This window comes from Ascaphus truei, chromosome 1 (assembly GCF_040206685.1).
Source record: "Ascaphus truei isolate aAscTru1 chromosome 1, aAscTru1.hap1, whole genome shotgun sequence".
NCBI classification, from domain to species: Eukaryota; Metazoa; Chordata; class Amphibia; order Anura; family Ascaphidae; genus Ascaphus; species Ascaphus truei.
Genome location: NC_134483.1, coordinates 344074531 through 344146619, shown reverse-complemented (window position 1 = coordinate 344146619; position 72089 = coordinate 344074531).

Genomic DNA, 72089 nt, shown 5'->3' with positions numbered 1-72089 from the left:
AGGTCTGATGTAGGAGCCGGTAGAATGGTCAGTGTCCGTTTAGCCGTGGTCAGGGGTTGGAGCCAGTAGGAGTGTCGAGGTCCGTAAGCCATGGTCAGGTTTGGAGAGATGCGGAAGGTGAGATGCCGGGGTCGGTAAGCCAGAAGTGCGGAGTCCAAAGTAATAGCCGGGTCGGTACACAGGAGGTCAGTCTGAAACAAGGAGCTAGGAGACAAGGCAAGGCAGGACAAGGAACCAGGAAGCGGGAGAACAGCGCTAACTGGAACTATGCTCAGCCAAAGTGCAAGTGGCACACCTGAGCATATATGGGAGAGCATGACCAATTAGAGAGGGGGGCGGAGTGGAGGCGCGGCCTCAGCGGAGGCAAGAATAGGAGGGGAGACGCAGGAGACAGGTGGGCATGATTAAGAAAGTTGACACGCAGCTTGGGAGCGATGCACGTCGCAAGTGGGGGGGCGGGGCCAGACTCCGTGACGTCCACAAAGCTCTTGCGTGAGTGCGCGTGTGCTGTAAGGACAGCGGGTTGCGCGAGACATCAGGTAAGGAGGGAGTGAGCCGCGGGAGACGCTCCCCGATTCCTTACAGATCCCTACAGATTAAAACAAGCATGCAGTACCTGGGTGATACATGGCTGCACTCTTTGATTTTTTTCTGTCTTTATTGTCGTGTGGTGGAGAAGATCTTTTTTTAACTTTATTTTGTGTTTAGGTAACTACTACATAGTATTTGTTAGTACCACTGTACTTTGAAGTCTTTGTACCTATGTAAGGGTATTAATACATTTAGGGTGAGAAATCATTTTTCTTTCCAATGGCCTGACAGTTTTCTCAGGTCACTTTAGAATTATGGCTCCTATTTTGACCTCCCAAAAACAGTGTCAAACATATCTGAATTCATTAGTCTCAATTATTTCTTTTACATTACACCTGATCATGCCAGCACCTATCAAAGGTCTAAAAATGAGAAACAAAATGCAAAAAAAACCAGGGTGTGTTATTGATAATGCAAAGCATCACCATCATTGAATCTAATAACCACGTCAGGCCCTTTACCTTCTCAGAACTGTACGCTATTCTCTGCAGTTTTGTGAGCTGACCTGTCCCACATTCACAATTTGTGCCACTTGTTCTCTGTGATGTGTGATGGTGAGCAGTGAACCATTCAACTGTTGGCAGTGCATCCTCTGGAGCTGGGAGCATGTTCACCCAGAAATCCCCAAAAATACACAGTGGAGCCTAAAGAAAGCCGCACGACTGTCTTATGAACATTTCATAAGTTAGTAAACTAAACACCGGTGAGTTTCTGGATAAACGCCATGTTTTTTTGGCCCCCTTTTCTAACATTAATAAGTGTTTTGTATACTGTAGTTTTTGAATATTGATGTATTTTCTTACAGTGACTCTACCATGCTGGCTTGTGCTCTTCAAGAAAATGCTAAATAATACAAGTGCGCAACAGTCAAATGTAAATAATATAGAAATGCTACTGTATATCCTAAGTAAAACAGGAACAAATTACATGTAGCACAAATATAAGCATTAAACTCAGGCTTACACTGCCAGTATATATAACAGCATATAAACATGTCAACTGCATATAAATATCTCTGCATATCATTGTACACATCACTGTCCCTGTGCTCAGACTAGGTGAATATGGGTATGCCTGTGTGTATCAGTGTGTTAAAGCAGCAATCCTACCCAGAACCCTAGGTGAGTTTAGCCAGTGCTTTGTTTGGACAAAAATAGGCGCCAGTACCCTTCGCCTGCTCCTCATGCTACGTCGTTGTGGCGTCACGGAACATTGTGTTGTCATAGCAACATGTTGCTATGTGCCAGTTGCTGCGTCATTTGACGTTGCGTAATCATGGCAATGTTTCGTCAAAAGCAGAAGATGCCGGAGATAAGGAGCAGGCGGAGAAGGTAAGAAAAAAAGGGGATGGTAGAAGCTGGTACACTGTACTGGCGCGTACCGTCACCAAAAAAATACCTGATCTTAGCTCATACAGTATAATGCTACTATTCAGCTCCTGAGCATTTCCAGCCTTTTTACAATGTTTTGTTTGAGTTAAAAATTATTGTTTTCTTAATCTCTAGCATCTAAAGCTACTGTACAATGATAACCTCTGACTGCAGTGGGATTTGGGGAGACACCCCGGACACTTAATATTTCAGCTGCTCATATCTCCTGAACGAACCATCGGATTTAAAAAAATAAAAACAAGATCAAGAAGAGATCTCTTAATATGCAAACGAAAAGGGGCCAACAGCTATAAACAGCAGGGGCACCATTAACCCCTGCATAGCCTAGCATCCCTCTACCAGCAAAGGGGATATATAATTGAGGTGTACAAAGTACTAGCCCTGTCTGACATATTTACCACTTCAGTGATCTATAATTGCTTTATTCCCCAACCAAGCTTTTTTCAACTCTTCAAGGCTGTGTCAGGTGATGATATATTGTAGTCGAAACACTGCCAGAATGAACTTTACAAAACGAGAGGCAGTGCCAGGAAGCAAAAAAAAAAGAGGTCTCGGTTTCAAGGATAAATGAGTCTTTTTGAGGATCGCTATAGTGGAGAATGTTTCTGTGCTTTATTTTAATAAATGCAGTATGTCATAGCTTACATTGACAGTACTGTATGTATGATCAGTATTGTATCATTGTGTCATTTGTTAATTATTTTACAGGTGGAACTTCACAAGAGACAGCCACGGCATGCTGGTGGAAGATTGCATTCGTTTTTTTAATCTATGTTCTTGTATAAAGTAATATTCTGTATATTGTAATAAATCATTCACTGATGTACACTATGTTTCTCTAGCTTAATGCAATAAATATGTTAAATTATAAAGACTGTGCCTGGTATCTCTAGTTTTAAGTATTAAAGGGTGTATGGGAAGAAGAGGTGGTTATGGGTGTCTTAAAAACAACGGTCTCTTTTCTTAAAAAAGAGAGATTAATAAAACGACCACCCCCACCCCCCACACCCTCACCCATCCAAGTTATTACACACACCTCAATCAGCCTCAATCACCCACAAGGAGTTCATGAAATGGTACCCTGTAGCACCATAGCGACCAAATAAACAGTCCAGCTTCTCCCCATTCAGGGCTGGCAGGGGATAGAGTGGTAGCGCGGCGGGATGAGTGACCCTCGCTCAATGTGCAATTTTCAAAAAGTGCGGTGCACTACAGACTCTGAACAGAATATGGAGAGAAACACAGTTTTAATGCACAACTTTAATAGAACTGAACTGGACAATGGCACTGACACTAAATCCACGGGTTACATTTACCTGCCAGAGGTGGCAAGCATAGAAGCCCATACATGACTCGAACACACGTTTGTTGGGGTCAGCAGGGCAATGATCGACAGGGCTGCAGACAGCTTTCCCGGGGGCCCAGGGCTAGAGTCTCCACTGGGCCTCAATGTCGGCATCCTTGCAACAAAAAAAACCTCCCTCTCTCACAAACCCTCTCACTTTATCATACCCCCACCTCTCTCTCTCACCCACACCACCTCTCGCCCCCCACACTGCCACCTCTCTCCCACACACCAACCTCTCTCTCTCTCCCACATCCCCACCTCTCACACACACACAATCAATGACCCTCTCACCCTCAATACACACAATAAACTCCCCCTCCCCAATACACACAATAAATCACCCTCCCCTAATACACATAATAAGCCCCCAAAATACACATAATAAACCCCTCCCCATCCAATACACATAACCCCACCCAATACACATAACCTCTAATACACACACCTTACATGGGGGGGGAGACCTCCTGTGCCACACCGATCCCACAGGTAGATGTGGAAGTTGGGCTCGACTTCCAGGCGGGCCCAACTTCTGGCGAGCCGGCCCGCGTGTATAACTCTCCCCTGCGTCTCACTCTTACTCCCTCTTTTCCTCACTCACCCCCTCTCTCTCCATCAAGCCAATTACCCCACGCTCACTCATTCCCTCCCCCCTCACAACATATATACCAAAAAACTTCCCTCCCCCCCATGCAAAAACTTCCCACCTACAAATACATACAAAAAAATGCCCTCAGGAAGGTCCCTCTACGAGGACCGAAACGCTCTGTGTTCACAATACACATTTTTTGGACTACGACTGCGGCGTCCTGTCTTTTGTCATCAGGATCTCCCTGGTTACCACATGTCTATATGCTTAATATGGGACAAGCATCTGCCTTCTTACAAATGTGAGTGCAAATCTCCATACTAATGACTATATATATATATATATATATATATATATATATATATATATATATATATATATATATACACACATCATATAAAAAAACAACCCTCCCCAATCCATAGCAAAATGCCCCCAATACATAAAAAAATTCCACCAAGCCCCAAATACACAGAAAAATTCCCCCAATACATATAACAAGACCCCCACTCCCCCCGATACATATAAACAAAAGTAGACATACCTTGGGGACCGGCGGTGACTGCAGGGGACTGGCAGTGGCTGGGGGGGGGGGACCGGTGGTGGCTGCGGGGAACCGGCGGTGGCTGCGGGGGACCAGCATGGGGGACCCACGCGGGGGACCGGCACGGGGGACCGGCACGGGGGACCGGCACGGGGGACCGGCACGGGGGACCAGCGGAGAGTCGGGCCCCGGAAGCGACCGGCCATCAGATGCAGGCCTCCTCACTGTATCCCTGTTACACTGTGCTCAACACAAACTAGACGAGACCCCTGTGCTGAGATGGGAATAGGCAGCCACCAGCCACAGACACGGGAGCCCCGTCCGGAATGGTCTTGCTGGCCAAGTCTTGGACAGGAGAGATCAGAATAAACGTATACTTGCCGGGTCCGATGCAGGAGAGGTCCAGAGCGTGTGAGGTACTATTGCCAAGGTCAGAACTGGAGAAGGGCGGATTGTCGGTGTTCAGAGCCAAAGTCAAGGCAGGAGAGATACGGATCGTCATAGTTCAAGCCAAGGTCAGGGTTCCAGAGAGCGAGGGATCCAAAGGCAGGCAGAGTCGGTACACGGGAAAGCAGAACTAGAACAAGGTAACAAGGCAGGTAAAGCAGAGGCAAACACAGAGTAACGTGAGTCTATGCTCAGCCGATGTGCCAGTGGCACAGCTGAGCATAAACAGTAGGTACTGGCCAATCCCCCAGGGCGAGGAGCGGAGGCGTAACCCTGCAGAGTCCAGTGATAGGCTGGGTAAGGGGGGCAGCTGATAGTGATGGAGCTAATGATCTCATCTTGAACCGTTGATCGGGAGCGTCGCGCGTGCGTCACACGCTGAAGACGCGCCCTGCGTCTGGGCTCCAATCCCGCGATGCGAGGGCTGCGCCTGCACATTGCGCCAGCGGGGGACACCGCTCCCGTAGGGGAGCGATCTGCGTGAGAAGGGAGAGGCGCGTGAGGAAGGGCGGCAGCGCGAAGGGCTGATGGCAGGCGTCGAAGCGGGCCGCAGGTAAGTGCGGCATGCGGGACCTGCGCGGGGGCACGCGGGGGCGCGCGTGGTCCGCGGGTACTGACAATCCCATACCGAGCTTCCGGTCAACGTGCACAGGAAGCTGAGGCGCACAGACGTCAGAGGGGCCCGGCGCGCTTGGACATGAAGGCCTGCATCCGATGTAGAGCCGGGGCCCGGCAGCCATTAACTTTTGTTCCCCCCCCCTTGGTGGCCGCCCACCTGACCCATGGGGCCTGGGACGCCAACCCCGGCAGACCCCTTCCTGTTGGCGGGCCTGTTAATAGTATTCGTGGTGCAGCGGCTGCTGCAGGTGCAGTTTCGGCCATTGTACGGTGTTGCTGTGTGCCGTTCTGGGTGTGCTATTAGTAGAAAGTTATAGACAGCTGGGAGGTGTGGGGGGGGGAGAGAAAAGGACTGATTGCAATGGGATTAAAGGGATACGTTACATTGTATATATTATAGAAACACATGCTAAGTCCTTGTGCTGTTCCCCACGGGCATGGACAGAGATATTCAGTGTGCCATATGCCAAACACATACTGAATTGCAATTACATATATAAACCCCCAAATAATTCTGTTGGATGCCCGCAGTCGGACATCGGTCAACAAAGTGTTTCTGCGGAATGACTCGCGCGCATTGTCATGGCGCTGAAGACAGTAAGTCTTGCTACATCTGTACCTAACATTAACCTATTAAACATATCCCCAACATTAGTTCAATTCAGTCTCAACGTGCTGGGGGACATACTGTTTTTTTGTTTTGTTTTTTTAAAGCAATGGTAATTATGGTTTTTCTTTTTGCAGTTTTGCAACAGGCCACTAAGTACACCTTCTCTGCAGTGCATGACAAAGTCAATGAGGGAGTGGCAGAGCAAAGCCAAAGCTGGTAGCTCTCAGGCGAGGAAAGAAAAAACAGCCCAGAAGATCTGCAGCAGGAGAGGTGTAAGTTTCTGGGAGAGGCTCTGGGAGGCAGGGTTATGTTAGTGTGCAAAATAGACACGTTTCGGGCATTGGGAGGAGGCTACATGCTTTTTAAATGTTATAGTCTCACATTTTCAATGTTTTGCTACATTTAAGGTCTAATATTTTTTCCTGGCTGCAGGAATCTGTCTTTAAATTCTAATTTGATTGATGACATTGGAAGTCTTAGGCGCTTAATATTAATTGTTAAGCCTCCAGGCGTCTAATTCTTCTGGAACAACACAAAACGGCTCCTTCCTTCTCTTGCTTTGCCTCAATATTGATTGATTTTATTAATCAGGCACACAAATACCTCACAATTTGGCTACTGGACTACATTAGAAAAATAAGTAGCTGGCCTTTAAAGCAGCAATCTCCCCATTTTTAGAAGAAGAAAAAAGCCATAATTGGAACTTGGGTCCCCCGGAACTGAACCACAGAAATACTTACCTTTTTATGTGCATTAAAATAAATTAAAATCAAAGATTAGGGTCATCCAATAGAAATCATGCTCTGATGACATTGCAGCTTCCTATTGGCCTTTGTGAGGGAGGCTTGACCCATATTGATTCTCCAAAAGGGACCAAAGGAACCAAAAACCCCAGACACCTAAAAAAAGTAAATATTAGTGATGTACCAGGAACCCAGAATTACCCGGTTTCCGGCCTATCTGGCCATATTTAAAGTACCCGGAAATTACCCGGTGTCCGGCCTATCTGGCCATATTTAAAGTACCCGGAAATTACTCGGAACTGGCCCAGGGCGCTGGAATCCGGTCAGGGCCATCTTAAAGCTGCAGTTCAGGCTTTTTTTTTTTTTTTAAATGTATAGTTTTTTTTTACTTCAATAGTTTCATGTGGGCAATCTCTACTTACCTAAAGAACTGCATAGCTGCTGGTCAATTCGTTCTCCGTCTATTGATCGGCAAAATTTGGCGATATCTTTAAATATGGGGAATGTATTTCCTCTGTTTCTGTCACTCAGTGGAAGCTCATGAATATTCATGAGCACTCCTGCACTGACATGTGCAAGAGGGAGGGCAGGGCTGACAAAGGGGTGTGCCAGGGCTTGTGACAGGACATGAAGGGGCAGTGCCTTAGCAAATGGCTGTTAAAATAGAATACAAGAAATTGGTCTTTCAAAGTTGTTTTTTTAAAAACAGAAAATGCTAAAGGTATTTTTTCTTACTACAGAACTGATTTATTAAAAAAACACACATGCAGGATATTGACTGAACTGCAGCTTTAACAACATTAGGGGCCCCCGGGCAAAGCAGTGCACGGGGCCCTGCCTATACTGTCGCTCCCAGCCTCCGACGCGCTCACTAGCAGCAGCAGGCACTGGAAGTGCTGCACTGCTGGGCTGCGAGCGGTTGTGACGTGAGCCGGGGTGCCGGGCGGAGAGCGAGCGAAGTTGGGATACAGGGCTGGGGGGGGGACCGAGCGGAGCCAGGGAGCCGGGCGGGGGAAAGCGAGGGTTGCCAGGTGTCTTGTCCAAAAATACTGGACACAATGTTGAAAGGTGCGACGCCCTCGAGAATCATTGCTGGGGAAGAATGTTATTTATAAATGACCAGACTGTTATGTCATTTGTTCTAAATTTCACTCGAAGTATTCACCAATTTATATTCTATTTCGTAAAAAATCTGGGGAGGAGTCTTGGGAGGGAGCGCCCTTCCCAGGATTGTTTTAGGAAATAGAATATGAAATGTGTGCAAATTGGTGCATGCTTGGAGTGAAATTTAGAACAAATGACGTAATGGTCAGATCATTTATAAATAAATCACCTGCAGTCATACTGTACATGGCGAGCAATACTAATCTTAATGCTCATCCCACAAATTCTAAGATTGTTGCACCCCCTCTTCATCCTCTCTCTCTCCCCCCTTGTCCTCTCACCCTCCCACCCCCCTTCATCCTCTCTCATCCCCCCATCCCCCCTCCCTTCATCCTCTCTCACCCCATCCCTTCATTCTCTGTTACCCCCCATTCCTTCATCCTCTCATCCCCCCCCCCCCCTGTCATTATCAGTACAGTAGCTTTCAAATTTAGACTTCAAAATCCAGCTTTAAATTGCCTATTAAATCATGCCATTGAATAAGTATAGAAACAAAATAAGGGGGGTGCGCTCAGGACTGTGACATAGTGATATGCTATTAATATGACAACTAAGGTGAAATCTATACTGTGATATACAGTAAATAAAACAATAAAATAAAGTGCTGTGTTTAAACAAAAATTAAAACCTGTTCCTAGGTATATGATGGAGGTATGCTGCTGTATTCCGTGGACTGGCTCCACAAACCACACGTGCTAGATAAGGACAAAAGAAAAAACAGTGCAAAACCTCATAGTGTAGTATTAAAAAAATATATATATTGTGTGACAGCAGGTGAGTATCTCACGTACATCAATTTAGATATTAGAAAGCATGGCATGTTATGGACATGTTACCACTCTGCTACCGCAACAGCACACGGCAATCCGATCGATCGATGGAGTAGATCTTCTCTCTCACAGGATATCGTCTCAGCCAGTGTGTAGGTCGCAAGTCGCAGGTAAGGTGTTGGCTTCAATCTGGAAGCGTTCTCTTCCTCGCTGGATGCGTGTGTCCGGTATGCAGCAGACATCTGATGACGTCACCAGAATTCCGTTGCGTGTTTGTATCGGAAGGGACTGGATGAAAAAGTCTGTGAGGAAACTAGCCCCGCAAATAGACTTCAATGTCCAAAGAGATCACAATCAAAGTAGCACTGGAATGCGCCTTCCAACGCGTTTCGTCATAGAGTGACTCTATGGGGAGAGCATTGGTGGGCACGCATGGGCCGGGCGCGTGGCGCCCACCTATGCTGTGGGGCCCCCGGGCAACTGCCCAGCGTGCCCATACGTTAAGACGGCCCTGAATCCGGTGCGGGGTGTTTCCGTCCTGCTCTGCTCCCTCGGTCCTCCTCTTACAGAACGTCAGGAGCAGAGCAGCAGAAGAGACTTACCTGCAGCCGGTGGCGGAGAGTGAGGAGGACCACGGCGACATCCTGATGCCGGTGGGAGCAGAAGACGACAGCCTTCAGCCGGTGGCGGTGGGAGCAGAGGAACATGTGACCAGAGCAGGAACGTTACTAGCAGACAGCCGGGGAGGAGCTGCGCTGTAACAGCGGTTGACACCGGAAGTCGGAACACTTCTGGGTCGGACCTCTGAGGCACGCTCCTCCCCGGCTGCTCTCTAGTTAACTCAGGAGACAGAACATCACATAACTAAAAGCAGTAACAGGCATTATTTTCCTTTGAGGTTAGCACATAGCCACAAAGCTAAATACATGTAAAATCAACAGCCGTTGTTTATCTTATTAGCTCTTAATAACATGGCATTAAACATGTCTATTTACTAATTAAATGACCATTGTTTTATATAAACTTTTCATCTTTGCTTTTGTAATAAATATACATTTTTACGTGAATAATTTATGGGTTTAATGGCATATTCTAAAAAAGTTCTTGTTCAATTTTAATAATTGTTTTTTTTTTCTTTCATTCCTTTTGTTTTCTTTGACATACTATTTATTGGTGTTTTGAAGCAAGTCATCAGAAGCGCAAATACTCCCCAAATCTGTGGAAAAATAGAGAGACACAAAAAAGTGCAATAACGTATAGATCAATGCTGTGATGGTAATTGAATGGTATCACACTCACAATTAAGAAGTAGAAAATAAGCGTTGTAGTTACAGTATTCAGAGTTACCAACTCATAGAGGATTTCTTCCAATGGATATTCCTCAGGAACAGGATAGGGAGATGAGGTGATTCCCATATCTGAGCAGAACATGTTTATGGAAAAGATACCTGAAACTTCTAGTACCGTTAATGACATCACCAAAGTGGCAAGAGAGCAGCTACAAGTTCTAGGGTTTTGTTTTTTTTCAATATGCTGTTACAAAAAAGAAAAAATTGTTCTAAAAAAAGTAGACTATTTAATATGCCTGGGTATAGACTACTTTTAACATTCTGATTAAAGTGTTTACAAACAGGATGTATTTTAAAGCTTGGTAACAAAATACTTTTACAGTTAGTGTCTGATTTTTAAAGGCATCAATCATCTAATTTTACCCTATTAAACATACGGTGGCGAGAAAAAGTTTGTGAACCGCAATGATAATTACAAAAAATCCATAGTTTTTCCATGCTATCCTTCTTGAATCAAAACGAGTATTTTCTTAGCTATCGAATAGGGTTTAAAGTATATGAACCAATTCCATTTCTTTTGAAACAAAATGATGTATCAATTTGACAAACTATGAGTAATAAAGAGTTAGGGTATGTGCAAAAGTAAGTAAGTGAATCCTGTCACGCCTGTATGCCCGCAGACCTGGCAAGACCCCAATACTGAGGTGGGAAGGGTATTACCACGCACCCACAGGAGTGAGGGCGTGCCCGGAGTGTGGTATGGCTTTGCCGGGCCTGTTGAAAGATGGTTAGAGATACTTGCAACGCCTTGGGAGTTCAGAGTAAGAATAGTGGTGTCTGTGCGCCAGAGTCCAGGGATCCAGAAGTCAGAGTCGTTAAGTTTATAAGCCAAAGTCCAGGGGGTCACAGAGGTCAGCAAGGTAGACTACGTAAGCAGGGTTCAAGGGCAACAGAGAGCAGAGTAGTCCAGAACGAGCAGAGGTCAAACCAGGGAAATCCAGGGATAAGCAGGAGCAGGAACAAGCTGGAACACAGAGGAGAGCCAAGCATAGGACTGCACACACAGAGGTAACAAGAGCTATGCAGAGCAATGAGAGAAAGGACAGACATGGGTTATAAAGGAGGGAACACCAATAGGAGAGAGAGGAGGAGCAGAAGGTGAAGTGGGAGACAGCAGGGATAGGTGAGGAGGAGAAGAGGAGGAGACAGGGGAGCCAGTGAGAGAGATCGCCTGTAGGGCATGAGAGGAGGAGCCAGGAGGCTGAAAAACCCTAGAAGAGGAGCGTGTGCGCGCGCCCTCTGTAATCCGAGAGTGTGCGCGCACAGGCTGCGTCACGAGGCGTGCGGAGCACCGCGGGGACACCCGCAGAGGACGAGGGAGGAACGGAGGGAACAGCCGCCGGAGGTAAGGGGATAAGAGCAGAGACCGAGGGGGGCTGAGAGTGGGGAACGCCGCAGCAGGGGCTCGGGGGCCGAGCGGTTGCGCGAGTCTTGCGGGGAGCGCGCAGCGGTGCTGGGATGGCGTCAGTGGCTAACGTTTTCAGAACTCAACTATCAGAAAAAGACTGAACAAGAATAGTGTTAAAGGAAGGATAGCCAGGAGGAAACCACTGCTCTCGAGAAAGAACTTTGCTGCCCATCTGAAGTTCGCCAAAGAGCACATAGATGATCCACAAGACTTCTGGAACAATGTTCTCTGGACAGATGAGTCAAAGGTATACCTTTTTTGGCCTCAATGACAAATGTTATGTTTGGCGAAAACCAAACACTGCATTCGAACAGAAGAACCTCATCCCAACAGTCAAGCTTGGTTCAGTCAAGCTTGGCTTCCCATCATTGACACAACCATGAATCCTGCATTGTATCAGAAGATTCTAGAGGACAATGTCAGGCCATCCATCTGTGAGCTAAATCTGAAATGAAAGTGGAAGATGCATCAAGACAAGGATTCTAAACATACAAACAGATGTAAAAAAGAATTGCTGCAGAAGAAGAAATTCCGCATTTTAGAATGGCCTAGTCAAAGTCTGGACCTAAACCCCATCGAAATGTTGTGGCAGGACCTGAAGCGAGTTACGTTTGAACAGAAGAACTTCATCCAATCATCATGGTGGGAGTGTGAGGGTTTGGGGCTGCTTTGCTTCCTGAGGATCTGGATGGCTTGCCATCATTGACACAACCATGAATTCTGTATTGTATCTGAAGATTCCAGAGGAGAATGTCAGGCCATCTGTTCATGAGCTGAAGCGAAAGTGGGTCATGCAGCAAGACACTGATCCTAAACATACAAGAAGATCTACAAAAGAATGACAGCAGAAGAAATTCTGTGTGTTAGAATGGCCTAGTCATAGTCCGGACCTAAACTCCACCGAGATTTTGTGGCAGACCTAAAGCGAGTAGTCCATGCAAAGAAGCCCTCAAATGCCACTGAGTTGAAGCAGTTCTGTGAGGAGGAATGAGCCAAATTTCCTCAAAACCAATGTGAGAGACTGACCACCGGAAATGCTTAGTTCCAGTCATTGCTGCTAAAGGGGGTCCTGAATATACAGGTTCACATACTTTTTCACACATGGATATTGAATGTTGCATCATTTGTGGATAAATACATTTTGAAAAAGTATCATGTTTTTGTGTCATTTGTTTGAACCTGTTATCTTTATCTATTACTACAATTGTGCAGTGAACTGTAAGCTAGTCCACCAATCCGGTGCTCAAGAAGTAGATGTAGAATGCTGTATTTCTGTGCTTCTTTTAAATGTAAAGTCTCTGTTATGCCTGTTAAATTGGAGTGTGGTGATGGCGTTGTAACATCTCTATAACCCACAGAGGAGAGGGGGAGAGATTGTAATGAAGGTGCGTGACCCGTAAGCACAGAAGCAATATGTGCCGCTGTAGAGGCGGAATCACTGACAACTAGCTTAACAATTAAGCACCAGAAAAGTTGTCTGTACACTCACAGTTAAGAGGCAGTTCAAGTAGGAAGCAGGCAAACACTCCGTCAACACAGTGGGCTCCGGAGCAGGTAGTCGCGTCAGACCCGACAGTAACATGCAGCTTAGACCGGACAGGAGTATGAGGGAAGCAGATGCAGCAAACTGGCTTGCTCCCTGGTAGAGCGAACAGCAAATGGAGGTTCCACGGAGAGAAAAACCGGTGCACAGCCAAGAGAAGCAAGAGCTGGACTATGTGACCATTCCCAAAAATGTATTGATTAAAAAGCATAACGGTAGAGTCCTGGCAGATCTAATTGATTGATTAGAAAGCATAACGGTAGAGTCTTGGCAGATCCTCTAACGCGTTTCACGCACAAAGCGTTTTATCAAAGCGCTTCGTGCGTGAAACGCGTTAAAGGATCTGCCAGGACTCTACCGTTATACTTTTTAATCAATAAATTTTTTGGAATGGTCACATATTCCAGCTTTTGCTTCTCTTGGCTGTGCACCGGTTTTTCCCTCCGTGGAACCTCCATTTATCTATTACTAGGACATATTTCAAACCTAAAATTTTATTAGATCTTAATCTGTGAAAATCCTACGGGATTCACAAACTTTTTCTCGCCACTTTATAAATGGTAGTGATGTACTGGGTACCCGGAAATTACCCGGTACTTAGCCTATCTGGCCATATCTAAAGTACCTGGAACAGGCCCAGGGCGTTGGGACCCGGTGCCGGGAAATTTCCATTCTGCTCTGCTCACTCAGTCCTCCTCTTGGAGAACGGCAGGAGCAGAACAGCAGAAGACTTACCTGCAGCCAGCGGCGGAGGGTGAGGAAGACCTTGGCGGAGGACTGTTACTATTGGACAGCCGGGGAGGAGCTGCGCCAAAAGTCAGAAGTCGCACACCTCCCCGGCTGTCCAATAGTAATGCTCCTGCTCTGGTCACATGTTCCTCTGCTCCCACTGGCATGGGCTGTGAAGGATGTCTTCCGCTGCTGCCATCGGCTGAAGAATGACGTCCTCTGCTGCTACCGCCTGAAGGATGTCTTCCGCTGCTCCCACTGCTACCAGGATGTCGCCGTGGCCCTCCTCACCCTCCACAGTGGTCCGCCTCACTTTCCCCCCGTCAGCTGCAGGTAAGCCAAAACGACCCGACCGGGTACCTGGTTACCTGGCTGGGTAATTTGTTTTTTTCCGCGTACCCGGTACCGGTTACCCGGTCATTTTTTTGGACCTGGTACATCACTAATAACTGTTATTAGTTTCATTTGGTCGTATGTGTTTGATTACATCTTTAGGATGCAACTAGACCAAAATGAACCAAGCACAGTGACATACTTCAAGAATAAAATCTAGGTGATTTACAAATTTTTTTTTCAATCAAACGCCTTTAAACATTGTTTTAAAATATTAAATAAGGAAAACAAAATAGTGCAAAAAGACTGAGAAATTAGGGCAAAGAATGTGATGGAAAGAAGGTAGTTTATCTCTATAAATAACGTAATAAATATACTCTAAAATGGCCAGGTGTAATCTATATTTTAGATTGAATTTTTGTGAGTTATACCGAAATCTTGGTCATCTTGCTTTGTGCACTGAATCAGAATGGGGGCCCAATGCACAACCATTGCTTTTGTCAGGGCACTCGTATTTGTGTTATCACTATAGGTTGAATATTCAATTAAACCAAAAAGCACAAATATTTGAGTACCATTACATTTGTGTAAGGCCTCGTCCATGTTGCCTGCGTGCTTGCGGAAGCGTGCTGATGCACACTCCCGCTCAGCACTGAGCCCCTACAGCCGCAATTAGAGCGGCTTTAGTAGGGGCTCACCTGCGCTTCCACGCGCTTGCGGAAGCGCAGGTCTTGGGGGAATTTAAAATTCCCCCGCTTGCCGGCAAGACAGGCCGGTCACGTGAGCAGTTCGCCCAATGAGGGCGAACCAGCTCTGTGACGTCACTGGCCCGCCCCCGGCCAGTGACGCGCCCGCCCCCGGACCGCCCCCGGACCGCCCCCTGACGGCTGCTGAGAGCGCTTGCGGTAAGCAACCGCAAGGCCAGGGAAAGCACTCGCTTTCCCTGAGCCTCAGCGCACCTCAGCACGCCAGCGGTAAGCGTGTCCGAGGCATAAGGAAGACAATTATAGCATTTTTAGATTTGTTTTCTTTGATTATTGGAACTGGAAGGTCCCCTGGTGCTGAACCTATTTATTCCTAGCGCCAGGAATCCCCGTTCCAGAGATATGTATCTCTTTATAGTAAAATGGAAGTTAAGTCAAAGGTTGCTGTTGAGGCCATCTAGTAGGAGACCGCAATGTCATGCTCTAGATGACATTGGGGCTTCCTATTGACCGATGGGAGTAAGGCTTGGATGGTGGCCATATTAATGTATGTAAAGGGACCAGAAACACAGGCAGATAAAACAGAAACCAGGGGTGAGAATGTACCCCAAAAATAAAAATAGCATGGTAACCATATAATTTTACAATATTCATCGAAACTTTTTTTTATAATGAATCTGTTCATGAGTCTAGGGGCTTATTCAATCAAGTGCGATAGATATCCATCTGAGAGCTTTCTTCAGCTTTCGGAGAAAGGCATTAGGATGATAGATTCTTTTTCAGAGAGATAGTACAGAAAATATGAATTTTACAACAAAAAATAAATATTGAGAGTGGGCCAACAGAAATACAGAAGATCTGGTTAAAAAAAATTTACTTTGAAGGTTGGTAAATATAAAAATACAATGTGCTGGTTTGAATGATTTCTAATTGTACAGTTTCTCGTTACATCCTGGCTGTTTCATACAGGCTCACACTGTTTATCATAAATCAACTAAAAGCTACTCTTAAGAGCTGCCAAGCAATCAAATGAAGAGTACTTTGTTGATATTAGCAGTCACACACCCTCTTCTTTGTGTAATATTCAGATAAGAAGGATCTGATCAGTCTGGTTTACTATACATTTGTATTTATCTTGCTCTTTTCTCTTGCCCTCATCCCAGTTTTTGAAAGATACCATTTTGCTCATCGTATTTAAGGCCAAATCCCCAGAGCTCTGACAAATCAGGGCACATAAGTTCACGCTACCGAAATCAGACGTTATTACATTTCCACAAAGCTAGTGAAAGGGAGAGAGCTGGAGAGAGACCACTGACTTTATATACCTTCCTAAACCCTCCTTTATACAACACGTGGAGAGATACCTGGAAAATAACCTAATTTGAATATGTACATGTTGTTCACATGTTTTAAATGACCATATTTCTCTGGTATCTCCGGTGTGTTCACAGCTCTCTCTCTCTCTCTCTCTCTCTCCTTCTCTCTCTCTCCTTCTCTTTCTCTCTCTCTCCTTCTCTCTCTCTTCTTCTCTCTCCTTCTCCTTAACAAACATAATATTAAGTCCTTGCATTAACCTAAGCGGACCCCTGTTAGAGGGACACCTCTTTTGCATATAGTTTTCATAAACGCAATGATGTTTCCTGCAGAAAACGTGACCTAATGTTACGTTATTTTATCGGCCTTTGAAGATCCCGTTAACTTAGGTTAACTTCACGTTAGGAGACTTTACAGGAGCTCTGAGAATCTGGTCCTTATATTATAAAAGTTTAGCACTTTAACAGCTTTGCTAGCAAGCAGCCTACTCCTGTCCTTTTTGCCAAGTAAAGGGTTAAGTTTGTTCTTATGCTTTAACTATGACACATCTTCACCCCCCCCCCCCAACAGGGTTGTTCCACAAGTAGTAATTACAAATACTAAAAAGAGTAATGCCATTCTGCTAGATTAGAATCATTTTAAGTGGCTATAGAAGATTGCCATAACTGCTATGATTCTTTACCGCAAGACAGGCTTCTAAAGGCCACGCTGTCTCATCTACTGAGCCAGCCTGTGTTGTTCTTTGCTGAACTTAGTAGCTAGCTTTAAGAAATTACTAACTTACTATAGCAAAATAAGCATGTTTAGAAGAAATATTATAGGGGATAAAAAGAAAAGACACTACACCCAAACATTTTGTTTAAACAACTCACAAACCATGTTTATATTTGTCTTTCAATTGTTTATGAAAAATATATCCAGACATGTTGCCCTCTTTGATCTGTTTCCTTTCCAATTGTAAAAGACAGTGACACTCTAAATGTGCTTAGCTATAATTCTGAACATCTGTAGTGCGTCGTTTTCGAGACTGGAGCTGGCTTGTGCGGTTTCTGTTTACTATTCCACATGCTGTTGAGAGTTTTGTCATTTTCTTATTCTGTACCACCCATAGCCTTATTATGTGTCTGGTTTGACTTGTATTATGCCAATATTGTAGTATTTAACATTGAAAACAATATATTTCGTGCAGGGTTTACTAATGAAAGGTGTTTATGAAAACAGTCCAACATAATCCAATCAGCAATGAAAACATCAATAGAAGTGTTAAACCTAATGGTAAAAAGACTTACTGACTCCTTGTTGTTCATTTTAGCAATAGGCTTACTTTAATGATGATTCCTTTCCAAAATTTACAAAAGGCAAAAGAAAATTGTTAGACATAATACACGTTTAGAGACATACTTGAGTAGCAAATAAAAAATAGCCATGGCCCCTTCCTCAGGCTTAACTAAAGCAATGTGCAAGAGATTAAATACCCCCAAGTAGCACCAGCACTGTGACATCAGAGAACTTATGGCACATTGCCAAAGTGACTCACCTTTACCTTTTGTAAAATGGAATCAGAGTTAAAGTAAGCCTATTGCTAAAATGAACAACAAAGGAGTCAGTAAGTTTTTTTACCATACGGTTTACACTTTTATTCATGTTTTGAGTGCCGATCCATTGTGTTGGAGTGTCTCTTCAGAAGATATGATGTGGCAGACGATGTGTGTCAAGCTTATTTTTATAAGGGATCTGCCCGAAACATCCAAAATGACTGCTGATAGGAAGTGACCTCATCTTCTCCAAAACTACCGTGCCCATCTTGCTTCCTGGCAATTCCTGCCCTCAGTCCCTGACCGAAAGTAAGCCTCCCTTTGGACCTCATTGCCAGCAGCTGCCTCTAGCCTTTAAGTAGCAGGCAGTTGCAATCTGACTTTGCTCATGCAAAGTACTCTGTACCTTGTTCTCCTTGAGCACTTCCTTTGCCTCAGTGATTTACTGTCTGTACTTGGATTTCGATTGGACTTGACTACCCTTGACTACTACTACTTACCTGTTGCCTGCCTGGAGCCCTGAACTGGACCTGACTACCCATTGCCTGATGCCTACCTCAACCCCAGGAACTGGACCTGACTACACCTTGCTTGCTGCATGCCTCGACCCTGGAACCATTCATGACTACCCTAGACTGCCACGACCCCAGAACAGGACTTGACTACCACTGCATCCCAGGCCTCTGATCCCAGGTCAATGTTGGTGTACTACTACCTCTGCCCTGCGGGTCCGTATCCTGTCCTGTAGTCAGCAAAGTTACACATAGCATGAGCCACGCAATGGACCCCGCAGAGGAAGTGAAGGCCGTTACCCATCAGGGCCAGTTTCTAGGAGCCCATGCCAGCCGCCTGGCTATGCTGGATCAAAAACTGGACTCACTCTCCACTACGCTGCAGACCCTGTGCACTCACCTCAGTGCCCCCAGGGTAGCTCCGCCTGCGCCCCTGCCTTTAACTGGTGACGTCGCACCAGTATCTGTGGTCCTATGGGAACCCTGGATCCCAACTCCTGTCCGCTATGGAGGGCTCACCTCGGCTTGCAGTGGATTCCTGGACCAGTGCCAGGTGCAGTTCGACACACAACCGCATATATTCTCTCTCCCCTCACGGATGAAGCATTGGCTTGGGCATCACCTCTTTATGAAAAGGGTTCCCCCTTGTTGGATGACTCAATCACCTTCATGCAGACCTTCCGGACAATCTTTGATATTCCCGGTCGTGCGGCTTCTGCTGAATTTGCACTCCTGCAGATAAAACAAGGCTCTTGCACCATGGCACAATATGCTATTGAGTTTAGGACCCTGGAATCAGAGACTGATTGGAACGAGGTGGCTTTGAAGGCTACTTTCTGTCAGGGCATTGAAGAGAGACTGAAGGACAAATTTAACTCCTCCCTCTGCTCTGGAACCTTTCCATCCTCCTTCAAACATGCAACAGTCATACCAATACTCAAAAACAGCAAGCTTGACCCTACCTGTCTTTCTAACTATCGACCTGTCTCCCTCCTGCCTTTTGCCTCTAAACTCCTTGAACAACTTGTATTCTCTCGCTTGCTCTATTTTCACAACACCTATTCTCTCCTAGACCCTCTACAATCTGGCTTACGCACTGCTCACTCCATGGAAACAGCCCTCACTAAAATAACTGACAACCTCCATGCTGCCAAAGACAGAGGTCATTACACTCTGCTCATATTACTCGACCTCTCTGCAGCATTTGACACCGTGGATCTCCTTCACATTCTCCATACTCTTGGTATTCGGAACAAAGCTCTATCCTGGATCTCATCCTACCTCTCCCATCGTACTTTCAGTGTCTCTTTTGCTAACACCTCCTCCTCTATTGATCTCTCTGTGGGGGTACCCCAGGGCTCTGTCCTGTGACCTCTTCTCTTTTCTCTGTACACACTCTCTCTAGGTGACCTAATAACATCTTTTGGGTTTAATTATCACCTGCTGTACAAATCAAAGTTTCTGAATGTCTCTTTGCTATATCATCCTGGATGGCCCTCCGCCGCCTTAAACTCAACATGGCTAAAACAGAGCTCCTCATACTTCCTCCCAAACCTGGCCCTACTACCTCCTTCCACATTACTGTTGGAACTACGATCATTCATCCAGTAGCCCAAGCACGCTGCCTAGGGGTCACACTCGACTCCTCTCTCCCATTCGCCCCTCACATTCAAAACATTTCTAAAACCTGTCGCTTTTTCCTCCGCAATATAACAAAGATACGCCCTTTCCTCTGTTGCTCAACTGCTAAAACTCTGACTCAGGCCCTCATTCTCTCCCGTCTTGATTACTGTAACCTTCTGCTGTCCGGCCTTCCTGCCTCTCACCTGTCTCCCCTACAATATATCCTAAACGCTGCTGCCAGAGTCACGCTACTCTTTCCTAAATCTGTCTCAGCATCTCCCCTCATGAAATCCCTCTCCTGGCTTCCGATCAAATCCCGCATCTCACACTCCATTCTTCTCCTCACTTTTAAAGCTTTACACTCTTCTGCCCCTCCTTACATCTCAGCCCTAATTTCTCGTTATGCACCATCCAGACTCTTGGGTTCTTCTCAAGGATGTCTTCTTTCTACCCCCTTTGTATCTAAATCCCTCTCCCGCCTTAAACCTTTTTCACTGACTGCCCCACACCTCTGGAATGCCTTCCCCTCAGTACCCGACTAGCACCCTCTCTATTCAACTTTAAGACCCAACTTAAAAGACACACTTGCTTAAAGAAGCATATGAATAGCACTGTGGACATTCTGAACACATGATATATAAAGCTTGCCCCACTGCAGACGCACTTACCAGAACTCCCTCCTACTGTCTCTGTACGTTCTCCCTACCTACCAATTAGACTGTAAGCTCCTCGGAGCAGGGACTCCTCTTCCTTAATGTTACTTTTATGTCTAAAGCACTTATTCCCATGATCTGTTATTTATATTATCTGTTATTTATTTGATTACCATGTGTATTACTACTGTGAAGCGCTATGTACATTAATGGCGCTATATAAATAAAGACATACAATACAATACAATTAATGTACAGGGATCTGCCCGCGGATCAAGAGGGCCTGATCGCCCTTTGCATTTCCCTGGATCTTCGGACGAGGGAGAGACATCAGGAGCAGGATCATTCTCACAGGTTCGGCCTCTTCCGCTGACTCCACCTCTTCAGGCTCCTCCAATGAAGCTTCAGGAGAACCGGCTGAGCCCATGCAATTGGACAATATGCATCTCACGGAACAGGAGAAGCAGCACTGTCACTCCCTGGGGTTGTGCCTCTACTGCGGCGACATGGGCCACATGGTACAAACCTGTCCTAAAGAAATCAGGAAATGTCAGTACCCAGCGCAAATAGGAGAGGTTCCTCTAGGTATCTGTAACTTCTTCCCACCTCCAGTCGCCTGATGGTTCCCATCTGCTATCTTGGCAGGACCATTCCATTATAACCCATACCTTCCTGGACTCCGGAGATGTCGGTAAAATTGTGCATAGAGCCTTCGCTCAGCAAGTCAATATTTCTCTCCAAGGAAAAGATGTGCCCTGGGGTATCTCCTCCATTGGTGGTAGACCGTTGGGATCGGGGTTCGTCTCGCAAGAGACGGCTCAACTCAAAGCTGCAGTCAGTGTTTTGCATCACTAATTCTTCCAGTTGGACGTCATCAATTCTCCAGCCATCGATGTGGTTCTAGGACTTCCTTGGCTACATACCCAAAATCCCCAGACTTACCGGATTTCGGGACAGATATTAACTTGGGGGCCTGCCTGCCATAGCAAATGTCTTTCACCTTGTTGTCCTGTGGGTATGCTCCTACTACCTGTACTGGTAGACATACCCGGTCTCCCAGCCTGTTACTCTGACCTCAGGCGGGTCTTTGACAAGGGACAGGCTGAAGAATTATGCACGCATCGACCCTTTAATTTTGCTATCAATCTTCTTCCTGGGATAACTCCTCACGGACGTACCTATCCTCTTTCCAAACCTGAAACCAAGGCTATGAGGACATACATTGAGGAAAATCTGAAGCAGGAATTCATTCGTAAGTCATGTTCCCCTGCTGATGCCGGTCTCTTTTTTTTTGGCAAAGAAGGATGGATCCTTGAGGCCTTGTATTGATTACCGGGGTTTGAACAAGATTACCGTCAAGAACCGGTATCCTCCTCCTCTGATCACCGAACTCTTTCACTGTCTACGTGGGGCAACTGTTTTTACCAAATTCGATTTAAGAGGGTCTTATAATGTAACCTTATAAGAATAAGGCAGGGTGATAAGTGGAAAACCGGTTTCAACACATGCGATGGCCACTACGAATACCTGGTGATGACCTTCGGATTATGCAATGCACCCACAGTGTTCCAGTTCTTCGTAAACTAAATTTTCAGAGACATGTTAAACTCTTCAGTTATCGTATACCTTGATGATTTCCTCGTCTATTCTAAGACCCTGAACCTATGAGGTTTGGCAAAATAATTTCCGTGTCTTCACGTTCTGGTCTGGGATTTTGCTCTTGGTCGCCCTCTGTGGCTGGATCGTCCATTTTTGCTCCTGTCAACTTTCTTTAAAAAGACAGCCCTGTGAGCAGTAAGTTGCCAAGCAAGTTCCAGTTTCCTGCTGTGTGCAACGTGTTTATATTTATTGTCTTTCACATTACCAGATCCGGCTCACATACCTCGACTATCCTTGTCTTCAGCCCGCCCCAACCACTGCGTCTCTCGACTACCCTTGACTTCAGCCTGCCTTGACCTATGCATCCACACCGACTTCGCAACTCTGCAGCCTACTACTCACTACTCTATCAGGACTCTGTCCCTCGGCTCAGGTCGGTTCTTTCACCTTCCTACCTAAGCCCTGCAGGTCTGCTTCCTGCTTAAGACGAGCATCATTACAGGAACAACATCATCAGCAGGTGAGGGTGGTCCTTAAGCGCCTCCTGGAGAACAACCTCTGCTAAATTCGAGAAGTGAGAAATCCCATCTTTCTTTTCTCGGATACATCATCTCTGCACAGGGCCTAAAAATTGACCCTGCCAAGGTTGCTGCTGTTCTGGACTGGCCAGTACCTAAGGAATTAAAAGCTATCCAGAGATTCCTGGGCTTCGCGAATTACTACAGGCGACTTATTATGGATTTCTCCAAATCGTTGCACCCATCACGGCCATGAAAAAAAAAACAGGCAGATCACATGAACTGGTCTCTGCAGGCTCAGGCGGTTTTTCTGAAGCTCAAGAAGCTCTTTTCCTCTGCACCCACCCTGAAACACTCCGATCCTTGTCATCCTATCATCGTTGAAGTTGATGACTCTGAAATTGGAGCAGGTGCAGTCCTGTCACAGAGAAGTGAGTTTCAGGGTCGGTTACACCCGTGTTCCTTCTTCTCAAAGAAATTTTCTCCTGCGGAACACAACTATGATGTGGGCAATCGTGAACTCCTAGCCATAAAAATGGCTCTGGAGGAATGGAGACACCTTCTTGAGGGAAACTCTGTGCCAGTCATGATTCTTACGGACCATAAAAATCTAGAATACATCGAGGGAGAACACAGGCTAAACACTCATCAGGCTATATGGGCATTGTTTTTTAGCCACTTTAATTACATGATCTCCTATCGCCCGGGTTCCAAGAATGTAAAGGTGGATGCTCTATCACACCAGTGACATAGATTTTACAGGACCTTAGGAAGGGGATTCAGGCAACCCTTCACTTGGCTACCAAGAAACAATAAAGTCAGAGGATAAACACCGGAGCATCACACCCATACTCCTTTGGGGATAAGGTATGGCTCTCGACACAAAACATCCATTTATGCCAGCCTTCTGATAAACTCGGACCACAGTTCATTGGTCCCTACAACATCATCCGGAAGATCAATGAAGTCATCTTTCAGCTGGAGCTTCCCTCCTCATTAAAAATTCCCACCACTTTCCATGTGTCTCTCCTGAAACCTGTGGTGAGGAATCGGTTTTCAGAGGATCCTCCCCCTCCTAGTCCGGTATCCGTTGAGGGTCAAATTGAATATGGGGTACCACAAATACTTGACTCTCGTAACTCCAGAGGATCGAATAAATATCTGGTGGATTGAAAGGGGTATGGTCCAGAGGAAAGGAGTTTGGTGAAGACTCAGGATCTTCATGCTACAGCCCTGGACAATGCATTCCACCATCATCAGCCAGATATAACAGGACCTGTTGCCCCGGAGTTTGACCCTGAAGGGGGGGATGCTATAAGGGATCTGTCCGAATCATCCAAGATGACTGACAATAGGAAGTGACCTCATCTCTGAAGCTACCACAGCCATCTTGCTTCCTGTAAATTCCTGCCCTCAGTCCCTGACAATAAGTAAGCCTTTCTTTGGACCTCATTGCCAGCAGCTGTCTCTGGCCTTTAAGTAGTAAGCTGCTATTTGACTTTGCTTATGCAAAGTACTCTGTACCTTGTTATGAAACAAGAAGTACGTATTATAAGGCGCCAAACGGTAAAGGATATATATCACACCAGTTGGAGGGCCAGGATAAGGCTCCGGACAGATGGGTTGTGCTTGAAAGAAATAAAAACAAAAGCACAAAACATAGCGTAATACTGTATGAGAACAGGACAAACCACAAATACTACACACACCATACAAGACTAGTAACTATCAGCTGAGATCGAGGTGAAAAATTAATTAAAAAACATTTAATAAAATTTATACTAAAACAATGGACATATAAAAAATAAAAAATACATATGAGTAATGAAAAGACAAATGATTTAGGACCAGCACACTGCAACACCAGGTGGACTGCCTACTCACCGGACGGGAGATAAAAACAGGCGGTGGATAATTTTGAGAGTATCCCCTCTCTGCTGCTCGCACAGCCACTGCACCGGAACAGATCTGCAGGTGGAGGGTTGCACACGCCAGCCGGCGTGTGTGTGTGTGTGTAACCTCTATCGGCGCTCAATGGAAGCCGTGCAGATGGTATCGGTTTCACTGCAGCAGATTCGTCTGTAGTATGTAACAGCTGATTCGCCTCCGGATCGGCTCGGGAGAGTAGAAGACAGACCTGGTGCCACAGTAGAAATCCTGAAAGGCCACCCTACGCGTTTCGAAAGCGTGCTGCTTTCTTCCTCAGGGGTTCTACAATAATGTCCATTAACGTCCTTTAAATAGGAGTCCAAATTAGTCCAATTTCACCTGTTACTTTCCTGCACATGCGCAATGGATATTCAAGAAAGTCAATGGTCTTTTGGTGATACAAGCACATGCGCAGTGCTACATTGCATCAGAAATAAATAAACAAATTGCTATTGAGCTCTGCCTTTACCTCAGTGATTGGCTGCCTGTGCTTGGATTTCAATTGGACCTGACTACCCTTTGCCTGTCACCTGCATTGACACAGGAACTGGACCTGACTACCCCTTGCCTGCCGCCTGCCTCGACGCCAGAACCGGACCTGACTACCCTTGCCTGCCACCTGCCTCGACCCCAGAACCGGACCTGACTATCCCTGTATCCCAGCCCTCTGATCCCAGGCCAAGGACATTGTACTACTCCCTACCTCTGTTCTGCGGGTCCGTATCCTGTCCTGCAGTCCCAACGTTACAATTTTAATGTAAGAAAAAGTATTTATTAAGTGATTGTAGCAACAACTTTGTTCCCAAAACCATAGTCTGGTAGAATTACATTGATATAGAGCTGATCTAATACCATATAATTAATATGCCTAATATTGTATATAGATATGTTAGTCTGTGATGACTAACAATAAAAATTATAAAATAATGTTAATTTTAAACAAATATAATACAACATATTGTAATGTTATCGCATTGTACTATTATACTTGTTTTATCTAAACCATAGCCTTTATTATATTAAATGTTGACTTGCGACAGCATGTAAAATATAAAAATTTAGCACATTGACAACAAACCTCTACATACTGTATACTGTGCACTGTATGCATTGTACAAATGGCACAATTTCCATTCAACAAACATACTCATTTAATGTGTAACCAAATTTGTACCATGAGTATGTTTGTTGAATGTAAGTTGTGTAAGTTGTGTCATTGTATCTTCTATACAGTATATGTAGATGTATATGTAGATGTGTGTTGTTAATTTGACACATGTATAACATTTAACATACTGTTGTAGGTCACAAGTTAATATAATATAGGATATGGTTTATTTTAAATACAATAATTTATCACTACAATAAAAGTACAATAATTAGTGTTATTATATTTATTTAACTTGACATTAACACTTACTAAAAATATGTACACATTTCTGTGGGTACTTTAACACTGCAACACGGCTGAAGCACAAAGCATCTCGGTGCTGCAAAATTCACAGTAGGTCTTTGCAACTGATTCAGACATGTAACCACACAAGGACCTTCAATGGTAGTTATTTTGTGAGGTTGCATTAGCCGGACCAACGTAGAGAAACACTCTGCTCCATTTATTTTTGCACAGTTACTGTACATCTATTGCGAAAAACAGTTTCTTACATCTGGTGCAGAATGTTAGAGTTACAGTCACTTCAGATTGTACAGGGAGGAAAGTACTTCGATACATTGGTGCAGAAATGAGCTTCCACAATTTTGCTCACAAAAATTGCTTATAACATAGATACAGTAGACAATTATTGCTGTAAATTAGTAAGCTATGAATATTTTGTTTTGTTGATCAACAGAGGCTAGTAGTTATCTTAATACATTATTCATGATGTGCATATTGATATTTTGCATGTTTATATGCAGGATAGATCCCTTTGACATAAATTTATATTTGAAATAAACATTTGTAGTGATGTTTAGCGGAGTGTCTTTCTCTGTAATCACTACAGATTATCAGTAGTTTTCTGGTATTAAAACAACATTCCATTCTTTTTTCTTTAACATGGATTGGATCAGGTGGTCTCCTGTTACAGGGCGACATCCGTCCTACACTGGAGGACTAAACTATTTAGAAGCTTCTGTATTGACATTGCAGTCCAATCTTAGCCACTTCCATGCGATTGACCGGACCCTCACAATCCAAAACATGCAAATTTGTGTGGTATTTAAATATGTCAGCTTAGTAAATACAGTCCTTAATTTCATTATTATGAACTAGTGAGCTTGTTTTTCGTAAAAATGAGCTCAAATAAAATAGCACTTGCGCTATTGATGTACTGAATAAACAAATGTGAAAGACGTTATTACCCCTCAACCCGAAATAATGCATTAAATAACAAATGTGTTATCTCTTTAACCATTGTTTTCAACAGCGCTACTGTTAAATTATGAGCATGTGTTAATGCAACACATTGCGTTAATGGGAGCGCTAAGGTCTGCTACATCTGTAGCACTAACTCATGCAAAGACAGCCTGTCATGATAATATCATGCGATATTAAGTATTTTAAGCAATCTGGTACTTCAGGGGTTAACGCTGGTTACAAATTGCCTTAAAAATACAAGAAATGCTTTTATGGCCTGTAAACTGTAAACTAGTGATGTACCGTGTACCCAGAAATTACCCGGTACTCGGCCTACTCGGCCATATTTAAACTACCTGGAAATTACCCCGAACCAGCCCAGGGTTCTGGGACCTGGTGCCGGGTATTTCCGTCCTGCTCTGCTCTCTCAGTCCTCTTCTTGGAGAATAGCAGGAGCAGAGCAGCTGAAGAAACTTACCTGCAGCCGGCGGTGGAGGGTGTGGCTAACGACGGTTACATCCTGGTGGTGGTAGCAGCCGGCAGCGGAGGGTGTGGAGGACGATGGTGACATCCTGGCGGTGGTCAGCAGCCAGCTGCAGCGGGTGAGGAGGGTGGCGGCGACATCCTGGTGGCTGTGGGAGCAGAGGAACATGTGAACGGAGCAGGTGCAGCACTAGAAGACAGCCGGAGACCAGCACGCCCCAGTGGTCTGACGACTTCCGGTGTCTGGGCACCCCAGCAGACTGACGATTTACGGTGTCTGCTACAGCACAGTTCCTCTCCAGCTGTCTTCAAGTGCAGCTACTGCTCTGCACACATGTTCCTCTGCTCCCACAGCCACCAGGATGTCGTTGCCGTCGTCCTCCTCACCCTCCGACGCAAGCTGTAGGTAATTCAAACTTACCCTGTCAGGTACCTGGCTACATGAATGGGTCATTTTTTTTCTTCCCGGGTACCCTGTCATTTTTTTTTACCTGGTACAGCACTGCTGTAAACCCTTCACCAGGACTAGTTTATAGGACTGATAGAATCTAGAGATAGCATCTGTTGTTGCCAGAAGGAATTGAAATATGGCTCAATGACACTAGAATAAACAGGACGCTTTTAAATGTACCTTCAAAGACATTCTTTGGAGGTTCAGGGGGCGTGGCTAATAAGGTAATTCCAAAAAGAGTAAATGTTTTAAATATGAAGATATCATGGCCATGACACTTATTCTGAAGAATAACGAATAGATAATTGTAACAGTTGCAATAAGGCCAACCCCTTCATGTTTAGAAGGTGGCAAGGGACAGATATCCATTTGTTGCTCAAACTTAGGAGCTAGTCGGTCAAAATTAGTCTACTGTAGTTACATTCGGCAGACTCACCTGAACCTATTGATATCAATCACGCTATTCAAGAATTATAGAAATAAAGTTAGGAGTGTGTTTCTATATGTAGCCAACTTTTAAAGTCCAAAGAAAGTTTTTTTTTTTAAGTCGTATTACTGTTAGGCTAATTGATGAAAAGGGGTGTGTTATATGTGTATTTCAATGCAGAAGGTTTGAGCATAAAAAGTTGGCATGTGTAAATAGAAAATAAGATTTCAACTAAGGGAGTGTCCATGCTGGTGCAATTAAAATCTCAATTTCCACTCAAGAATCTGATCAATGTTAGACAATAACGTAAGTTAGATTCTTTGTATATCTTCTTTTATTTTGATGAAACTTTCTGCATTTATTATTACTATGTTCTTGTAATAATCTTTTTATGTAATCTAAGCACTCTATATTATATATATTAAAGCTGAACTTTAATAAGTACAGTAATGCTTTAGGCTCTGAATGAACTGTGGCAAGCTTTGTAGAGAATAAAGTACATTTTCAGACACATTTTTTATAACAGATTTTTGTATGTTAAATGCATAGTTTTTTCTTATAAACAAGGCCCATTAGACCCTGGCAGATATACCCTGTAGATAATTACATATTTTATTTGCATATTTCTTGGAAGGTGGGAGCGGATAGATATGATTGGAATTGAGTAAGGGGTAAATATTTGAAAACAACAGGGGGAGGGTAGGGAGTGATCACAGAACCATACTAATTGAGTGGATTGTATAAATATCAGGTAATCAAATAGTGGGTGCAAACTGTGAACTGATAAAGTGAATCAGAAAAAGGAGGAGGGGACACAAGGTGATTGTGGCCCTCAGAGAATTCACTAAACTGCACACCACTAGGTGTAAAAAATAACTTTTATTGAGTAATTTACTTAAAACATATATTACCGTGGAATTGTGTAACATGAGTTAAAAATAAATTAAATCAAAAATGATCAAGCATCAGTGCCAGCACATACATATAGCTTACTATCCCAGTTACCCAGCTGATGATGGTGGGATAGGGTGGCATATGATGCTATAAGTCAGGGTATGATCCCCTCTGGGTCAGCTAACAGACCGGATGGTAGGTATAGATTTGCCAGCGAGACTGTATATAAATTGGTGAATCAATATCCAAAACCTCCTAGTCTAGTGATGTAATGTTATACACCTCAATGAATCATTTAATAGGTTAAAATAGGTGCATAAACTGTGAGTGAAGAACTGACACTCACAGCAGTAACAATGATAAGTCTCAAGCACATGTACTACAGAGGTGCATAGAGCACTAGGTAGGAAGGTGGAAGCAGAGACTCACTGGCATATAAACACTGGACTCAAATTAACCCAGTGTCAGGGGTTGTACACACTGACCCAGGAACCTATAAACACTACATTACTGCTGCGGCCGAGTTTATTCGAGCATTTGCCCGTTCTCGGACGCAGCAGTAACCTGGCGCGCGCCAGAGGGTGCCGGGCGCGCGCCGAAGCAGCGGAAGAGCGCCCTCCGATCGGGGCGCTCTCCCTCCCGCTGCCGGGTCCGCCGGGTCCCCCGGAACCCCCTGCCGCCGTCCCCCACATCGCGGGACACCAGGGCTCCCTCGGGGAGCCCTGGAAGCGCGTGCAGGGGGCGCTGGCACCCGATGACGCGTGACCGCGCATCGGTGATGCGCGGCACGCTGAGGGAGTGCGGCTAGCACGCCGGGGCATCCCCCGGCTTGCGGTGCTAGCCGTGCTGCAATAAAGTGTGGCGGTAGTGTTAAAACAGCTCCAAGTAGGAGACTGACAACATTAGTCTCATTGAAATATTAACTCATTGAAAGTACCTTGCGGAGGTGGAAAGGTGAGTTGGCTAGAGTTGACGCGTGTATTAACCATGATTGCACATCTAAATCAAATCACATGCTCACAAGTGTGCTGTCTGTGACAGATTGTATATTGGGACGGATTAATGGGAGATATTGTTCATTTGAGGGAACTTTGTAGAAGGTGAAAAGTTGGTCAGCTCGATAGCTGTGTATTTACCCTTATCCCATGTATAGGTTACGTGCTCACAGGTGTGCCATACATGACACAGTCAAACAATTGTGCACACTCTAAAAGAGTATGCATAGTAGCTACTGTACTAAGGTGTTTCCAATAACAATGTGAACTAATGATAGTAGCAGCCCCAGGTCATTCGTTTGCTACCTATGGTATTAGCCATCGGTGTTTATTCTGTGATACTTTTCATTAGTAATGCCAGATTGCAGCAAAATCTAGAATGTTTCCAATTATTCTGGATCAAACGTTAAAAATATTTGATGATAAAAATGTTTTGGGGTGTGGGATGGAGGGATTTATTAAGTGGCCACATTTTCCCTCATTTCGCCAAGCTTTAGCAATGGACTCATTGTCCTATTACAAAGACTTTTTAAAATTACAAATGTTTATTTTAAAGTTACAATCCCTTTGGCAGCAAGATTTATATAAAATAGGATAAAATCTTGAAAATGTAGTTTACTTGTTTTAGGCTTACAAGTCATTTGTCATCAGAACTAATCAGGTAATATTAAATATCTTCAGGTTGCACGACAAAGCTGCTCATGGATTTCTTCGTTTTTTCTTGTTATAAGAAGGAAATTGCTTCTCTAATTCAACAATGCTGTGGATTTTCTTATTAATAATTCATCGTGAACAAAATGTATCCTTATCCAACATTAATATCCTTTTGTCTATAGAATCCTGAACCAGGATGAAGAATCTTTTTTTTTTCATGCAGAGATAAAACTAGGCTGTATTTATGATTTGCAATTATGCCTCACCTTCGTCTGAATTTCTTTATCCCAAAGGATACATTAAGTTAGGTCCGCCAAGTAAGTTGTAAATTTCAGCTTACATGTAAAGCATATTTGTAAGGTAGAACATCCCGTTCTTCATCAGTGCTACAAAGTATAAACTGGAGAGTTGCTGGACTATGTCCCAAAAGAATTGATCAATGTTCGTATGTAGCCCTTTTCCCCCTGACTAAAAGGACTGCAGGTACTGCCGTTACCTGTTTGGCTGCCAGAAAGCCTGAGCCCCCACCTCTGGGAGCCTGGGGTGTCACTTGTCTACCCTGGTGCAGCAGCGCCTCCACCTGCGATGGATCCCAGCGCAGTGGGATGATCCACACACAGGAACCAATACTAGTAATAATCATACCACAAATATGTAATAACGGCTTTACTGAACACATATATCTTATACTTCTACCACACAGTATATAACACTCCCAACCCCCAAACACCAAGTGAGTGTCCCCACAATACAAAGGGTGCTTGGCACCAATACCCTATTGTCCTTTAAACCAAATGTGAAGGTCCACCCAAAAGTGTGTTTGGTAGCGCTACCCGTGAACAGTTGGTGCACCTTAGTTGAGGTACTCCACTACCCGGTGCGGCTGACTAGCAACAAGGGTCCTGGTGATCCAACAACGTCGTTGTCCGTGAAGGTGTTCGCCTCTGTGTGGGGTGAACTCTGGTAGGAGGGTCTCACCATGAAGGTAGTCTCTGATAGTACGGGGGTGGTCCGGTCTCAGACCAGAAGCCGTAAGTCACCGCGCGCGTCTTCACTGCCACTATATTCTAACTGTATACAGCTACTGGAGAAAGATCCCTAGCTATGGGTTTCCTTGCAGCAGCCACACTCTGATGGGGGTATCTCGCCTAATCTGGGTACCACTGACACCCACACCCTACCTACCCCTTCTCTGTCCTGGCTCCAGCTGTCAGTCCCCCTAATGGTCAGAACCCTAACTGTCAGAATTCTAACTGCCATGCATCTCTCAGTCCTATTGGTTGCCTGCCAACATGTGGTCTCCAGCCCCTGAGGCTGCTGGGACTTGTAGTTCCCCTGCTGTGCAATACTACTAATGGCTGCCACTTGCGCTTGCTACTGCGCACACCTCCCACACTCTGCCCAGCCTCCACTGCCTATGGAAAGGTAATCGGGACAAACAGGGGAACCAGGGGGACCCAGGCTATTTGTATATAAATGTATCGCAACTTGGAGTGCTGATCTGTGGAACCCAGGTCATATATACAAATGATCCAAGTCCAATCCAATGATCCAAGTCCCCCCTTATATCATTATTTGAACATTCATGACTTTCTCATATACATGCTATGCTTGGTGGGCCAATACACTGTGTCATTACATATACCAAGAGGAAGACGTCCACAATATACTTGGATCATTTGGTCAGTACTCTAAGGCTCACCAGGCAGAAGTATATGTACCCAGTCATCTGCCAGAAGTCACAGCGCGAAACCCCGGCCACAGCAATCTGCCTGGGTCATAGAGTCTTGGCTGGTGTTGTGTTCATGGTTAGGAGCTGGTGACCCCCTTGGTGGAATACCGCAGTGCAACAAAACAACAATCAACAATCTGAGAATTATATATTAAAAACAATGTGAGAGAAAGTATCTCTCAATAAGGAAATTCATTACTATTGGCTGCTTTATTCTAAATTGGTTGACATGTAATTAATACAATATTCAGAAGAAAACAAACATATAGAATAATAATAATACTTTTTTTTACATATTTTTACAGATAGCCCAAGCGGCAAAGGAAATATCTTCAAATAATATTTGCATTCATTATAATCTGTTATTTAAACATTTTGGCATTAAAACAGGTACGAGGCTATTCATATCGTGAAAACAGATCATGGTAGAACAGATTAATTTATTGTATGTTTGTTAATACAACCTGGAAAGGGAAGGAAGGCTTATGGAAAAATATTATAAAAAATATTTTTGAAAGTACTGTATTCTTAAAAATATTTGTCTATTAGAAAATATTTGATGTTGGGAATGTATCTATAGAAAATATTTGCACTGTTTACATGTAACGCATTATTTCCACCCCAAATAAATATTTTATAAGCACACAGAAATCATAACAGTATTCTATTTTTCAGAAGTTTTCTTTCTTCTTTTTTTACCATCCACTTAGATTGTAAGCTCTCCGGGGCAGGGATTTCCTTTCCTAATGTTTGATGTTGTTTGTTGCACTTCCTATATTCTAATTCCCAGTATTGTATTGTCTGCCTGAGGGCAGAGGAGAAGCAGGAGACCAGGTCTAGAACCATTGTGGTTTCACACCGGGACATCTCGTTTCCCAAGACAACAGGCCTTGAAACAGATCGCACTATAGTGCAGATGGCCCAAGTTCAGTCCTCAAGGGCCATCAGTCCAGCTTTTTAAAATATTTCTCAATTACCAAATATCTGTAAATAATCAATTAACTTACTCTAATTGACACTTAGGAAACATTCTTAGGGATGTATGTCCTCAAAGTGTGGCTCTGGTGATGAGCTTGGATCACCCTTGTGTACAATATGTTGCCATTACACATAAAAAAGAAGCAGTCAGAAATAAAGCCCTTTTAAAGGGGAAATTCCTCCAAGGACCATATGGCACTGACTTGTTTTAGGGGTTACAGATATGTCCACACTTCCTGTTTTCGATGCCGCTATCGCTTGTGGCCACTGGACCCCACTGTGTCACGCTATGCTCACCACAAACAGGACGAAACCCCGAGACGGGAATAGGTAAACACCCGCCACAGACATGTAGGTCACGTCCGGAGTATAGAGAAGTCTTGGTAGCCGGGTCTGGGGTGGAGAGGTCAGGGTTGTCGTTATTCTTGCCGAGGTCTGAGTATGAGAGGTCCGTAACGTTGAAGGTACTATAGCAGAGGTCAGATTTGGAGAGAGCAGGATTGTCGAGGTACAATGCCGTGGTCAGGGTTGGAGAGGAGCGGAGGGTCAGAGATAGCCGAGTTCAGAATACCAGAGAGACGGATGGTCCAAGGGCATGCTGGGTCGGTACACAAGGGGTCAATCTAGAAAGCAAGGCAACAGGGAAGGGACAAGGTAAGGTTAGAAGAGGTTGACACAGAGTAACAAGAATCTATGCTCAGCCAAAGGGCCAGTGGCACAGCTGAGCATAAATAGGCAGAAAAGACCAATCCAAAGAGGGGTGGTGCGGAGGAACGGTCTCAGGGTAGGCTGGTGATAGGATGAGAGGGGGAGGCAGGTGAAGGTGATGCAGCTGATGAGCTCTGTTGCCACAGAACTCGGGTGCATTGCACGCTTGTAAGGCGCGTGAGCCACGCGTCGGTGACGCGTGATGCGATCAGGAGGCGTGGGCTATCCACGTGCATGTGCACTGCGTAAGTTGAGGGCGCCGTTCTGCCAGGGAAGCCCCATGCGTGCGCGAGGGCTGTGCGGGAACGCACGTGAGGATACGCGACTCTAGGGTCCTGGCAGCGGGTGCCGGTCTGATAAGCACAGGCCTGCGCATGCGCAGGGTCCGTGGGGGAGTGCGCATGAGGCCGCACAGATCAGGGATCCTCACACACTGCAGCTGTGTGTGATCATGGCTGTGAAAACAGTAACAGGCCCTGGAGAAGTAACTCTGCAGGGTTCATGCTTCTTAATGGGACCCCACAGCATTAATCCTTTTTTAACCATTTGCTTACAGAGAATACCAGTACTCACCTGTTACATGAGCTGCACATCCGTCTCTCCGTTTGCAGCCGTCTCTCCATCTGTAGCCGTATTCCCGCAGTGCTGAAGGTAAGATGCAGAGCTGTTAAGTACAGTATTTCCTTCCCCCTGGATGACCTAATATGGGTCTCTACATCATGAGGGGGAGGCGATATGACCATATTTGGTCATCTACATCATCAAGGAGGCTGGACAGAACATTTAAATTATATAAATGTCCTGCCCAGTCCCCTTGATGATCTAGATGATTGAATATGTTCATATGACCGTCCATCAAGCAGAGGAGTAATACTTCATTAACTTTTAGGGCTGGAAAGCTCACTGTTTTCGGGGACGGCTAGATGCCGCAGACAGCTTCTCTTACCCATATCTGATAACTATAAGTAATTTTAAATAGTTTTAAAGTTAGTTTGTAAATATAGTGAGCTGTAACTTGGGAGGGTCTGATGTCACCATGTGTGCAACAAGAGTTTGCATAGGCAGAACCCTCCCTCTTTCCCTCCCTTATCTGTATTGGCTCTTTGACAAGAGCAGGCTGGGCTAAGTGTAAAGAAAACACTTTATTAACAAGCACTCTCTTATTCAGAGGCCCTTAAGAAATGCAATAATTGGTACTGTAATTAATTTCCAAAAAAGGAAAGCAGCCAAATCTTTGCTTTCAACAAAGTAAGTTTCTTTTTTACAGAAGCTAATTAAGCTAATTCTTTAGAAAAGGTTCGTTTTTGACTGGCTTTGTGGGACCTGCAAAAAGTGCCCAGACTAATATACAGTGGGCCCATTTAGGCAGGTTCTACAATATACAGATGCAGCAGCCATTAGTGCTTCTGCATTGCAGCTGGTGAGACACAACACGGCTCCATAGAGGTGGGTGAACCAGTCCAGATCCGTTTAGGAGAGAGAAATGAACCAAAGACTTATTTAACCTACAAGGACTAGTCAACATACTGGTCAAACTTAACTAACTAACTAACTTTGGGGTAGGTCTTGGGTCGCCAGGTGGCTTCTCCAAAAATACTGGACACAATGGCGAACGGTATGACTCTCTCGAGACACACACACACCCCTCTCCATGCTGTTTCCTCCTCTCCTTGGACCCACTCCAGACTCCTGTCACCTCCTACTGATTGGCTGCATTACCCAGTAACAAACAATCAGGATGGAGGAAGCTGCCCAACCCCCTAGCAACATCCCTGCTCTCTCCTTTCTTAGCAAAATCCCGCGGTCCCCCGAGCCGGTCAGATCACTATGTCCCAGAGATGTAATAGCGGACACATATATGTCCAGTATTACCTCTAATTTTTACTGGACAGTGTCCAAATACAGGATAGTACAGTTCAATAATGGACACCTGGCAACCATAGGTAGGTCATTTATTATTCATTGTGTTCTTTAGTGTCTGTATATCTAGATTAGATTTACGCCTTGAGGCAAAGCAGGAGGACTATTATTCTGCTTTCACTGTTTACAGTCTCCATGTCGATTTTTTTAGGAGTATTATTAACTCCTCTTGTCTTTGCCTTGGTAAAATGTTAATGGACAAGTCCCATTTGGGCGTCAATTTTTCTGCTTTTGTTTCTTTATTAATGGTACCCTCTATCTTGTCCATGGATATTCATTTGAACAGAAAGGAGTAACCCATCTCAAGAGAGGGCTGCAACGTCAACATGATCGCTTTCCTTGCTACCAGTAGTATCATTTTGTAGATGGTAGAATCTCATTCCTATTGTTGGCCTTTATCACCCAGGGGTCGATGTTGACAAATATCATAGGTAGTGGGTGTTTCTCCCATGACATTCGTACAGCTTTCTTAGTGTAACCCATTGCTAGGTCCCAACATTTTGAGAAATGCTCACAAGACCAAAAGCAGTGCTTAAGGTCTGCATTACGAGTTCCACATTTAGGGCACTTAGTGGTATCTCTATTTTTTTGTTGTCTTGTAAACGTGATGTATGCTCTATGTGTGATCTTGAATTGAATTTCCCTCCAGAAATTTTGAAAATATTATTTTATGTACTTTAAAATAAACCTGTAACAGGGACATATCCCTGTTGAAGAAACTCTCTCTAAAATCCAGCAGGGATCTGGTTAAGTGCAGAAGGCAATTAACCAGACTCCACCTGGCCAATTAAGTCTCTTAGCAAAGCCTCCTCTGTCTCTTTTTCTCTCTCCTCTGTCTCTTTTTCTCTCTCCTCTGTCTCTTTTTCTCTCTCTCTCCTCTGTCTCTTTTTCTCCCTCTCTCCTCTGTCTCTTTTTCTCTCTCTCTCCTCTGTCTCTTTTTCTCTCTCTCTCCTCTGTCTCTTTTCCTCTCTCCCTCCTCTGTCTCTTTTTCTCTCTCCCTCCTCTGTTTCTTATTCTCTCTCCCCCTCTGTCTCTTTTTCTCTCCCCCTCTCTCTTTCTCTCTCCTCTCTCTCTTTCTCTCCCCTCTCTCTTTCTCTCCCCTCTCTCTTTCTCACCCCTCTCTCTATTCTCTCCCCTCTCTCTTTCTCTCCCCTCTCTCTCTCTCTCTCCCTCTCTCTCTCCCCCTCTCTCTCTCTCTCCCCCTCTCTCTCTCCCCCCCTCTCTCTCTCCCCCCCTCTCTCTCTCTCCCCCCCCCCCCTCTCTCTCCCCCCCTCTCTCTCTCTCTTCCCCTCTCTCTCTCTCTCCCCCCCTCTCTCTCCCCCCCCTCTCTCTCTCTCCCCCTCTCTCTCTCTCTCCCCCCCCGCTCTCTCCCCCCCCTCTCTCTCTCTCCCCCTCTCTCTCTCCCCCTCTCTCTCTCCCCCCCCCCCCTCTCTCTCTCCCCCTCTCTGTATCTGGATATCTTATTTACCCTATATATATTAACTGTCCTATACTACACCAAAATAACTTATACTGCTTTCTTCCAGATCTGGCTCAAGCTTCACACAGAAGACATCGGAACCCCCCCTAACCCAGAAGACAGGTAGGGAACACATCCCCTCCAATGTATAACATTGCGGGAATGAGGGTACCTGGACATTGAGGGACTGCGGATCAGGTAAGATCCCAGGCGGGATTACTGCTTTAGATATTGTGAAGCGGGGACGTCCAGACACTGGTTAAGGGGTTCAGGAAACTAGTCATTCACCTGTGGCTTTTATTTCTAGATCCGACATTTACACACTTACACACACACACGTAACAAGGACTAATTGTAGTATAATGTAATAAATACATTTGTCAAAACGAATGTTGTTCTGACTAGGAATTTATTAAATGTATTTTATTTTAAAGCGGGGTTGGGGGCGGGACTAGGGGCGGGGTTAGGGGTGGGACTAGGGGAGGGGTTAGGGGCAGGGTTAGGGGCGGGACTAGGTGGCGAGTAGATTTTTGGGTGATTTGTCGAACACTGTATATATATATATATATATATATACACACAGTTAGATCCGGAAATAATTGGACACTGACACAATTTTCATCATTTTGGCTCTGTACGCCACCACAATGGATTTGAAATGAAACAACCGAGATGCAATAGAAGGGCAGACTTTCAGCTTTAATTCAAGGGGTTGAACAAAAATATCGTATGAAATGTTTAGGAATTGCAACCATTTTCATTCACAGTCCCCTTATTTCAGGGGCTCAAATGTAATTGGACAAATTAACACAATCATAAATAAAATGTTCATTTTTAATACTTTGTCGAGAATCCTTTGCAGGCAGTGACTGCTTGAAGTCTGGAATGCATGGACATCATTCTTCCTTTGTGATGCTTTGCCAGGCCTTTACTGCAGCTGTCTTCAGTTGTTGTTTGTTCGTGGGTCTTTCTGCCTTAAGTTTTGTCTTCAGCAAGTGAAATGCATGCTTGATCGGGTTGAGATCAGGTGATTGACTCGGCCATTGCAGAATATTCCACTTCTTTGCCTTAAAAAACTCCTGGGTTGCTTTCGCAGTATGTTTTGGGTCATTGTCCATCTGTAAAGTGAAGCACCGTCCAATTAACTTTGCTGAATTTGGCTGAATCTGAGCAGACAGTATATCCCTATACACTTCAGAATTCATCCGGCTGCTTCTGTCTTCTGTCACATCATCAATAAACACTAGTGACCCAGTGCCATTGTAAGTCATGCATGCCCATGCCATCACACTGCCTCCACCGTGTTTTACAGATGATGTGGTATGCTTCGGATCATGAGCCGTTCCAAACCTTCTCCATACTTTTTTCTTCCCATCATTCTGGTACAGGTTGATCTTAGTTTCATCTGTCCAAAGAATGCTGTTCCAGAACTAGGATAGCTTTTTTAGATATTGTTTGGCAAAGTCTAATTTGGCCTTTCTATTCTTGAGGCTTGTGAATGGTTTGCACATTCTGGTGAACCCTCTGTATTTGCTCTCGTGAAGTCTTCTCTTTATGGTAGACTTGTATAATGATATGCCTATTTCCTGGAGAGTGTTCTTCACTTGGCTGGATGTTGTGAAGGGGGTTTTCTTTACCATGGAAAGGATCCTACGATCATCCACCACTGTTGTCTTCCGTGGACGTCCAGGCCTTTTTGTGTTGCAGAGCTCACTAATGCGTTCTTTTTTTCTCAGAATGTACCAAACTGTTGATTTGGCCGCTCCTAATGTTCCTGCTATCTCTCTGATGGATTTTCTTTTTTTTTGCAGCCTAAGGATTCACTGTTTCACTTGCATTGAGAGCTCCTTTGACCGCATGTTGTGGGTTCACAGCAATAGCTTCCAAATGCGAATGCCACACCTGGAATCAACTCCAGACCTTTTACCTGCTTAATTGATGATGAAATAATGAAGGAATAGCCCACACCTGTCCATGAAACAGCTTTTGAGTCAATTGTCAAATTACTTTTGGTCCCTTGAAAAAGGGGGGTTACATATTAAAGAGATGTAATTCCTAAACCCTTCCTCCAATTTGGATGCGAATACCCTCAAATTAAAGCTGATAGACTGCACTTTAAGCCCATATTCATTATTCAACTGTAACTTGAATTTATTTTGGTACACAGCCAAATAACAAAACTTGTATCAGTGTCCAATTATTTCAGGACCTTACTCTGTGTATATATATATATATATATATATATATATATATATATATATATATATATATATATATATAAACAAAAAGAACGATTCCTGCGCTCCTACCAATTAGGCTAAAATAAAATAATCATCTCATGAAAAAGGGTTATTTGGTTAAACCTTTTTTCCAAAGCATTTATAAGCCTGCATGCCACGACAAGGCATAACCGTATGCAGGTACCTACACTGAATATATGTAATATTTGGCCCATGGACCAGTGAAAAAATGTGTGAAATCCCTGAAGGGATTAAATAAAGCATAAACTTATGTGAGTAGTGCAATTAAAATCTGTCCAAAGCCAGTAACATAGTTACCTTACTGTAGAGGTAAACTGTGGGTGCACAAATATATATATATATATGTATATAGAAACAAGGAGGGGAAACTAGAAGTGGCGCCTAATGATGACTAAACTGACCAAATAGGTGGAATATATGCTATAAAGGGCTAGTGAACCATAGACAATGTAGGTATATATATAACACAATAAAAAATATCAACTAAAAAATAAAAAATATATAAAAAGTATATAAAAATAACAATGAAAACATAAAAAATATAAAAAATATAAAAAATAGAAGATACAAAAAACAGTCCCAAAACACTGTCCTCCAGAGTCTTTGCAGCCCGTTTGAGGGGAACACCACTCCCTTGAAGATATCTAGAGGAGAAAAAAACAAAAAACAGGCGCACTCATAGTGTAGTAAGGTTAACAATTTTATATGGGACTGGATAAAATATGAACTGTACACTCACAAACGGAGAAAGGTTAATCGCATGTATGAGATAAATTCTCAATCGCCAACAAGTGAAGTAGGAACTCGACTGCAACTCCGGGTAGGAAGCCGTTACGTCGCTGTACAGGAGGGACCCATTGCGGTAGAAATTCCGTGTATCGAAGACAGGAACCAGACACCTCCTTGCTGTTCAAGCGTTTCTCTCACCATAGAGAGCTTCAGGGTTAGCCTCGTCACTCATAGTACATTGAGTGCATGGAAGGTTTCCGGGTCAGCCTTGTCACTAACAGCACATCGAGCGCTGTACTGGCAATAAATCCCGATAGTACAGGGATAGTCTCTCCGTTCTTTAAGAGTGAAAGTCCAATGCAATAAAATAAATGTAAATACTCCAAGTAATAACGCCCTACGCGTTTCATCTTAGAGACTTCATCAGGGGCTATATAAAAACTGTATGGTTCACACACTATTTATAGCTGGAGTAGCCAATCACGAAATAGAGCTGATTAGATCATTTTCAACAGGTATGTTGTATGGTCAGATAGAGTTTAACCCATATCAATGCTGGTGGAAAGATTATAGACTCAAGATATATATATATATATATATATATATATATATATATATATATATATATATCAACAATGCTTGTTAAGAATAAAGATAAACAATATATATTAAAGAAAATAAAGAAAATAAAAAACTTGAAAAGTATATATACACAAAATATGTAAAAATATATACAGAAATTATATAAAATATATAAAAAATATAAACAATCTGATTATAAAGAGTGTATATATTTTATATAATTTCTGTATATATGTTTACATATTTTGTGTATATTTACTTTTCAAGTTTTTTATTTTCTTTATTTTTTTATATATATTTTTTCTTTGTTTATCTTTATTCTTAACAAGCATTGTTGTCATATATATATATTTACTCGCCCGGGGGTTAAATCCACTCGCCCGGGGCGAGCAAATGTATAGGTTTGTCGAACACTGTATATATATATATACAGTATATCCTGAGTCTATAATCTTTCCACCAGCATTGATATGGGTTAAACTTTATCTGACCATACAACATACCTATTGAAAATTATCTAATCAGCTCTATTTCGTGATTGGCTACTCCAGCTATAAATAGTGTGTGAACCATACAGTTTTTATATAGCCCCTGACGAAGTCTCTAAGACGAAACGCGTAGGGCGTTATTACTTGGAGTATTTACATTTATTTTATTGCATTGGACTTTCACTCTTAAAGAACAGAGAGACTATCCCTGTACTATTGGGATTTATTGCCAGTACAGCGCTCGATGTGCTGTTAGTGACAAGGCTGACCCGGAAACCTTCCATGCACTCAATGTACTGTGAGTGACGAGGCTAACCCGGAAGCTCTCTATGGTGAGAGAAACGCTTGAACAGCAAGGAGGTGTCTGGTTCCTGTCTTCGATACACGGAATTTCTACCGCAACGGGTCCCTCCTGTACAGTGACGTAACGGCTTCCTACCCGGAGTTGCAGTCGAGTTCCTACTTCACTTGTTGGCGATTGAGAATTTATCTCATACATGCGATTAACCTTTCTCCGTTTGTGAGTGTACAGTTCATATTTTATCCAGTCCCATATAAAATTGTTAACCTTACTACACTATGAGTGCGCCTGTTTTTTGTTTTTTTCTTCTCTAGATATATATATAAATATATATGTTTGGGGTGGTAAGCAGCTTAGTTACCCACCCAGTTAGATAGGGCTGGAGTAAAAAGTGTAGGGATTTCTCCAAAGTGGAGTAGGTTTTTCTTTTATGTTTGTGTTTGTAATATATGGGTTTAATGGTTTGTTAGTTTTTTCACTATATTCAATATTCTGTATGAATAGGAATAGAGAATTTGGGGAAATACAGTATAGTACTTTTCAATAATTTCTTGTAACTGCATATAGTTTTGCTTATCTCTGTTTATTATATGATCTAAACATAGTATTCCTTTTTACTTCTAGGTTCTATATGTCTGCTGAGTGGAGCCTGGTAGACATTTTTCGTGTTTCCCTGTATAGGTAAGTATTTGGATATCGTATAGGATAAATTAAATTTCTTTCTTGTTAATCTCCATGTTATAATTGTCTGTTAGTATAAGTTTAGATTTAATCTCTGCAGGAGTCTCCCTCCAGCTCATGTGAAGGAGTTCACCTAGCGAAAACCCTTTGGCCAGCTGGCCTTCTAATTCTGATAAGGAATAAAATATTTTTCCATGATCCAATCTCCCATTGGCTCTTGATCATTTGTAAAAAATTAAAAAATGCAGCTATCTGATTTTTCTTTGTGTTCTTAAGGAATTTAAGCATTTTTTTTGCGCAGGTCATTTATGTCTGAGTGTTTCAGCAGTAGTGGCAGTGTTTGCATTGAATAAAGCAACCTCGCAAATGAGATCATTTTGATCACACAGTCTTTGCCAAGGATAGGGGGAAAGCCACCCAAGATCTCAATTCTTCCAGTATTTTTATTATTATTATTGGATTGGAGTTGTTCTTATACAGTTTTGATAAATCTGCCTCCAACATTATCCCTAGGTATAGAATTGGTTTCCTGGTAACTTTAAGGGGAATCTTTTTTTTTTTGTGTGGGAACGTCTGGTTTGATAATCTATAATAGTTATGTTTTTGATACATTCATTTTGATTGCTGTAAATGAGCCAAATTACTTTATTTTGTCTCGAATTTTGGAGCTTGAGCTGTCGGGTTGGGAGATAGACAGAAGGACATAGGGGGCTATGCACTAAGCTCAATGGCTTTGCGTTCTGATTTGGGCAAAAAACAGGTTCGTTAAAAAGTGAAGCCGGGGACGCGATGCACTAAGGCCTTGAGGCCATTTTGTAACATACCTGCTCAAAATAGCTCAGAACAGCCACAACGTACGAGTTGCTTCTTTTCCCCCTGCTAGCGTTCTGAACCTTTCCGCACGCTAGCTGATAGAAAAAAAAGCCGCATGTAACATTTGCATGGAGATTTGCCATCTCCATGCAAGACTGTTACAGGTGATCGTACACTAAATAAATACATTTTAATAATAGTGTACATGAGCAGGAGGTCTCCGGAGCTGAACCGCATTGGTTCTGGAGATACTGCACCGACACACTTTATTCGAGCAAATACCCGGTATGTACCTGGCAGATACCTGGAATGCGCCACTCCTAACCTCTGACAAGCCCCGTTGCATTTGCCTTCCCAGCCTGGGTTCATGCCTGGCTGATGGGCGGCTGATCTGTTAAATGATAATGATTAGGATTTAATAGGCTGCAATGCTTCGCGTGTCTAACAGATGGCATAAATTCATGAATTGTAATGCAGTTTATATATATATACTGTGCAGTATTGCAGCCAGCGGGAATAAAATGCTTCAATCCCTGCTTGGAAAATAACTCAATGTACTCGGGCAGAAAACAGTCACAAACCTCAATACACCCGGGTATACCCGAATTCGTGGGACTAGCCAAGCTCGAATAAAGTGTGTCGCCAGTGTATAGGCCCACTTTTTACTTCAGGAGATATAGGCCCCGTTATGGGGTGCCGGTATCCCCTGCAGTTTAAAGCTCCCGCATCACGTGAACGGGTTATTTACATTCTGCAGGGGATACCGGCACCCCATAAAGGGGCCTGTATCTCCTAAAGTAGGGGGTCCTCGGACCTGAAACCAATGCGGTTCAGCTCAGGAGACCCCCTGCACATCTACACTAGTATTAAAACACACATAACAATAAACAATAATTCATTACCGTAGCGGCTATACGCTATGGTAATGAAGCAGCATTAATGTATTTTTAATAATAGTGTGCGGGAGCAGGGGTCCCCTGTGCTGAACTGCATTGATTTCTGTCTCAGAGACCCCCTGCTTTCCGAGTTACAGGCCCCGGTATGGGGCATCGGATGCCAGTGTCGCCGCCATCTTTATAGCGTCCAAGACGCGACGTGGGCTCTATAAAGATGGCGTCCACACTGGCACGATGCCCCAAACCGGGGCCTGTAACTCGGGAAGCAGGGGGTCTCAGAGGCAGAAATCAATCCGGTTCAGCTCAGGGGACCCCCTGCTCCCGCACACTATTAATAAAAATACATTAATGCAGCTTCATTACCTTAGCGGATAGCCGCTAAGGCAATGAAGGGTTTAAGGCACATTATCATGTTTATTGGGGACAATTTCCCCCAATAAACAACACACATCCCCCCCGCCCCCTAACACATACAGTACTGTAATGGACAAAATTACTATTATCCACATATGGATAATAATGCATTTGACCATTTTAAATACATATAAATGATAATAAATACAGTAAAAACATTTTACACTTACGTTTTACAGGCACCCACGATGAAGGCCGTCTTCATCCTCATCTTCATTCTGCCCATGCCCCTCTGGTGCTGCAAAACATGCACAACAATCACAATAGCCAATGTAATGTCCCCTAACCCCTTAATCACCATAGCGGTTATTAACTGCTACAGTCATTAAGGGGTTAACCCACCCTCACCCACCACTCGGGAGGCCTACATACCCTCCCACACTAACCCCCCACCCCGTGAGGCCTAACCACCCCTCACCCACTACCCACAAGGGAGGCCTACCCACATACCCTTGGGGCCAATACACCCTCCCCCACCCCCCAACACATACAGTACAATAATGTGCAAAATAACTATTATCCAGATATGGATAATATATTATTTGCCCATTATGAAACACATAAAACATGCATAAATCAAAACATGAATTTTTAATCTTAAAATCACCACATTGCATGTTACAATAAATCCAGCATCTATTACAAATATAAGCAAACAAATCAGCAGCTCCACAAATGTATATGAAATGTCACACAATTGCATTGAGTGTGTATATGATGCAATTAATCTGTGCATCATGTAACACTATGCAAAATATATGTAATAATAAAATACACTATGAACATTGTCCCCTAACCACCAATGCCATCATGAAAATCAATTATAAACTAACCAACATCAATACAATTAGCATCAATCAATTAATCCATTTCCTCAAACAATTAAAATACAATACAAATCAATTATACAATTCCCTATTCAATTGCTAAAGCCAAACCATTGCCAAAACAATTCTAATTTAAAGTAACCACCATCATTTAAACTAACTACCATAAAGAAGCCAACAATACAAATTACATTATTCACAACAATGACAAAATAAAGATGCTAAATACATTATCCATACATGAAAAGAACCTAAACATGAGCCAAACAATCAATTATTATCCTGTGTGTCTATCCATACAGATAGATATACATAACATACAGGGGCAATAATAGAGCATAAAATACAAAGCATTTATATACAAAATTCACATACAATACACCCATTCAGTGTCCGTGAAGTATGTATATACATAGATATATTCACGGGCATTAAATGGGACAGAAACAATAAAAGACATGAATCAAAAATCATAAAAACCTGTAAAAGTAAAAATAATAAACTTTTCTTTTGTTTACTCACCATTAGATGTCCACTCACCGAAATCCAAGCGGCCCGGAAGCACAGGAACCAATCCACAGGTAAGCCATAAAATAAAAAACCATAACAAATCCACGTCTGTGTCTTCTTTCTTCTTTGGTGTCTTCAGGGGTCTTCTTCCGGCTTCTTCTGGCTTCTTCCGTCTTCTTACGCCACTCCCTTCTTCTCTTCTTAGGAGGGGAGATGTTCCTCCTCAGCGACTAGCTTCAAAATGAGGAGACATATGCTTTTATAGGCCTATGACATCACATTTTGGTCAAATGTTTCACACGGTCCTGATAGGGCCGTGAAAAACATGTGATTTGGCCGAGCAAAAAAAAAATGATGATGTCATTTAAAGGCAATGAAAGCACAGCCAATCAGAATAGCTTTGCTTCAATTGCCTTTAAGATGACATCATTAAAAGAAACATCGCCGGTTTCACATGGTACAGTAGCCAATCACAGCGTGGGAACTCCATCCCATCTCTGATTGGCTCCAGTAGACCATGTGACAGAGGCTTGGGGGAGAACGGATGTGACGTCTTGGAAAGCCTGTCACATGGTACTAGAGCCAATCAGAGTTGGGATGTATTTCCCAAGCTCTGATTGGCTACCGTACCATGTGAGGCCGGCCATGTTTCTTTTCATTACGTCATCTTAAAGGCAATTGAAGCACAGCCATTCTGATTGGCTGTGCTTTCATTGCCTTTAAATGACGTTATCATTTTTTTTTTTGTTCGGCCAAATCATGTTTTTCACGGCCCAATCAGGACCGTGGGAAACATTTGAGCAAAATGTGACGTCATAGGCCTATAAAAGCCTATGTCGCCTCATTTTGAAGCTAGTAGCCGAGGAGGGAATATCTCCCCTCCTAAGAAGAGAAGAAGGGTGTGGCGTAAGAAAATGGAAGAAGATGGAAGAAGATGGAAGAAGACGGAGAAGACCCCAAAAGATCCCAAAGAAGAAAAGAAGACCCCAAGATAGACGGGAAGGATTACAAATAGAAGAAAAAGACACAGACGTGGATTTGTTATGGTTTTTTATTTTATGGTTTACCTGTGGATTGGTTCCTGTGCTTCCGGGTCGCTTGGATTTCGGTGAGTGGGCATCTAATGGTGAGTAAACAAAAGAAAAGTTTATTATTTTTACTTTTACAGGTTTTTATGATTTTTCATTTATGTCTTTTATTTTTTCAGTCCCATTTAATGTCCGTTAATGTATCTATGTATATAATACATTCACGGACACTGTGAATGGGTGTATTCTATGTGACTTTTGTATGGAAATCCATTGTTTTTTATGCTGTATTATTGAGCCTGTATTTTATGTATATCTATCTATATGGATAGACATACAGGGATAATAATTGATTGTTTTGCTAATGTTCATGTTCTTTTCATGTATAGCTAATGTATTTATCAGCTTTATTTTGTAATTATTGTGAATAATGTAATTTGTATTTAGTTACAGGTTAATTGTAATGGCTTCTTTATGGTACTTATATTAGAATGATGGTGGTTACTTTAAATTAGAATTGTTTTGGCAATGGTTTGGCTTTAGGAATTGTATAGGGAATTGTATAATTGATTTGTATTGTATTGTAATTGTTTGAGGAAATGGATTAATTGATTGATGCTAATTGTATTGATGTTGCTTAGTTTATAATTGATTTTCATGATGGCATTGCTGGTTAGGGGACATTGTTCATATTGTATATTATTGTTACATATATTTTGCATAGTGTTACATGATGCAAAGATTAATTGCATCATGTACACACTCAATGCAATTGTGTGACATTTCATAGACATTTGTGTAGCTGCAGTTTTTTTTTATATTTACAATGGCTGCTGGATTTATTTTAACATGCAATGTGGTGATTTTAAGATTAAAAATGCATGTTTTGATTTATGCATGTTTTATGTGTTTAATAATGGGCAAATAATCTATTATCCATATCTGGATAATAGTTATTTGGCACTGTAGACGGACGTTCACAGAGGTACACAATTGGAGGCTTTTATAAGGTGAAATTATAATAAGGCTTTATTGTGCCTTTTCCTTTTTATCAGGAAAACATCCAAACAAGGGGAGGGGGAACAAAGCTTCCATTCACTTGGGAGTATTTCTAGTGAAAACACTATTCAATTAATTCACATCTCCCTTAGTCAAGCATTTCTTCAAGTCCCCAAACACATAGCATGAATTAAGCAGATATAGAAAGTCTTGTAAATAAAAGTCTTATCTGTTCCTTGTGGTTTGGAGGGAAAATCTTCTCACTTCCTGGTTCAGCTTCAGGTGTAGTAGTTTTCCCTGTGTCTTGAAATCAGCTCTGCGGTGCAGAGCTCAAGACTGTTCAGCTCAAGAGATCTGGGTTTCTTTTGGTAAGTCTCTCCTGGGACTCAAGATCCCCTGCTCTGTCTCTCCAAAGGTCAGCTCTCAGTCAGAGAGAGCTAAGGAGGAGTCACTTCCTGTCTCAAAGGCAGGCTTTTTGTAAACAATCTAATCAGGCAGGTGGTGTTTAGTAATTAACTACCACACTGCTAGATTAAAGGCACATTACTGAACAGGGATAAGTCCCCTGTTACATACCTCCCCTGTTTGTGGGAAGCTCGAACTTACCACGGCCAAAGCCCATCCTTCCACTCTCATTCTAGATATCTCTGTGACTTGAATGAGAGTGGATGGAGGAAGATAACCCTCTGTCCCGCTGGGATTGGAGCCCTTTCTCCAGTTTATTTTTGTCTCCTCCCGAAGATGCTTGAGATCAGCACTCCTCAGTCGCTCGAGGAGGACTTTTTCCACGTAAAGTATTTTTATCGCGTGCGCGGTCTTGAGATTTCTGTTGCATCTGGCACTCCTCTTTTTGTAGACAAAGTGTATGGCAACAGTTGTAGAGCAGTTAGGACTAGCCCTTAGAGTTTTCTGCTCTTGAAGTGGTCTTTCTGCAGCTTCTCCACACCACGGAGTCGCCAATTCAGCTTCTTCAGCTAAGGATTCTTCTGGCTTTGATTCTGCATTCCTACCTCTGCTTGTTGCCTGTTGGGCAGCTGTAGGTTTGGATAGTGCTTTCTTTGGTGGCTCAAACTTCGTAATTTTGTTTTGAAGTTGCGTGGAGTCCCCAACTCTCACTGTACCCTTGTCCTTACGGGCATTAGTTACTGTGGGATACTGGTGCTTGGGCAGAGCCAATACCTTTTTCCGTATTGGTGGAATCTGTATCAGAGTCTCCTTCATATTCTGGAGCTCTGTAATTTTTGTAGTCAAGGTTGCCGCTGCGTCTGTTTTCTCTTTGGGGTACTGACTCAAGGGAATGGAACAGTCTCTCTGTCTCTCCAGCTCTTGCTCCAGTTTCTGAGCCTTCTCACGCTCCCTCCCATACAGAGTCACCTGGTATCGAAGCTCCGCTTCCAACGATGCTCTGAATACATGCAGTATGGCCTTTAGCTCCTCATACTGCTCTGTGGGGACGTACTGGGTATTCAGATGTTCCTGCAGCACTTGAATTTCTTTAGCAGCCTGCAGCTTTTCTTCCTGCAGCATTTGCTGCTTCTCCTCAGCATACTGGAGGTGTGTACGCAGACCTTGCAGTTGGTTCTGCAGTCGGTGCTCTGCTTCAAACTTTTCCTTGACTTCTTCTGTCAACTGAAAATTTTCTTCTTTCAGTTTTAAGTTTTCTCTTTTTAATCTTGAATTTTCTCTTTTTTCAGTCTCTGTATTCTTCAGGGATTCTTTGCAGTCCTCCCTCCATTTACACACATCTGCTTTGAGAATGACACTCTCCTGGCGTGAGACTTCCTTCTCTAGGTTGAGGGTCTGAAGCTCCTTCTGAGAGACTTTGAGATCTGTATCAAGATTACCAATAGTTTCTTTGGCAATGTCCAGCTCCTCAGTGAGACTGTGTAGTTCCTTTCAGGAAACTTCCAGGTCTGTGCGGCAACTGTTGGTCTCATGATGTGAGGCATCAAGTGCTCTGCGGAGTGTCTGAACCTCTTTCTGAGATACGTCCACTTCTATCCGGACACTGTTGACCTCCTGTTGGGAGGCATTCACCTCTGTACGAAGAGTGCTAACCTCTTGCTGGAAGACTGTCATCTGCTTCAGTGCCTCCTCATACTTCCGCTTTAGCATAGCCACCATTTTATCAGATTGGCTCTGCTTTTCATCCATGGTGGAAATAGTAGCCTTTGCAGTATCTAGCTCAGTCTTGAGATCGTCCAATTCGGTCTTGGCCGCAGAGTAAATTGCGAGCACAGTCTTCTGTAGCTCAGCATTATTTTTTCTCTCTCTTCCTAATTCTTCACAGAGCAGATCACAGTCATGCCTGGCAATTTTCAGGGCGTTTTCAGGGCTGGTCAAGGGATCATCACTCACTGGTTCCGGCTCCGCTTCCCTGGGATGACTGGTTGAGGGTTCCTCACTGTTGGCACCGAACAGACACTTCTTTGGGGTACACGACTTCGGCCTTGGGCCCTCTGGATATTCGGTTACTCGCGGGACGAATTCTCCATTTTCTTTAGGCTGCAGGGCAACTCGGTCCCCCTTTTCCTCCACAGGATCTGCGGACGTGTCTGTTCCTTCCACGGTAAGTGAAGAACTGCTTTTCTTTTTCTTTTTCCGCCTTTTTGATTTGGATGACACCATCCCTTCAGGGATATTGGGGTCTCCATCTTCATTTGAAAATTTAGCAGCTTCATTATATACGCTAGGCTTTTCTTGCAGCTGCTTTAGCTGACAGAAATATTCGGTGATCCACTGCTCCCGCTTGTCATATTTGTCATCAAAGGGAGCGGTCTTTTCTGTTCGTGCCGAGTTCAGGCACCCCCACCATTCTTGGGGTGTTTTGTGGGTGTGACTTGGTTCGGGTTCCCCGTAAGAGATGTCTTCCTCTTTATTGGACTGGAAGGGCCTCTCTTCCGTGGGGTAGGGTTCATTATAGGAACGCTGCATCTTGTCCTCCATTTTTAGGCTATCAGGTGTCATTTTCTTCCTGACCTCAGGAGGCGCTATTGCAGCTGTTGCCACTGTATTTGCTAGAACCCCAAATTGTGGTAGTCCTACAGATGGGCATATTTTGCTTGTAGAGGTCATAGCTCTCACAGGCATCTCTGTAGACTTTTCTTTCTAGGGTAATTTTTTTTTTTTTCAAAATCAGCAGTACCGTTCATGCATTTCCTTTTATCAGGTATACAAGATGTGCAGTTGCTAGGTAAAAAAGTCTATTTGCTATACACCATTTACTTGCTAGGTGCAATCCCTCCGCTTCAGCAACAGAATTTGGTTTTCTGCCTGAGTTCAGTAATTTTCAGTCTCATCTTTGGGTATTATGGCATTCACACTTCACACTTTGGGTGTCTGTTTTGCTCCCAAGATAATAGGCATACTTTTTTACTTGCAGAAAAAAAAACATTCTTTGAAGTGGACTCAACACTCAGCAATTGGCTTTGAAAAACCTTTTCCTTTATAGGGCAATTTTACACTCAGCATTTGTTTGCTAAAAATTCCCCTGCTTCAGCACAGTCTTGTATCAATTTTCACACTTTTCTGCATATACTCCATTCACAGCTGGTAGTCCTATGCGGTGTGGCAACCTTTATTTGCAAAATCAGTACCACTCGTGGGTCACCATCTGTATTCACTGCTTCAGCGAAACTTTTGAAAACAACAAACACCTATCCCTTTTCAAGGGCTGACTCACTTCTTGAACCCTGACTATGGCTGAAAGGCAAAACCCCTATTTCAATAACCATATTACACTTTGTGATAGGCAAATTAAGGTTTAGCTACTTCAGCAGTCTCTTCTGGGTTTTTGTAAGTTTCAGTGCAGTGTGGTTTCAGTGGTGTGTATCCCTTTAATTCCGATCTCTGCTGCATGAGGTTTTTTTTTTGTTTTTTTTTCTCACACTGTTTGTAGACAAAAAGCATAAAAAAAAATTTCACATAAAAATCTCTGGTCCTTTTTAACTACAAAGACACCTCTTATCCCACTTCTGACACCATATGTAGACGGACGTTCACAGAGGTACACAATTGGAGGCTTTTATAAGGTGAAATTATAATAAGGCTTTATTGTGCCTTTTCCTTTTTATCAGGAAAACATCCAAACAAGGGTTAGGGGGGAACAAAGCTTCCATTCACTTGGGAGTATTTCTAGTGAAAACACTATTCAATTACTTCACATCTCCCTTAGTCAAGCATTTCTCCAAGTCCCCAAACACATAGCATGAATTAAGCAGATATAGAAAGTCTTGTAAATAAAAGTCTTATCTGTTCCTTGTGGTTTGGAGGGAAAACCTTCTCACTTCCTGGTTCAGCTTCAGGTGTAGTAGTTTTCCCTGTGTCTTGAAATCAGCTCTGCGGTGCAGAGCTCAAGACTATTCAGCTCCAGAGATCTGGGTTTCTTTTGGTCAGTTTCTCCTGGGACTCAAGAACCCCTGCTCTGTCTCTCCAAAGGTCAGCTCTCAGTCAGAGCTAAGGAGGAGTCACTTCCTGTCTCAAAGGCAGGCTTTTTGTAAACAATCTAATCAGGCAGGTGGTGTTTAGTAATTAACTACCACACTGCTAGATTAAAGGCACATTACTGAACAGGGATAAGTCCCCTGTTACAGGCACATTATTGTAATGTAGGTGTTGAGGGGGGGGAGGGGGATGTATGTATTGAATGTATAGGTCTGGTTTATTTATTTTACATTCAGGGTTGGTTCCTTGGTTCAGCGTGAGACCTCTGGAGACCACCTGTGGTATCCTCGGGTATCTCACGGGTATCAGGCTGGTGGTTCCACGGGTGACACCTGCGGGGAAGAACCGTGGCCTCACATCCGTGGGGGCACTGCGGACCCATAGTGTGTGGGGAACAACCAGTGGTCCCACATCCGTGTGGGCACCGCGGACCCGTAGTGAGCACTAGTCCCCAGACCCCTGTGAGAACCACCCGAGGCCCCGCAGACACCTGTGGGTCTGACCCGGAGCTCCCAGACATCTGCGGGCCTACCATGGGGACCCAATTGTGGCCCATGATGACCCGCGGAGACCACCTGGGGGCCATGGCGCTTGGCGGGACCCACCAACAGGCCTCCAGAACCTGTGTGAAACAAGTTGCTGCTACCCTGTAGGTCTGCCACGCCCACCGGGGACTCGCGTGGGGCTGGGGTATGAACCCTGTATGTAAAAGGATAAATCATGTATTTATGGGGGGGCACAGGGGGTGGGTTATGTATTTAATAAATAGAATGATGTTTATTGTGGGGCAGTGTGTTACATAGTTACATAGTGTTGTTTTTATTGTGGGTACTGGGGGTGGAGGGAGGGGGTATTGGCCCCAATGTATGTGGGTAGGCCTCCCTTGTGGGTAGTGGGTGAGGGTGGTTAGGCCTCACGGGGTGGGGGGTTAGTGGGTTAGGGTATGTAGGCCTCCCGAGTGGTGGGTGAGGGTGGGTTAACCCCTTAATGACTGTAGCGGTTAATAACCGCTATGGTGATTAAGGGGTTAGGGGACATTACATTGGCTATTGTAATTGTTGTGCATGTTTTGCAGCACCGGAGGGGCATGGGCAGAATGAAGATGAGGATGAAGACGGCCTTCATCGTGGGTGCCTGTAAAAGGTAAGTTTAATATGTTTTGACTGTATTTATTGAATGTTATATGTATTTAAAATGGCCAAATGCATTATTATCCATATTTGGATAATAGTCATTTTGGCCATTACTGTATTGTATGTGTTAGGGGGGTGTATTTAGTTATAATTCTTGTTTATTATTTTTGGAGGTGCAACATTGGTACCGCAGGCCCGCGGGACTCCCGCAGGGACCCCCGCACTCCCGCGGGGACCCCCGCTTGGTAAGCCGGGGACCCCCAGACACCCGCGGGGTCAGCCGGGGACACCGCGTGACCCCCGGGCTCCCTCGGGGACCCCCGCGGTGTCAGCCGGGGACACCTGCCGGCATGCTGTATGGGTTTTGCGCATGCAAAAATAAAAAGCAAGAATTTTTTCTGAGTCCAGATTTCTTTGCGTCTACTCTGACCTGACGTGTTCTGATCAACGCAACTTTCACGTACGCTAAGGTTGCGTTGCTTAGTGCATCCCGCTTAAGGGCAGAATTTAACGCAAACAGGGTTGCGAACGAGCAAAGTTGGACTTCCTGAAAAAAGTCATTTTTAGATCGCAAAGTGCCTGTTTGCGTTGCTTAGTGCATCGGGTTGAGCAAAAAATCACGTTCTAAGAGCACTTTGCGGTCTAAAAGTGACTTAACAGAGCTTAGTGCATAGCCCCATAATCTACGAAGATTGCTCATTTCAATTCTGTTAGCCCTATCCTTGTGACCTCAAATTCTTTCATCTGTCTTAAATATTGAGCCTGGGGTTCTATTGCCAAATTGAATAGGAGAGGGGATAATGTCTCGTTCCTCTAAACAGTGAAAACGCTTCCGACAGACATCCCGCTGCTATGATTTTTGCAGTCTGGTTGATGTAAATGGCTCCCAACATTTTTTTTACATTTCTGTGAAATCCAAGAGTTTCTAATATGAATAATACGTGTTCCCAATAGATGTTATCAAACAAATTTTTGGCATAGATGACCACTAATGTCATGTTCTTTAGTTTATGTGTCTCTATCCAGTTTATTGTGAAAAAAGTGTTTGCTGCGCTATTCAAAAAATTACAATACTAATAGAAATGTGTGTTCAAAATCACTTAAACCATTAAGCTATAATGAAAATAGGTGGCTGCCTAGGAATAGGTAACTCTGATTACCCTGGTCAGATAATGAACTATGGAAAAAATGTTACCAAGTGGCGCCTATACAAAAGTAAACTAACATAGAGCGACAAAGAATACAATTATTACATATAATCATGTAATCAAAATACAACCGTGCTGATTTGAGAATGTCCTTGAGGAAATGGTGAGCCAGTAAATCCAACACCCGTTGATAAAATTCGAAATGTGATTAGCTCATGGATAGCAGCACATGTGGAGACACAAAGAATAAAACAAACATAGTGTAATACTGCAATAAAAGGTGGAACAAGTGTCCAAGAGAGAGGGAATGGTCAGTTCCCTAAGGATAGAAACTACTCAAGATGTAAAGATGAACAAAAGATACATTTTAATAAAAACAACAACAATAAAAATACAGCTCATCTTCTCACGCTGACAAACAAAAATTGGAATCTGACTTACAAGATTCAAGTAGGAAATGCGCATGTAATAACATATAGTATCGCAGGGGAGTCGCTTCTCGTTGTTGGCGGCCACCTCCGGAGTCCTAGGAGTGTATCCTCCAGACCTGCTGGGGCGCTTGGATCATCAGGTTTGCCGTCAGAGCGTCCGATTGGCTGTCTTCCCTCTACCTGATTGGGTAACCTCCGATGTCCCGGACGCTGGCTCGCTTCTCTCGCGAGAGGTTATGGTACCTCCAAGCTGTTCTGGGCAAGGCAGAGTCCCGGTATGAGGATGGAGTGCACATAGATGCTACTCCTCTAAGCGCACGCGTGAGAATAGGGCTAAACTCCACCGTACACGTTTCACGGATCCTTCCGCTTCGTCAGGGGTATAGTATATATTTTTCATACAGTTTTTGTGAATAGCTTAAGGTCCTGATTCATTAAAGTGGGTCTTTAACTTACTTGTGAATTGTTTTGATATGTGCTATTTTGGTTGTTTTAATACAATTTGCCTCTCCAAGGGCTTCCTGAAATATTCGTTGGGGGGTAGGGAGGGGTAAGATAATGAGATAGAAGAGAGGAGAGAGAGGAGTCCCAGCAGTCTGCCTGCCTTGTTCCCGTATTTAAAAAATTGTACTTCTTTTATTGTTTTTTTTTTTAATTATTTATTTTCTAGGCAAATTTCACATGCCACTTTCTTTTGCCAGTACATTTCTTTATTTAAGGGTGTAGGATCTAGTTTAAATTGTTTATAGGCCTGGCATAATTGTTAGCTAGCAGTGTTACATTCTTTATTGGTCTGTTTTTTATATCTATTTACGATGTTATGTCTCCTCATTACCACTTTGCAGGTTTCCCAAAAGAGAATTGAATTGTCTTTGTGAATCCAATTTGTTTTCTCAAATTCTTTACAATCTGCTGTCGGGTATTTTGTGAAATTTTAATTTTGAGCTAAATAATTTGGAAATCTCCATGACCAGGTCCTACTTCTAGATCTACATATACCGGACTGTGGTCCGAAATTACAATGTCCTCTATCTTTGTCTTTGCAATCTTATTCAGCAAGGATTCATTTAGCAGAATACTGTCTATCCTAGAAAAGGTGGTGGAGATTGGAGTAGAAAGTGTAATCCCTTTCAATTGGTTTAAGTGTCCTTCAGCTGTCCACCACTCCCAGGGATTTTTTTTTATGTAAGTCTTATTTCTGCTTTGGATGTTGGTAGTCTCAAATCTATCCACATACATGTCTTGGGTGGCGTTCCAATCCCCTACCAGTACTATATTACTACTCTTGTAGCTTAGCAGCTCTGACATCATGTCTTGAAAGTATTGTGTGTTATGGTCATTTGTGCCACATGCATTTACCAAAAGATATTCTTTACCCATCAATTTAATTTATTTATTGAATAATTAATAGTCTTCCCTCCCTGTGTCCTTGGAGTATAGCCACTCCTGCTTTTTATTTATGGCTGGTGAGAATATGCTTTGTCCCAACCAATCTCTTTGCATTTTAAGCTCTCTTTTGAGTCTACATGGCTTTCCTGTATGGTATGTGGGCTCTCTCAGCCCTTATTTTCATCAAATACTGCAGAGTAAAAAAAAATTGTTTGGGGTTATTTAATCCCGTCACGTTCCATGTAATTATGCGTATAGGTATTTCTTTCCTATATTGTTAAATTTGTGTTTGGTTTGATACATACAATATGGCCTCACTTCCCCTCAATAGTGATAGCATCTCTCGTTATTAAGATGTAACCTATAACCCCCCAAATTAACCTGTTAACTGCATTAGCCATTTGATCATGAACTGTATAACTATATAACTCATTCTTGTGGTGCACCTCTCTTTTTTCCAGATGGGTGTTGGACGTGACATACATTCGTTTTCCTAGTATCCACTGCCAAAGTTGAGACATTAGTTGGTCTGGCATAACAACATAACAGCATTTAGGATGAAGCCATTTTGTGTGAATATTTCAATCCGCCATCTTGTCTGGTCTCTGTGAGTCTTAATTTCTGTGTTTCATTTCTGTATAAACAAATGTGTGAAGCAGAGAATGGAATGTTATCGCTCTTAGCTGAATTTATTGACCCTTCCTCATCCAATCAGCTTCAAATTGAAAGTGTAAACAGGCTAAAGGTTATGAGAACCCATGAGATAAACTTAGATTCTCGCAGTGAAACTAGTTCTCACACAAATACCAGGTGGCAGAATAGGCACATCCCATTTAACCCCGGAATGGTTTCTAGCTGACAGGCAGTTATACAATATTATTATGTATTCCAAAATGACATCGACTTTAATATTGTTATGTATTACAAAATGAGGTAATATTAGTGACGCGCAAGCCCCCATTGAGGGAGGACACCTTTTAGGATTTAGGGTATAAATATATGGCATACCATGTTTATTGTTTAGAGAGCTTTTGTTTTGAAGCTGTCTCCGTTGTGCACTTGACTTGAATAAATTCACGTGTTATTCTGTTTCAAAATAACCTCAGACTGTGTTTTTTATTTACGCTTTTCTTACCACATTCCCCTGGGAGCTTATAATATGGAAATACAGAGTGATAGTAAAAGGAGGCAAGTAAGTGATAACCGTCAACCAGACACAATTGCAACAAATGTTTCATGAAGAATGAAACCTGCAACAGTTGCAGATGGCTATTTAGACCTGATCAGAGTTTAAAGAATTCAACCTTATTGCTGTTGCAATTAACAATTCAACAGCTATAGTAGGCAATTTGTAGACACTATCCTGCCGTATTAATGCCTCTATTCCAATAAATTCATTGGTTTAGGAACTCTTATCTGGTGCCAAACAGTTGTTACAGAACACAAATGTTGATGCGAGCAGGTATAATGTTCTCTCACTTATGTTGTGTAGGCTGAAACATTAAGGGCTTGTCATTCTGCCGTGTTATCTTAGTGAGGTTTTAACACTTATTTGTTTGCGTTTTCTGAATACAAGGATCACTAGTACTCTGCGGTACCATTAATATTTTATTCCAAATAATTACCGGTAACCAATAGTGCGAAGGATGAGGGTGTATTACCCTAAACCAATCCATATTAGTGGCAAATTATTTACTGCAAACCGCCATACGGCCTAAATTGTATTTGTTCTCTGTATTCACTCTCCGCCCCTGATCCGTCACACTCTCCACCGGCGTCACCTTGGTGACGTCACAAAACCGACGTACGTTTCGCGCTTTGCATAACGCTTTTTCAAGGTAGGAGTAGTGATTAGTACTCCATCACACTAGTCTAGGGAATTAACTTCTGATTAAAATATTGATTCTTTGCAATCGATTGATCCTTGTGCTAAATTGATTGCATGAGGGCATAGCTGTTCACAACATTAATGGGGGCGAGACGTTCTACCTTGCAGTCTGCAAAATGTGATAAGACCGTATGCAGTCTCGTTTAGAGCTCATTATGAATGGCTACGGAGTTCAAACACACCCCCTATCTAGGTACATAAGATATGGCACATAAGATAAGTTACATAAGACTAGTGTGATGAGTACTAATCACGCCTCCTACCTTGAAAAAGCGTTACGCACAGTGCAAGACGCCATGTTTTGGTTGGCACTGGTACAGACAAACTTGGCCAGAGGTTGCGCATGCGCAGGCGAGAGTGCCAAAGCCCGCAAAGGAGGAGAGTTCCAATTGGAGGGAGGTAGCGAGACACACGTCCCAGCAGCCCCCGCGGGTCCTCGTGATAGAGCTGAGCCAATGGGCTGGGAGTAGAGGAGGAAAAGGAGGTGATCGCACGCACGTTGTGTTAGAGCTGGCTGGAGAGGAGACGGAGCTTCTGTGTAGGGGAGGCCAACCGCCCCCTGCGTAGGCCGCGTGCCCCAGGCCCAGTTAGTCCCTGAGTCACAGTAGAGACAAGTGGAACTACGAACTTGCCATTGTGAGGTTCCGGATCCCCTTAGTGTCGAACGGCCAGTAACAGGACTGCTCTAATTGGCGGGAGGTCTGTGCTCAGACCCCGCTAGCAAGACGCCACATGTGGGTGGATGCTCCGGGTGGGATCGCCCTGGACGTCCACGTGGGTGGGAGGACGACATCTACCCCTCGCGGATCCTTTGTGAAGAGTGTAGCAATACCGGGTACCGGAGTACCCGGCAGGTAATTCTCCAAGTGCACCAACGGTACCATCATTTCATTCGGGACACAGTGGCTGCGCAGTCACACTCACACATATAGAGATCTGACTCACTTGTGGGTGGGAGGACTTATCCCAAAGGGATTGGACACGGGGTGGGTTCACCCGGTGGAGGGAGACGGGAGGGTAGGCGGTCGCGTGACGCTGATTAGAGTGTCTCCTCAAGGGAGGGCCGCAGATATACATATGTATGTGAATGTATTGCTTGCAAGTAAAGTCAATTGGTTAAGGTATCCTGCTGTGTGGTTGTGTATACAGTATATAAGTCCTGCGAAGACCCACTTCCCCTCTGGTGGAAACTGTCGCAGGTGGAGGCGCTGCACCCAGTATAATTATTGTGCGAGTACCCCAGGCTCTCCGTGGCAGAGACTTAGGCCCTGTGAGCCTACAGGTAACACAGCATATGGTAGTGGCCTGCGTTCTATAGGAAGCAGGGCTACACGTGTGACAACTTTTAGGTTGTCCATTGGTTTTTGTATTTTGTCTCTTTTTTTCCGTCTAATTTGTATAGTAATTCTTTTGTGACTGCTTGTGCTATTATATCGGTGGGCTCTAGTCTTGTTGGATCTGATACCAGCACACCATTCCAGTCATTAGGTTGGTGCCTTATTCTTATCAACTCTATATAGTTGGAATGGAAATCGTTTTAGGACGTGTGGGATGGGATCCATTTAAAATATAGTTTGCATAGCCATTAGTATATCTCCCAGCCGGGTACCTTAGGTGTGCTCCTTTATCAGCACAGTCCCTAATTTATTTGGAGGGATGCTTGAGGGGATATATATATACAACTGGAGTAGAAAATTGAAAGTTAGTCTCTCTCTCAAGAAAAAATCTAAAGTGGCGGATTGGCATTTTTGAGACTGATCCGTGGACAAAAGGAACCGACCAATCCAAGGCAGATTGAAATCCTCAAAAACAATGAGCCCAGCTTTAAGCAGGAGCAGACACCATTATAAATTTATTAGCCGAATGAGAAAAAGGTTATTGCACCCTAATGCTGGCACATTTCTATTGTTTAATCTTTACCATGTCTTATGAGCTAGAGTTCTCCTGTTTCATGCACACAGACTTACTGTCTCCGACGCCGCAGTCGAAGAAACAAAAATCTATGGCGCTGGAGACAGTGCCTGAAACAATTGTACTGCGGGCGGTCAATGCTTCCTTATTGGACCTCCCACAGCGTTAATCCTCCAGTACCGCAACCTCTGTTGTCATGTGACCGCGGGTGGCCATGGCACCAAAGACAGTTAGTCTTGCTGTATAAAAAATAACTCTGCGACTTCCGGTATGGCACCAGACAGAGCAGAAGACTGAGCTCTGTGAAGACTCTGCCAGATTTCAGCCAAAAAGGCAATAATCTGCAAAAAATAAATAAAAAAGCACCAGAGGAGTAGGGAAAGCTAGAGGAGAGACTCCTTAGCATTTTAAAGTCAGATTTCACCCCCCCTCCCCCCCCCCCCCCCCCCCCCCCCCCCCACCTGTTCTGTCTGTTTTGGTGCTAGGCAAAGTGAAAGCAGAGTGCTGAGCCCTGCAGAAACCCAGCTAGTAATCACTGAAAACAGCACTATCCTGAACAAAAAGGGACAGGCAAGGAGAGAGGGGAGGGTCCCAAGTGAGCTGCATGGAAAAATATCTCTCAAAAAAATCCAAGATGCCGCCAAAGCAGCAGCAACGTCCTGAGAAGGCAGAGAAGAAAAAGGAAAAATCCAAGATGGTTGCTGACCTCATGGAGCAGCATGCAGAGAATCAGCAGGATGTCTGTGACACACAGGAGAGTGAGGGACTCAGGGAGCAGAGGGAGCATGGTGAGGTGGCCAGAGCTGTGGGGAGGGAAATCATACCAACTCTGACTAAAAGCTTGGAAAAGCTGCAGAGCCATAGAGGATCTTAAAGGGGAACTCACCTCCCAGAGCACCAGAATATGGGGAGGCTGAAAATACAGTGAGTGACCTGGAGGAAAACTCTGCAGCACTGCAACTAGAAATGCAGACTTTAAAAAGAAAGAATTAGTCCCCAGAGGAAAAAATGGATGATCTGGAAAATAGATCACGGAGAAATAATGTGCGCATTATTGGGATCCCTGAGTCTGTGAAACCAATACAATGAATGGACTTTTGCTCCAAATGGATACCAGAGACACTGGGAATTACTCATGGTGGAGCCCAGGTCAAGATGGAGAGGGCCCACAGACTAGGTCAGAGCAGACCAGGGCAAGAAAACAGACCCAGGGTAGTAATGGCCAGAGTCCTAGATTTTGCAGAAAAAGCAAACATGCTACGGGCATATAAAAGTGCTGGCAGCCTATTACAGGTAAACCCCGTTATAGCGCGGTCCTCGGGGGCCACCCGATCCGACCGCGCTAGACCCGGGGTCGCGCTAATTTTTAAAAAAATGGCCGCCGCGTGCCTGATCGGGAGGGAGTGAGGAGGGAAGGAAAAGGTGGCCGGAAGCCCTAAACGTCCCCTAGCAACGGCGAGTCCAGCCACAACCTGCTCCTTACCTCCCACCACCGGCATCCATTTCCTCCTCCACATGCCCCCACACCTACACCCCCTCCTCGGCATAGTCCACGCGGTCCTCCGAGTCCCAGCCTGCTCCTCACTCACCCCCCCCCCTCCTCGGCATAGCCCACGCGGCCCTCCGAGTCCCAACACCCCCCCCTCCTCCCAACATCCCCCCCCCCCACCCTTCTCCTGATCTCAGCAGCCGACACCAAAGGTAGGGAGGGGGACTGGGAGTTGTGGTGTAGTGTGCTGTGAGAGTGTGTTTTGAGTGCTGTGAGAGTGTGCTGTGAGTGCTGTGTGCTGTGAGAGCTGTGTGCTGTGAGAGTGTGCTGTGTGTGCTGTGAGAGCTGTGTGCTGTGAGTGCTGTGAGAGCTGTGTGCTTTGAGAGTGTGCTGTGAGTGCTGTGTGCTGAGAGCTGAGTGCTGTGAGAGCTGAGTGCTGTGAGAGCTGAGTGCTGTGAGAGTGTGTGCAGTGAGCAGTGTGTTCAGTGAGCAGTGTGTGCTGGGAGAGTGTGTGCAGTGAGCAGTGTGTGCAGTGTGTGCTGGGAGAGTGTGTGCAGTGAGCAGTGTGTGCAGTGTGTGCAGTGAGCAGTGTGTGCAGTGAGCAGTGTGTGCAGTGAGCAGTGAACAGTGTGTGCTGGGAGAGTGTGTGCTGGGAGAGTGTGTGCTGGGAGAGTGTGTGCTGGGAGAGTGTGAGCAGTGTGTGCAGTGAGCAGTGTGTGCAGTGAGCAGTGTGTGCAGTGAGCAGTGTGTGCAGTGAGCAGTGTGTGCAGTGAGCAGTGTGTGCAGTGAGCAGTGTGTGCAGTGAGAGTGTGTGCAATTTTTTTTTTTTTTAAACGGGAGCCACGTGAAAACCGCGTTATAACCGATTCGCGCTATAACGGTGTTTACCTGTATTTGAGGGACATGGGCTCCTGTTATTTCAAGACTATTCAGCAGCGGGGTCAGATAAAAGGAGGGAATTCAGCAAGGTGTGCAGCGCTCTCTTTAAAGGCAACAAAAAATGTACAGTAAGCTACCCTGCCACGCTGAGACTCTTCGCGGAGGCAGGAACAAGAGTGTTCAACACGGCAGAGGAAGCGGAAAAGTTCTTACAGGGACCAAAGCAAAGGCACAAGAAAAAGGCTCTGGGGGTGAATCAAGGAGCAACGAAAGAAACGACAATAGCCCCAATGCGAGGTCAGCAAGAGACCAAGAGAACAAAACGATGCAAAGGAAGAGAGCGCCAGGACTTTAAAAGTATCTTGAGGACTTGGAATGGTGCAAAGGACTAAAAGTACTTCTTGGGGTATCCTGAGGTAAAAGATTAAAGGAGGAAAAAAGTTAGTGGAGTAGAGGGGACTAGTAGAATTGCCTTGTTAACAGTTATTGAGGAAGGCCGAAGTTCAAGGCCAAGCTAGGTGCGTTAAGTAATTAAGTAGTTAAAAAAAAAATACAATACAAGCAGCAGTTAAATATGTTTATATAAGGAAGCGGTAAGGGGTATAACAGGTTAATAAGGCCTAATAAGTAGTTAGATAAGCCAAAAGCTTATTAGTCAGGCATACATTGAAGGATATATATTATATGGCGGAGCAGGAGGAGTGAAGTATCACAATAGGATGGGAGGCAGGAGCTGCTCCTGGAAAAAAGAAAAGTCAATACAGGTGATGTTTATGTTAATGTTTTTTCTTTGTAGGTCTGTGTTATGTTATAGTATTGTCAGATGTGTATCAGTTCATGGAATTAACATCATCAGCAGCAAAAGTAATAAAAGGACTGCATGCACGACACAATGTAGAAGAGAGAGTAAGATACTCACAAAGGCAGCAGGAGAACCGCAGGTATATACTCACAAACACACGGGGTGATTCACTAAGCAGTGATAACTGCTTTTAAGTACGATACAGTAAATGGCTTTTAAGACCGATACTGCCTGCTGTGTTATTCACTAAGCAGTGATAACAGTGCTTTATCGGCCGTAAAAAGGCATTTTTTCTGCCACAAAAAAAAGTGAAAATAAATACGTCCGATCGGCAAAAAACGGCAAACACTACTGTTTTTCCCAGTCAGCGCGATTCACTAAGCAGTGATAAGTGAATCGTACTTTAAAATCACGCTAGATTTTAAATGAAATGGAGCCATGAATAAAATCATTGTTTACATTTTTTTCACCACACAATTAATACAATAGGCCGACGGGTGTCCCCGAGTGATTCCCTGCGGGAGTCCGGGGCCCTTGGCTGATCCCCGTTGGAGTCCGGGGCCCTTGGGTGATCCCCACGGGAGTCCGGGGGTCCCCGCTGGCCTGCGGTACCAATCGTGTGGCCAAAAAACATAACAGGCAATACTTTGAACTAAATACCTCCCCCCCTCATCCCCCCCCACCCCCCCTGCCCCCTAACACATACAGTACATTAATGATTAATGGTCAAAATTACTATTATCCAGATATGGATAATCGTGCATTTGTCCATTACAAATAAAACATTAAGCTGCAGAAATAAAATAAATAAAACTTGCACTGACCCCTGCCAGGCTGCCACAGTGAAGGCCGTCCTCATCTTCATCACCATCCATGTCATACGTTGCCACAAACAATACAGTACAATCAAAAATACAATCTAATGTCCCCTAACCTTTAATCCGCTTAGCGGTTAATAACCGCTATAGTAATTAAGGGTTTAACCCACACTCTCCCACTACCAACCCAGCAGGCCTAACCACCCTCCCCAGGCAACTACCCCCACCCTTCACCCATTCATTGGTACAGTGGGTACGTCATGCTCATATAATATGGGCATGATTTACCACTATAGCAAGAAATGGTGAAGGAATTTTAAAAAATGGCCCAAATAAAACAACATTACAATTGCAAAATCAACACATTACTTATGCCAATCAAACAATTGAATGGCACAGTGGGTAGAAGAAGAATACTGGTAAAGGGGCTACAGTTAGTAGAGGAGACTCTTATTATAAATCAAAGTTAACCAAGTGTGCCAAAGAAACTGCCTTAAAATGCATCAAACTTGTTACATATGATGTGATAATTAATGACAGATACTGTACTTCATCGCATTATGACAACAGTCTAATATCTTACCCTCAATGAGTGTACAAATAATTTGCACATCATCTACAAATGGCACTGAAGTGACCAGTGTTAAATGCCAGCAAAGGTTATTGAATGAGGCTCTGATGCCTAGTGCTATCACTGCAAGAAACCTATTTATTAATGTACTTTATACTGTACCACAATGATTATCCTATGACACTAGTGGATATACTGTAGATTTGCTTACTTTACATTTTGCATGGAAATGCTGCCAGGACCTTTACACAAAGCAGTGCCTGTGAAGTAATATTGCTTTGAGCCAAATAATGTGTGTTGTGTTATTGGGGAAGCTGGCGTTAAATAACCTTCCGTCTTCTTCCAAAATATTTGTCCTTGAGCTGGCTTTTTCAGCAACATATTTGTTTCCTCTACCACAAAAAAAGAAAAACCGCATTATTTTATGTAAAGAATTAAAAAAAAATTGGTTGCATCACATGTAAGATGCTTGTTAATTTAGTTTCCTACTGTATGCGCAAAACAAAGAAGCGACAAGACCCTGTATATAGCACTCCCTGATCCGGTAATAAGAAGACAGCATTAAAAAAATGAATCAGCCAGAAATGTTAACTTTCAATTATATCACACAAATAAAAAATAAAACACGCTAGACCTTGTTGGTTTTGTTAACTAGTGGAGTCAGGGGGGGCAGTGGAGTCAAAGAGGGCAGTAGAGTCAAAAAGGGCAGTAGAGTCAAAGGGAGCAGTAGAGTCAGAGGGGGCAGTAGAGTCAGAGGGGGAAGTAAAGTCAGAGGGGGCAGTAGAGTCAGAGGGGGCAGGGGAGTCAGAAGGGACAGGGGAGTCACAGGGGGCAGGGGAGTCACAGGATTCTGAGGGGGAAGTGAGTCACAGGGGGTAGGGGAGTCACAGGATTCTGAGGGGGAAATGAGTCACAGGGGGTAGGGGAGTCACAGGATTCTGAGGGGGAAGTGAGTCACTGAGGGTAGGGAGTCAGAGGGGGCAGAAAGTCACAGAAAACACACACGTGACAGAAAAAAATACACAAATAGGACAGAGACACACATGGTCCATGCTGCTTCCTCCTCCTCTGCTTGGTCATACCCAACACACTCCTGACATCTCCTCCTGATTGGCTGCTGCTGTGTAATGTGGCCAATCAGGATAGAGGAGACTGCTCTGCTCTCTTCCTGCTCTGTGAGAATGGGGAAATCCCGCGGCACCCTTTTGATCCTCTCACAGAACCCCAAGGTTCGCACAGAACCCCGGTTGGGAAACACTGATGTAGATTCTTCAAATAACAAGCTTATACACGCCGCGCAATATACTTATTTTTTATGCCAATTCTTCGGTCCGTTATGCAGATGCTCCAGACAAATGAAACAAGCATGGAAATACATATACAGTACTTGGAATTACCTGTAGGGGCTCGCCAATTAAAAAATTTATTAAAGAGCAAAAACTAGCCGATTACTACTGATCATAATGCAAATACAAATGGCTACTGTCCGATAAGAGATTGGAGAAGGCGTTGGCAGAGGTGAAGACTATCACATTAGAAGACATGATGGTAAATAAACTATTTGGGACTATACTGCATTAGAAATCATGAATCTAGACCCTGTGGTTCAGCATGACAAAACTGTGTTCCCCTTCCCTTACCACATTCCTTGGTGCCTTGATGTTGGTTCTTCCAGGATGGTCCTTCCTCTTTCTATACAGTATGTATGCATATTTCTACTTCTGTCTGGCCGAGCCTTTGTACCTCCACCCTTCCACAAATCCCTTTTTTCTTTTGTACCTTTACCCCATTATTACTGTAAAAAAAAAAAATCATTAATTTACTTGTAAAATTAATGTTATGTGTCCCTTCTGCAGTGTCATAATAAGTTTTGATCGTAGCTTCAGCTATTAAGTTCCGATGGTCCTGCAGACCGTGCTTCTAAAAGGAGTGCTGGAAATCTGCGACCCACGTTCTATTAATACTATGTCTGATGGAACAGTGCAGGACCCACTCTTCTCACCTAACAAAAAGAAGTTTCTTTTTGTTGTTGATAAGAATTAAACAGTGACATACTGTGCTCATTTGGGTGTCATTACCCAGAATACCTGCTGCAGTGGAAGCACTATTTGCTAAGCGATAATGGGGAAAGACAGGGTTGCAGACCTGTCTGAGACGTGCAAATGCACCACAAGTATTTTTTAATTACTGCACACTATACAGTGGAGGATGTTTGTCACTTTTTGAAGCCACCATAACTTTTTCAATTTTTGTTACCTGGCACGCCCCTGCCCCAATTTTTGTTTCTTGCAAAGTTCTTTTGCTGCGGTTTTAGCAATCCCTGTAAGAGATGTGTGCAGAGGTACATATAATGGAGACCGATTTGGGTGAAATTATATCTTGGCTTTATTGAGACTGTTCCTTTATCCAGGCAAAACATACAAAAATAACAAAATAACAAACCCCCATCCCTTTGTACGGGTTAACTTGCTTCCCCAGACCATATCTGCAGGACTGGAGGGATATTCCCATTACCAGCCTATCACCCCAAAGTCTCAGGAAGTACATTAAGCAGGTGGCCCTCCATGTCAGTCTCTGGCAGGTTCCTGGGTCCTCTGTGTCTATGAAATATAGGTCTCTGGGTGTCTGGATGTCTTAATCTCAGCACAGCCTTTGTGCTCAAGACAGTGTCTGTGTGCAGGCGTCTCTGCTCTCCTTCTGTCAGCCCAAATGTGAGCTAAGGAATCTCTCTCCTGTTTCCAACAGGAGGCTTTTCACAGAGCTCTCTAGTTAATTGAGTGGCTGCAATTAACTGTCTCTCTACTAGATTCTCTGCTAGATTCTCAGACCTCTGAGGCTACTTTATTTAAACAGGGATATGTCCCTGTTACATCCCACGGTGTAAATTCTGCCTCCGTGGGAGGTTAAAATGGCCACTGTCAGTCACACTCGGTAAGCAAGAGGTTGCCATGGTTACAGCTGGGATATATTAATCAGGTAAAAACTCTGGATAAAATAAAGAACTTAACTGAGCATGTTTAGTTTATTTTCACAAACAAACGTTTTGGAAATAACAAGACAGATGGGAAGATTTCATTGGAAAAAATGTATGCCTGACCAAGAGAAATGTCACCTTCTTTGTGCTACCCCGGCCCATCTCTGATATTACAAGAACAGAAATTCATGTTTCTAACATCACAGAGTTGAAGTCAAAGATGACCTTTTTTTATCAAAGTCTCCCGGCTGCAAAGTTAAATTCAAAAAGGAAAGACATACAGTACAGTATCTGCTGCAGAATGGATGTCTTAGTTTTTTCAGCTGGGAGACTTTGATAAATGACCCCCTGAGTGTATTGTGACTGGGCTGGCACAGTATTAAGCAGCATCGTTTTATTGCCCAGGAATTACATTCCTTAGTACCGTCCATTGCAAGTAAATAGAGCTATTTTTATAGCTCCACGATCACCGCGACCTAAGCTTCGAGTTTATACTTTCAACAATTGGCAAGTTCATCTGGAACAAGCAAAAAGATTTCTATAATGAAAAGCCAACAATGTGACTGAATTACAGATTAACATCTACTCTCTACCGTGCCCTGTTTTTGCTTTCTCAATTAACAGCATAAACTGCACAACATACAGGAAATAAAAAGTTCACATGCTGAAGAAAATATGAAAGAAACCAATAAATATAAAAGCATCTTCTAATAACAATGCACATACAAATGGGAAATGTAAGGCTCTTGTTCAATAAATCATAATTTATGACTTTTGGGAAAATCATTGAGAGCATTTTCCTACATTCTCTGTGTAATCATTGTGGATGAATGCTGATGTGGTAGCAGATTTTATTGGATGTACAGGAATCTGCTGTCATAAATGTACAACATAATCCAATCATCGTGACATCACTGAGAAAACGGTTTTGCACTGTGATAATGGCACTTGTAAAGCAAGTAAAATACAGGCATACCACGGTTTATTGACACTCACTTTAAGTACACTTGCGAATAAGGACATTTCACCCAATAGGCAAATGGCAGCTCGCGCATGCGCCTGTCAGCACGTCCTGAACAGCAATGCCGGCTCCCTACCTGTACCGAAGCTGTGCGCAAGCGGGGAGACTATAGAGCCTGTTACAAATGTGTTATTTACATCAGTTATGCCCGTATATGACGATTGCAGTACAGTACATGCATCGATAAGTGGGAAACAGGTAGTGCTTCACTTTAAGTACATTTTCACTTTACATACATGCTCTGGACCCATTGCGTACGTTAATGCGGGGTATGCCTGTACAGGTGGAAAGCCAGGGTCAAAAAGACTTTTACGCGTAAAGAGATTTAATGGATGTTGTCCTAAGCAGGGCCGCCGATGGGAGGGGGGGAAAGCTAGAAAAATTGTCCCAGACCCAGCAGCTCTGAGGGCTCCCAATTTCCACATCTGGCCACAATGCCTCCTTGTGCTGCGGGGCCCCTACACTCCTAAGCTGTGGGGCCCTTTAGCAACCGACAACTCCCCCTTGGTGCATCCATCATCCACCCAATGCCAGAAGTCGGGTACCACTTCTGCATCCTGCTGCAGGGCCCAGCAGACCCTCTGCTGCAGAACCCTTCCGGACCTCAGCTCCCACTAGTGATAGTTATGCTATAGCGTCTAACCGGGTGGGAAACACATTGGGGGGATTTCAACGTAAGGCTGTACCCGCTTTCAGGCCCTGCCTGCCCTATGTAACAAACCGGCGTTTCCATATCAGGGCAAATTTATTGCATTTCTCTCTCAGAAATACTGCAACTCTTTCTATTTCTAGAACAAAACAGATTCACAGTTTAACAATATTTATGGATGGGGCATCTTGCTCATTCCATAAACTGTGATACAGAATCTAGCTGTGGAAAGAATAGGCAAGCCTGGAAGAATTTTTATGAAGAGCCAGGACAGCTGGTCCTGCCTAGAAGGGCGGTCTATGGATCCGGTCTCACGGAAGTGCCCAAAAGAGAGTTTATAAAGGAGAATATTTGTCTCCAATATGGTACTATCACTGACAGACCACCAAATATGTTACAGAGCCATTTTTGTCCACACCCTTTCAAGCAAGCAGATGAATGAGAAGTATTAATGGCATGTAACCTGACTGGAGTTATGGTCCACCTCAGCAACAATTTTTATGCATTCTCCTTTATAGCCGTGGAGATCAAGCTCTTGGCGACTGCCTCACAGATGCACCCCCAATCCTCTTGATTCAGCCAATCCTTCCTCCCATTTAAGCATATAGACACATTTACTATTTTCGTCAGGACAAAGTAGAGTGCGGTATAAGGTAGAGATCAACCCCTTATTTAGATAGCCAGATCGGAACATTGATTCAAAACACGTAGATGAGTGGGAGAGGGGGGATTGGGTTTGTATGGGTCTGCATAACAAAAATCTTTCAATTGTAAATATATATAAAGATTTCTGATGAGGGTAACTTCTTACTCTCTTGCAACTCTGGAAATTGTTTAATGCCATTACCCAAGATTAGATCTCTTCTTTGGTGATGCCTACATATCTTTCCACATCTGGAAGGCTGGCTCTAGCTCAAAATCAGGATTGCTAAAAAAAAAAAAAAAAAAGAAGAGGGATAATTCTATATAAGTCCAGCGTGGGATAAGTCCAGCGGCGTAGCTAGCCATGTGAGGGCCCCAGGGCAAAAAAAAATTCAGGGCCCCCTCATGTTTCTCTCTCTTTTCTCCTCCTCGTGTCTCTCTCTCTCTCTTTGCTATCTCTATCTGCTCTCTCTCTTTGCTATCTCTATCTGCTCTCTCTCTTTGCTAGCTCTCTCTGCTCTGTCTGTCTCTTTGCTATCTCTCTCTGCTCAGTCTGTCTCTTTGCTCTCTCTTTGCTCTATCCCTCTGCTCTCTCTCTCTCTGCTATCTCTTTCTATCTCTCTCCCCTCTCTCTCTCTCCCTTTCTCTCATTTGCCCATTATTAATCACATAAACCAGCATAAATAAAGTAAATAAATACAGTTCTACTTACCACAGCAATATGATGGATGTCCACGTCAGGATAAGCATCTCCCTGTCCTCCGTTGCCAGAAAAATACACTGCAAATACATTCTAATGTCCCCTAACCCTTTAATTACCTTATTGGTAAATAACCGCTATAGTAATTAAGGGAATAACTCATCCTGCCCCGATACCCACCCAGGCAACTACCCCCACCCTTCACCCATTCATTTGTACAGTGGGTATATCATGCATGCATATATATATGCATATGTGTATATATATGTAACCCCCTTTCCCCCCCCTATGTGAGATTGGGGGGGGGGTTGTTACGCCGGTGCTGCCCATAGACCAGACCCGTCCCCTGAGCTGAAGAGGGAAGTGGTAATACACGCACCTGCAGCAAAGGGAGCGTGTCCGGAGTGTGGTATAAAGTATTGCCAGGCCAGGTACACAAGGTAGACAATACTTGCCGGTACCGGTTGTAGAGATAGAGTGAAGAATGCCTTGCCGAGGTCAGGGAGTGGAGAGCGGAGATAGGTTGTAGAGTGTGGGGGAGAGAGAGAGAGAGAGAGAGAGAGAGAGTGGGGAGAGAGAGAGTGTGGGGAGAGAGAGAGAGTGTGGGGGGAGAGAGAGAGTGTGGGGGAGAGAGAGTGTGGGGGATAGGGAGAGAGTGTGGGGGAGAGAGAGAGAGAGTGGGGAGAGAGAGAGAGAGTGGGGAGAGAGAGAGAGTGTGGGGGAGAGAGAGAGTGTGGGGGAGAGAGAGAGAGAGAGAGAGAGAGTGTGGGGAGAGAGAGAGTGTGGGGAGAGAGAGAGAGTGTGGGGGGAGAGAGAGAGTGTGGGGGGAAAGAGAGAGTGTGGGGGGAGAGAGAGAGTGTGGGGGGAGAGAGAGAGTGTGGGGGGAGAGAGAGTGTGTGGGGGAGACAGAGGAGAGAAACGGTGGGTGACACACACAGAGGGTGGGTGATACACAGAGAGAGAGAGGCTGGGTGGGTGAGTGGCTGGGTGGGGCAGGGGTGACTGGGTGGGTGGGTGAGTGACTGACACTGACTGGGGGTGGGGGGGTGACTGA